This window comes from Phyllostomus hastatus, unplaced genomic scaffold, assembly GCF_019186645.2.
Source record: "Phyllostomus hastatus isolate PE091 unplaced genomic scaffold, TTU_PhHast_1.1 phas_scaffold_60, whole genome shotgun sequence".
NCBI classification, from domain to species: Eukaryota; Metazoa; Chordata; class Mammalia; order Chiroptera; family Phyllostomidae; genus Phyllostomus; species Phyllostomus hastatus.
Window position 1 is genome coordinate 16,931,076 of NW_025334038.1, and position 69,481 is coordinate 17,000,556.

Below are 69,481 nucleotides of genomic sequence, written 5' to 3' on the forward strand. Positions count from 1 at the left end.
ATCCCAAGTGCTGCACAGGTGCCCTGGGGTTTGACCCTCACAACTGCCCTACAGGGTGTTTTTCTCCCCCTTTTCATAGATGAGGAAGCTGAGTTTAAATTATTTGCCCAAACCAGCTGGAAACAAGCAAAAAAGTTTGAAAAGGACTCAGAACCAAGCCTGTGAGACTCCAAAGCCCATGTAGGTCCCATCCCCCTGCACGCGGACACTGTGCTGGAAATTAGTGGCAGTGGTCCCCAGATACGCTCTGGACATTCCTCAGACTCTGTGAGAATGTATGCAAAATTCCTTGCATGTCATCAAAGGCTCAAAGGTTAAGTGAAAAAGTCAACATCACGTGCTGTCCCCATTCAGGCTTTTCTTCTCTGTGTTCTGTCCAGGGGCTGGAAGGCCAGACAGAAGTTCTAGAATAAGCATTTCATAGAGTCCTTGGCAGACCCAAGGCTTAGGTCTAAGACAGAGTAAAAGGGAGTGACAAAAATAAGAAGAGAATAAGGCTGAAAGAGGAGCTTATTTTGTGGTGGGGAGAAATGGAGAGGCCACAGGAGCCACTGGGCCCTGGGACCTGTGGGTCCAACCCCTCCTCTCTCCCCTCCTCTCTGCTCTGCACCAGCAAAGGCAACTTCCCTCCTCTGCTTCCCATGACAGTCCCACTAGCTGGGGGGACTCAGCTCCCCTGTAATCACTGTTTCCTCCATCACAGGGAAGCTGACACTCCTGGTCCACTCCCAGATGTAGTGGGGATGGGTGGCCTGAGTCATCCACACTCTCCACCTGGTCCCTGTTGTGACCAAGAGCCAGGAGAGGATGCCTTTGTATGCAGGATTTCCTACTGGGTCTGTGCTGGGTGGACCCTCTTTAGCCCAGGTGTGCCCATGTGACTGACTAAACTCACCTGCTTTAGTCTCTCCCTCTCTGTCTGCTTTGTGATTCTTTCCTGTGTAGATGACCAAGGTCAGAATTGACATCCAGTCTGGCTCAACTTCTCTTCCCTCTCTTCTCAAGCAGACTCTGTAGCACATTATCTGTGCAGCCCCCACACAGCCTCAAAATGTGACAGAAACCATTGGCCCTGGACTGTGGGGTTCATGACAGTGGGCAAAGTGTGTGGCTGTTCACTGAACTCCAGGCACTTAGACACAGAAGGCACTTGGTGATTTTTTTGAAACAAAAGAATGAATGGACATGTCTAGGCCACCCTTCCCTTTCCATCTTATTCTGGAACACATCTTCCTGTGGTTTCACACCTTAGTCCCTCCAACTTCATCATGCAAAGCCCACTGTTGGTGCAAGGTGGGATATACCATGGCCAATGCCTCCAGAAGCACTCGTCTGGGCAGGTGGATGAGGCAGCAGACACATGAACTTGGCTCTGACATAAAACCATTCACCCATGCTCTCTTGTAGGCCCTCTGTCCCACCCTCATAGCATATCTTCTCTCCATGAAATGCTCTTATCTCTGAGAGGGAACACACATCCATGAACAAGTAGCAGAGTTCACATGGCCAAGATGAAGAAGTCCTAAATTTCCCTCAGTGCTGGGAGGAGGGAGAACAGTGCTGTGTACTTTCAGAATCCTGGGTAATGTTGTTAGGGAATCCCACCCAGGCTAATGTGTCACCCTAACTGAGGACCACTGCTCTGGTGTGGTCTCTACTTAGCTCTCCCCTCTTCCTCCTCCACTCTGCTCTCAGTCCCTCATTCTGTCCTCTAGGACTGACCTCCTGGAACTTGGCCTGCTTGACCTCCATCATCACTCTTTCTGTGCCCTGCCCTAACCCTCTTACAGCCCCACTGGCACCCTCCAAGGGACCCAGGGCACTGCAACTAGGACATAGGAGTAAGGACTTGGGTCAGAGGACTGGGGGCAGAGCTGGTGGCATCTTCAGGCAATGAATCCTGAAGAAGAAGAAGAATTGGGGAAGGGAGATGGGGGCTGTGCCCTCCAGGCTTCCCATCACCCCGCCCACCCCCAAACCTTTTTGCAAGCAACAGGGAATCAGCTGAGTGATCGTCATGCTCCTTGGGCCCAAGATCTCATTGCTCTGTTTAAGTCACATCTGATATGGCCACCAGCCCTCTTGTCTTGTGAGGAGGTGAATACAGAGGCTGTGATTAGCCCTCAGAGTAACAATAATATTTTTCCCATCCCCTGTTCCATGGACCTAGCACAGGAAACCAGTGCTCATCATCTGCTCATTACGCTCACCAATTAGTCCTTCTTTCCACTGGGCTATTAATGCTTTTAGTTGTTATTGGTCACCCAGAATTAAGGAGTTGGCTCCCTCCCCAGTGCAGAGAACTGAGCAGGGGAGGGTGAGAGGGATACCAGGATAAAGTCTGAATATGTTTTCAGAAGCTGGAAGGACCTGTGCCAGGAGGGCATCCTGGCAGGTGTGGCCCTCAAAGCTTCCAGGGAGGGGTGGCATGGGCCCAATCTCTCTCCTTCTTCTATCCTATATAAATCCTCTGGCTGAGAAACCCTCAAGGGCAGGGAGCTTCTCCTGCCCCGTGTGGCCTGGCACCTGCACAGATGGGACGAGGACACACAGAATGCTGCTGGCGAGGCTGAGTGCCCAGCCTGAGAGTGAGCAACACTGATTCATTGCCAGGGTGCCTCAGTCAGCTCATCACAAACACAAGCAGAGGTGGCACTCTATCTCAGTGACCAGCCCTTTGCTGGGCAGATGTGGGTTCAGGGGGCTAAGGTTCCACCTACTCCCAGTGTGGGGCTTTCCTGGAATCAGGCTGGTTTCCTCTTCTCCTGGATGGCTCACTCCCTCATTTGGTTCAGTGCTTTCTGCCTGTCATCTCCTCAGAGGCTCTCTCTGACTTTCCCATTTAAAATTGCAGCCCATTCCCACAGGGACCATCATTTCCTCCTTCCTCTGCCAGTTTTTCCTCACAGCACTGCTCAGGACATGGCATCCAGTTACCTACTGGCCCTGCTCTCTGTGACTTAGTGCTGTACCCATAGCTCTAGAGCATGGACTGGCTTCTGGAGGGAACGTGGTAGTCAGTAAAAGAAAGAATAAATAATGATGTGTGCACCACTAGGCCAAGGAGCCCATGCCAGACTTTTCCTGAGGGCCCTGGAAGCTGCCTCACCTCAACTCTTGTGCCTGATTCACCATAGAGGGGTGTCCTTGGCGACTGAAGGACTTTAGTAGGGCCTGGGGTGATGAGGCATGGTGAGGTTAAAGGCAAAGAACAAGAAGGGAGTCTCTGGACTGCCCTCTGGTGGTAGACTCTGGAAAACACAAGAGGAATTTATGTCCTCAGCATTACCTGGGGATTTAGAAACTATTAAAGAAATACCCTGAGTTCTCGCCAAGATGGAGGCATAGGTAGAAACCCTTCACTTCCTCACACAACCAAAAGGAGGATAAAAACCAATCTAAAATCAGTAAACAACCAGAAGTGCCAGAAAATCAAACTGCATGGAACTCCAACAACCAAGAAATTAAAGAAACAACCAACAAGCCCAAACAGATTGGTAAGACAGCAGAGAGAACCCACAGCAAGGTGGTGGACCCCATGGGCGGGGCTGGCTGAGTGGGAAACCAGGACTTAAAGCTGACTGTAGATTACAGGGGTTGTGGTGGGAGAAATTCCCAGCCTCACATGAGGGTTCGTTGGAAAGTGGGCTACAGTCAAGCAGGTGAGCTGCATTGTTCCTTCTGTGGCCCCTTCCCCACAGGCCATGCCTAAGCACAGCAAAGAGGGTTGCCCTGCCGTGGTGAAAACCTAAGGCCCCTCCCCCTTACAAATTAATAGGTGCTCCAAGGCAAAGAAATAGGGCAAAAATGAAAGAATAGAGCAAAACTTCAGAAAAAGAGCTAAATGATGAGGAAATAGCCAACCTATCCGATGGAGAGTTTAAAGCCGTGGTAATCAAAATGCTCACAGAACTGATTGAGCTTGGTTGAAAAATGAAAGGACAAATGAAAGATACCCAAAATGAAATAAAGAAAATATTCAGGGAACCAACAGTGATAGGAAGGAAACCAGGAGTCAGAGCAACAATTTGAACAAAAGGAAGAAATAAACATCCAACTGGAACAGAATGAAGAAACAAGAATTCAAAAACACAAAGGGAGGCTAAGGAACCTCTGGGACAACTTTAAACATTCCAATATCTGAATTATAGAGGTGCCAGAAGGAGAATAAAAACAGCAAGAAATTGAAAACTTATTTGAACAGATAATGAAGGAAAAGTTCCCCAATCTGGCAAAGGAAGTAGACTTCCAGGAAGTCCAGGAAGCTCAGAGTCCCAAAGAAGTTGGACCCAAAAAGGAACACACCAAGGCACATCATAATTAAGTTACCCAAGATTAAAGACAAAGAGAGAATCTTAAAGCAGCAAGAGAAAGGGAGAGAGTCACATACAAAGAATTCCCATAAGACTATCAGCTGATTTCTCAAAAGAAATCTTGCAGGCAAGAAGGGGCTAGAAAGAAGTATTCCAAGTCATGAAAGGAAAGGACCTACATCCAAGATTACTCTACCAGCAAAGCTATCATTTAGAATGGAAGGGCAGATAACATGCTTCTCAGATAAGGTGAAGTTGAAGGAGTTCATCATCACCAAGCCCTTATTATATGAAAAGTTAAAGGGACTTATCTAAGAAAAAGAAGATAAAAAATATGAACAGTAAAATGACAACAAACTCACAACTATCAACGAATGAACCTAAAAAAAGAAAAACAATAAAAACAAGAATTAAGCAAACAACTAGAACTGGAACAGAATCAGAGAAATAGACATCACATAGAGGGTTCTCAGTGGGAAAGGCGAAGGGAGGAATAAGAGGAAAAAAGTACAGGGAATAAGAAGCACAATTGGTAGGCATAAAATAGACTGGGAGAGGTCAAAAATGGTGTAGGAAACAGAGACATGAACTAAGGGGCAGGAGGAATGCTGAAGGGTTGGAGGGTGCAGGGTGAAGGGGGAATAATTGGTGGGGAAATTGGGAAAACTGTAGTAGCATAATCAATAAAATACACTTAAAAAATAAGAAAAGAAAATCCCAAGAAGCCACAGAGAACAAATGGCAAAGACTCTGGTCCCAGTCTGATGCTCTCACCTCTATGCTGTCCTGTCTGTCCCCATCACGGGAGTTAAGATTGTGCTACAAAAGAGCTAAGCGGTGATATGCCTTGAGGATACTGGGGGAAAAACAGATGACAAATTTGGTTTACTTTAGGAAGGTTTTTGAGCTAGTGCCAGGCTGGTAGGCACTTCATTAAAGATTAGAGGGAGAAAATGTACAGTTGGAGAGATTAAGTTTATAGCAAAAAAAGTCTTTGGTCAAATGAATATGAAACATAATTGGCACAATTAGGACTTCTCTTCTTAGCTCCTGCCTCTGGGTGCACCTCTAATTCAACTTTTACCACTTTTATTGCCATGATTTACATGTTTGCTTCCTCCCTACACACAGATCTCCTGGAGGGCAGGGAGGACTGAAACTGCTTTCCAGACAGTCGCCATCACCTACCACCCCACACAGTAGATGCCTAATGCATTATTGTCACATGGGGCAGCTAGATGAACACAGGAGTGGTTTGGGATTCCCCCGCCAGAGAGCTTCAAAGAGCAGACAACCAAGTCTTCTGTCTAGTTGTACTCATCTGCCCAAAGGCTGAGGGCTGTGCCCCAAGCTTTCCCAAGCTAACTCACTTCCATAATTAGAATACGCCATGTGACTCAGTCTACACTCTTTTCTTTCATTGGCCAAGATTTTGACTCCATGTTCAAGGTTCTGAGCTATTGTTCCCTAAATCTGTGGTCCTATTCTATCATTTAATCCCATGACTCCATGTTGACATAAGATGCAACAGTGTCGCCGCCACATTCCATCCTCTGTGAGGTCAGCCACAGCAGATGGAGGAATGAGCACTGTCTGACTGAATGGATAAATCACAGTGGGTCCCAGATGTTATTCCTCCATACCATCCAGTCCCACTCAGTCTCCTCCCAGTTAATAAACAGCACATTTGTGTGCCAATCTGAGGCCTATAGATAGATATTAAAATCTTGTGGCTTTGTATCTATTAAAATAGATATTACCTCATGCCTTCCCCTTCCCTCTCCCACTCACCCACCTGTTGTGTGAAACTAGGAAGAAATGGTTTATAACCAAGGAATCTGGTACACAGTCTTGATTTTGGCACTTGTGTTAAGTCTTGGACAGGTGGTCACCTTTCTCAGGAGTAGCTTCCTCATCTGTGAAATGGGCTAGTAATTTTACTTACTAAACAGCTTCTGGGACACGTTCTAGGAGAGAAGTCAGGCATACAAACACAAACAAGGCTGACCTACTCTCAAGAAGCTCATACTTTACAAGAGGAGAAAGTCATGGAAACAAATGTAATATTGTGGAAATTAAGTAAAACAGTAGGAGCCCTAAATCCTTTCCTGAGCACATCAGGAACTTAGTTCCTTTCACTTTCTATTTGCTTTAAGAACTTTTCTATTCTTTTCAATCCCAATGAACTCCATGTTACTGGCTTGGGAGTTTGCTGAAGGTCAGTTTGAGGGGTTCAGACTTCCTTCTTTCCTTCCTGGATGAAAAAGTGGTGCTGTAATAACTCATAGATTCCTAACTGGGCAGGTCATGGTGGGTAGTCATGCCAGCCTATTGTTCCTGAGCATCTAGGTTAATACACTTTGAAATGTCAGAAATAATACCCCTCAAAGGAGTAACCACCCTCAAGACAGCCTCTTAACTATGCTGTAACCCACCCAATCCCTGCCTTGCTCTCTCCCACCCTCATGTAATCTTCCTTGTGTTCCCTCCTTAATTCCAAATGCATAAAAGAAGCTACAAACTGCTATTCTTGGGAGAATTTGAGATCTTGTTTCTGCCATATGTTGCCAGTTTGTATAAATAAACTCCTATAAATTCTTCCTCCTCCTCCTCTTCCTCTTCCCTCCTCCTCCCTCCTCCTCCCTCCTCCTCCTCCTCCTCCCCCTCCTCCTCCTCCTTCTTCTTTTGCTTACAAAGTTGTCTTTTTTGTTTTCTTACTGCCTCACACAGCACCAGGGTCACCCCTCCCAGAAATAGGATATTTGAGGAGATAAACACTTATTTGGCCCCCTACTCATCAGAAAGGGGATTAATAAAAATAGTAATATAAAAATAACAATGACTTGATCAATAATAATATATCCCCTATGATCCTCCAGTACACAGTTAGTCAAAGCTTTGAGAAAAAGAACTCCCGCTTTCTGGGAAAGGCCAAAGTGTGCTTGGAGACCCTCCAGTGGACCTGTCAGGTGCCCATCTCAACCAAGTAGCCTTTATAAATACCCTCTCCCATCCCATCCCTGTCTAGGGATTATCTCCTCAGGATGGATTAGATGACAATGTCAGTTTGTAACAGTGGGAAATTGTAGCCCACCCACCATTCTTTTGACATTGTCATTGTTTGACAGTGCTGATGCTGACTAATACGTAGCTTGTAGATAAACAGCATGTTTATACAGAATCCTAGGAATTAAGTTCAGAAGATACAGAATCCAACCTTCAGTCAACCCAGGTCTGGGAGATTTAATGGCCTTCAACCATAAAACTGGGATGATGTAAAACCAGGATGACAAAAACCAGGATGAGGCACAACAGACCATTGCTTGACCAGCTTCCAGGTCTTTATTGGAATGGATTGTGCTGATCTGCACGTAGAGAACTTTTCAACTCTCTCCCCTTGATCTCTTTGTTCTGCTTTCCCTCTGCCTCCCTATCAAAACATTTGCCTTAACCAAGATGTTAAGATAGGCTTTAAGACAGGAGTCCCCCATCTTCTCAGGTGGCTGGTACTTGAATGAACTAATTTCCTCTTCACTGGCACCTGTCTCAAAGTTTGGCTTTTGTTGCAGCATGGGCCAGACCTGCATTCAGTTGCAAGTTGGCTCACAGAGCACCTCCCTGTCCCCAAGCCCATCAAACTCCTTCCCAGAAAGAAAGAACTCATGGGTGTGTTCCCCCACTTCTCTCTCCTCTACTCTCTCCTCTTCTTCATCACACCTTTTCTGAATGGCTTTCCCTTCCTCCCAGTCACTGTCACCTCCTCCTCCATTTCTTTTTTCCCCACTTACTTCTCTCATCTCCTACACCCACATCCTTCTCCTGCTTCTCTCACCCTTCCCTCTGAATCAGAGCCTGTCCTTCCCACCCGGACCCTAAGCAGAGACTGGGACTCACTGGGGTCTAGACAGTGCACAGGCCAGACCTAAGACTGTTCTCTGAGACCCAGCCCTTTTTCATCCCTCCTTTCAACTCTTGCTTATAAGATTACTGAGGTTTGGCACTGGACACAAGAGTTTTGGCACAATCATCCCTGGACACCAGAATGGAGGGACCCTCAGGGCAGAAGGGGGGCCATTCTACCCCCAGAAGCCAGGACAGGTTGGGCAGGGAATAGAGGAGAAGGATGGGATGACATTTGGGAGTCAGTTTCCCCATGTCCTTGGGAACCCAAACCAGTCTCCCAGTCATTGCCCAATCCAGATGTTGCAAGTGGAGATGGGTCCAGGCTCTTGGTGGTTGCAAACAAAGAACTGGACTGACCACACAGATCCTGTAAAGCAAACCAAGTGGGAAATTTATTAAGGAAAGTATCCTTCTCAAGACATGGCAGTGGGCCATCCCTGGCCAGGGAATGACTCCTTTCTATTGAAGAGTCACACAGGATTCATAGGGTTTTTACCTAAGCTTCTGTGCATGCAATTCCCACAATTCTCCTTGATTGCCCACTCAGGGAGGAAACCACCAATACTAATTATTACCAGGTGTCACAAAGCAAATTTTAGAAATCAAGGTGCTGACTGATGACAGCTGCTGTGCCTTAGGGTTTCCTATTCTATCTTCTGCCTCACAGGCTCTCCCTGAGTCTGAATTTCCATGTGTCCTGGGTCAACTGGAGTATAGCACTCCTCAAGTTCTTTGAGGGACCTGAGAACAAAGAACCTGAGGAGAGCCATACTCCAGTTGGACATTTCTCGGTCCTGGGATTCAGATGGGCCCTTCCAGATTGTCAAGGGGAACATTATGATTCTGAGGCTAGGGGGAGCCTCCAAGGCCATTCTGAAACCCATATCAGGGAGGCTTCAGGGCTCAGAGGTCCCTGGGGGCAGGACACAGACTTGCTGGAAAAAAAACATCCAAAGTTCCCTCTTCATGAGGTCTCCAATCCCATCACTGCCCATTTAGGCTGGGTACCATGAAGCCTCCAAGAAGCTGTGGGGCTGCTGCCGGCCAGAGCCAAGAGCACCTCAGCCCTTCTCTTCAAGAGCATATTGGGGGACAGTGTGCAGGGCCTGGGACCCCGAGGCACAACAGACCACAACAAATGAACTGCAGCCAGCCACCAGCATGGACATGCTGAGTGCTCAGATTCTAAGTGAGCAGAGGAAAATTCATGTTTCTTCCATTCCACACCTCTCTGCTGATACAGAGAAATCTGATCAGATCACTGGGGAGGAACAGGGATAGCCTGTAGGGAGGTTGCCCAAGGCAATAGTAAACAGTCTAGGACAGGATTGGCTGAGAAGTTGAACACCTGCGGAACACATGGAATTATGGGCCAGGAGATTTAAAATAAAAGGAGGGCAGAGATTGGCTCTCTGGCTCGCTACCTCAAAGATGCCTGAATGATCATGCTGTAGCTCTCTGTGTTTCCTAAGGGATGGTATTTTGGATGGATTTTGGGCAGGAGAAGGGACTCGGGGCACAGCCTAGGTTCAGGCTGGCCTGGCAGAGGGTGGCAGGGTTATTCTTCTCTGGGTGTTCTAGAGGGGACAGACTCTAAGGCAGAAGCCTGCCATTCTTCAAAAATTGTGTAGCTTTTGTATCTTATGTTGTTTTAGTTTGTAAACTAATCCTATAGAAATAAGATCATTGAAAACTAATAGGGGGAATGATAGGAGAACTCAGGAGTTAAAGATTTTAGCTTTAATTGGTAGGCTTAAGTGACTAATGCATATGAAAAGCTGTTATTTCAAAACTGTGTAGTTTTAGAATAAAGGCCCGTTTCTTTTATCACCAAAACTTTGCCTCCAAAACTTTGCTTAGAAGCTGGCAGCAGGCACCAAGACCCCACTTGCTGTTTAGTAAGACTGCCACAGTATATCTTGATGAAAGTGTGTGCCTCCCTCCTCTGGGCATAGCTCTATCAGAGGAGCTCCTGAGTCTGGCACCCAGACCTTCCCTAATTTCCCCCAATCTACCTGTCCAACAACATCTCCATCTTCTCCATATTATAAACCCTTCAATCTACTCTGTTTCCTAAACTCACCATTCATTCATGAATGAATTCAGCCATTCATCTCCTACATGATGGTTAATTTTCTGTCCACTTGGCTGAGCTGTGAGATACCCAGAGAGCTGGTGAAACACTCTTTCTGGGTGTGTCTGTGAAGGTGTTTCTGGAAGAGATTAACATTTAAATTGATGACTGAGTAAAGATGTGCCTTCACAACTGTGGGTGGGTGTCACCCAGTCTCAGGGTTGAATAGGACGTGATGATGGGGAAAGGATGAATTTACTCTCCTTGTGAGCTGGGATGTCTATCTTCGCCTGCTCCTGGACTTGGGCACTCCTGACCTTTCCTTGAAGACTGGGACCTACACTGTCTGCTCCCCTGGTTCAGACTCAAACCGCATTACTCTGCACTGAATTTGCTTGGTGTCCAGCCTGCAGATGGCAGGTTGTGACTCAAATCTTGAGCCAATTCCTATATTCTATTGGTTCTGTTTCTCTGGAGAACTGTGACAAATACAATGTATTGAGTATCCACGAAGGCCCCAGCACTGTATTTTGTGTAAGGGGTATACAGATGAATAAAGAGATGGGAAAATGTAGCGATTAAAACCAGAGACGTTGACATAGGACAGACCTGAGTTCAAAGTGATAGGGGAACTCAAAGAGTTAAAGATTTTAACCTTAGTTGATAGGCTCAAGTGACTAATGCATATGGAAAGCTGTTATTCCAGAAACTAGAATGCTTGATCCCGAGACTCCTGGAGGTCGCTGAGCAGTTCAACCTTTGTACCCCAGGGGGTCTGCTAGCATTGGAGATGTTATCTGAGCCATTGTGTTCCAGAGAAGGAATGCCCCTGAGGCAGATAAAGAATTGTTGATCAACAGATAAAGAAGTACTAGGAAAATCACCACCGGACTGCAACTCTTATCCAATTAACCTTTTTTTCTAAACCCCTTACCTACCTTTCTGAATAAAGTACCTATAAAGAGCCAATATGTGTCTCTACTTATTGGTTCTGGTAGTGATAGGCAGCACAAACAACAACACTTCCAGCTTCAAAACCCCACTTTTGCCATTTGTCCCCTGTGTGACCTTGCATGACTATACTTCTCCATGGTCTCTATTTCTCTCTTCTCCAAAATGGCGATAACAGTGGGGTCATTGTGCAAATTCAGTGAGTGCTGAATCTGCAGGGCATTTGACGACAGTGGTCAAGCAGCACACATGCAGTAAAAAGTAACTTACTACACCAAAATGAGATTGAGACCCCTGACTTTATTCATCCTTGGGTGTGGTTGGCACTAATTGGATTTCTCCTCCCCTGGGTGGGGAGGAGAAGTATAAACCATTTACTCCTAAGTGTGCTTGGTTCGGGAAGATAGGATTTTACTAGCAGATGACAGTAAACTGCTTCACCATTTAACCCTCTGTCTCAGTTTCTGTATTCTTCTTGTCCTGGCTTACTAGCCTGTCTCAGAAATATGGATCTGGAAGGAAAGGATGATTTTGCCCAGCAAAATCTTGCAGACAGCAACCTGGGCTCTGAGATCTAAGGTATCAACACCTTCATATTTGTCAGTCCATTTAGAGTGGGGTGGGGGCGGGCTTGAGTGTACGGAACACATATTTCCAGGTGCTTCCAGCACTCCTGCCTCTAGCAAAGTCTCAGCAGCTGGCAAAAGTGACAGCACACTGGGAGTAAGTAGGCACCCAAATCAAATGGTGAGGGGTCAGAGAAGAAATGTGCAGAACTGTCTGTGTCTCCCAAGGTAAAAAGGGGTGGACTGCCAGGAAATGAATCACAGTCCCAGGCACAGCTGCACCTAGAATGCAGTAGCCATTGCAGGAGTGAAGGCCAGTGGGTGCATATTCATCACTGAAGAGAAATCTAACTGGTAGGTGAGAGGAAGACCATGCTGGGCAGCTGGGAACAGCACACGTGAGAGCAGAGCTGGAGATGGCCCTCGTGCGTGCACGCACACACATTGGGGTGGGTCAGGAGAGGACTGCCCCCATCCCCCTCTGCCCTTCCAGGCAGTCCTTCTGCCTGGCAGCCTGTCCTCCTGCTGCTTCCTCCTCCTGGAAGCCTCCCCAGACTGTTCCAGCTTCCTCCCCTTGACTCTCATCTAAACTCACATGTCAACTGCCAAGACTATCATTTTGGTGTTTCCTCATGTAATTATTTAACTATATACATCCCTACTGTGTGTGATATTATTATTTAAATTTGCATGTAAATCCTGTCTAACTCAGTTTAATTTTAAGCTTCCTGAGAGAACTGTATAGTTTTATTCTTTATACTCTCCCGGGGCTCCTGGCATTGATGGACATATTAATGGTATAAGATAATAACTGAATGAATGAATGATGAACCCAGACCACTTCGGGGCCTATTAAATTCTTATGTGTTCCAAGATTTTTTCTAAACTCTAAACTTATGGGTTTTCTTTTGCTTTCAAAGTGGTCACTTATAGGTTTTGATGGGAATTACCATATAAACAAACTGGGTCTTAAAGAATAAATTTTAAGGTCTCAAACCCTCAATTACTTTTTTTTTTTAGTATAGGAAAATAGGTTTATTCTTCTTTCTGTATTTGTTGCTCCTCAAATTTTGATAAGCTATATTTTCTTTTTTAAAAAATATATTTTATTAATTATGCTATTACAGTTATCCTATTATTTCTCCCCTTTATTCCCTTCTGTACTGTACCCTCCCTCCCACCATCATTCCCCCACCTTAGTTCATGTCCATGGGTCATACATATAAGTTCTTTGGCTTCTACATTTCCTATACTATTCTTAACCTCCCCCTGTCTATTTTCTACCTACCATTGTTGCTTCTTATTCCTTGTACCTTTTCCCCCATCATCCTCCCACACACTCTCTGCTGATAACCCTCCATGTGATCTCCATTTCTGTGTAGCTCTATTCTTGTTCTAGTTGTTTGCTTAGTTTCCTTTTTGTTTTTGTTTTTTTTTTTAGGTTCATTTGTTGATAGTTGTGAGTTTGTTATCATTTTACTGTTCATATTTTTATCTTCTTTTTCTCAGATAAGTCCCTTTAACATTTTATGTAATAAGGGCTTGGTGATGATGAACTCCTTTAACTTCACCTTATCCTGAAAGCACTTTATCTGCCATTCCATTCTACATGATAGCTTTGATGGATAGAGTAATCTTGGATGTAGGTCTTTGCCTTTCATGACTTCAAATACTTCTTTCCTGCCCCTTCTTGCCTGCAAGGTTTCTTTTGAGAAATCAGCTGACAGTCTTATGGGAACTCCTTTGTGGGTAACTGTCTCCTTTTCTCTTGCTGCTTTTAAAATTCTCTCTTTATCTTTACTCTTGGGTAACTTAATTATGATGTGCCTTGGTGTGTGCTTCCTTGGGTCCAACCTCTTTGGGACTCTCTGAGCTTCCTGAAAGTCTATTTCCTTTGCCAGATTAGGCAAGTTCTCCTTCATTATGTTTTCAAATAAGTTTTCCATTTCTTGCTCTTTCTCTTCTCCTTCTGACACCCCTATGACTCAGATGTTGGAACATTTAAAGTTGTCCCAGAGGTTCCTAAGCCTCTCTTCATTTTTCTGAATTCTTGTGTCTTTGTTCTGCTCTGGCTGAATGTTTCAACCAGAACAGCTTTCTTCCTTCTGCTCCAAACCATTGATTTGAGTCCTGGTTTCCTTCCTTTCACTGTTGGTTCTCTATACATTTTCCTTTATTTCACTTTTCATAGCCTTCACTTTTTCCTCTAATTTGTGACCATACTCAACCATTTCTGTGAGCATCCTGCTTACCAGTGTTTTGAATTCTGCATCTGATAGGTTGGCCATCTCTTGATTGCTTAGTTCTATTTCAGGAGTTTTGATCTGTTCTTTCATTTGGGCCATGTTTCTTTGTCTCCGTGCACCTATTATGTTGTAAGGCATGGATCCTGAGGCATTCACCAGGGCAGGGCAATTCACATCACTGCAATGTGGTGCTGTATGTGGGAGAGTGGTCTGAGAATGAACAATGCCACTTGCTCAGCTCTCTGCTGGCCTTCAGTCACTTCCTCCGCTACCCACAAGCAAATTGGGCCCTTCTGGTGCTGATTCCTGGGTGAGTGGGTGGGTTTGTGTACATTCTAGGACCCTGTGGATCTCTCCAACGAACTCTCTTATGAGGCTGGGGAGTTTCTCCTGCCACCTCAATCCCCACAGGTTTTTTTCAGTCAGAGATTTTGAGGCTTTATTTTGCCATACTGGACCCCTGGGTTGTGCAGTCCGTGTGGCTCCCCAGTTTTTCCTCCCAGTTTATCTGCACCCAAATGTGGGACCACCCAGGAGCCCTCTCCCGGCTGTCCTACCGGTGTACAGGCGCATCCTACCAGTCTGAATGAATGTTTCTTTAACTCCTTGTTCGTCAGACTTCCATACAGTTCGATTTTCTGGCAGTTCTGTTTACTTTTTGTTCTTAAATTTGTTGTTGTCCTTCTTTTGGTTGTGCAAGGAGGCAAAGTGTATCCACCTATGCCTCCATCTTGGCCAGAAATCAAAACCTCAACTTCTCTTAGCCCCTCTTCAATCCCCTACCCTGGTCAGTCACTTGGTTGACAGGCCATTTGGATCTCTGGGCTCCTGCCCTTTGAAGTTTTCTGCTCAAATACTCCCTTTAAGAATTTCAAAAACCTATATGCCCCTCACATTCTTATGTCAATAGCTACATAATATTCATCATCATAAGTTTAAATATTGCAAAAGGTATATGCTACAGAGAATTGTAATTACTTGCATACTAAACACATCATTCTTTTCTTTTTCTTTTTTTAAGATTTTATTTTTAGAGAGAGGGGAAGGGGAGGGGGAAAGACAGGGAGAGAAACAACATCCATTGGTTGCAGCTTGCAAGTCCTGGGAATCGTTTCAAACCTGGGCACCACAGGAATCAAACCATCAAACCAGTGACCTTTCAGCTTGTGAGAGGACGCCCAACCCGGGGAACACCACCAGTCAGGGCAAATACATTGCTCTTCTCAATGTAGCAGATGGAACATAACACCACAGTACTTTTATGTTCTTAACACCTTTTTAACTAGTGAACAACCCTTGAACCAGCAAACTTAGCTCATTTCTTTTTTTTTTTTCAGTTGTTTTCCATTCCACTTCTCCTAGTTTTATCCTAATGAAATTTTTTCATTGTATCTTTTTTTGTATTTTACTGTATCTTTGGAAAGTCCTTATTGTATATCTCTGTAACAAAAATATGTGTGTAAATTGAAATTTATCTCCTGTGACTGTAAGACTCTAAGTGTTAAAAACAGTTATTCTGCAGTGGATTTATAATTATAACAAGACAATTGACCAAAACTACACATATTGACTGTGGTTAAATAGAACAAACTTTTATTTAAAATGCATCTCTCATTGAGTTGGCAAAAGCTGATTTCTATTCCCGTCAATTTCAGTTTGGTGGCTCCGGGAAGAGCTCTCTGGTCAGGTTCTGGGTGGGTGAGAGAGCTCAGACTTTCTCTGTCTTGTAGAAGGGCGATTTGTGACTGGAGGTAGGTATGAAGGAGAACAAGTTCTCCAACAGATTTATTTTAGAAAACAGGAACATATATTTATGATAATTGATCCCCTTAAAACTTGGTCCTGTGCACATGCCCCTGGGAATGTTTCCATGTCTCACCAGGGGTACGCAAAAAGGATGAGGTATTGAATAGAGACTTCACTTGACTTCTCATTCTTCAAAATTAGGGTCCAGAAATCTGTAAATGTGGGTCTGAACGCCCTTGAAACGCTGAGTTTCATTTCTAACCCCCCTGCGACTGAGCTCCACGTCCTGATGCATACTGGTAAACCAGGAACTCAGATTACATCCACATCTCTGTAGGTGTGTGACTATGAGGAGGGACCTAATCACCGGCAAGAAGCAGCCTAGAAAACGGGTTTTTTTTGTTCATTTCATGGAAGCACCGTCTCCCGAAGGTTCCCAGCAGTAGACCACCAGGTGGCAGCAGAGAACACAGAGGGGTGAGGTGGGGGTGGGGGAGTGGGGGGGAGTGCAGCAGGTCCCAGGAGCCCCAGGGTGGAAGAGGAGGTGGAGATGACATGACTGGACCAAGGTTAGAATGTATGTTTGTGCTGTCAGAGAAAAAACAAAGGGAAATGTGGGGACCAAGTATGGATCTCAGAAGGGGATAGAAAATATTGAGAGTGCACCTTTGGTGTTCAGAATACAATTGAGGGAATGAAGACAGGGAGAATTCAGGGGAATCAGAGGGTAGAGACAGGCTTGGGTGGCTTCTCGGGGCATCTGGTTATCTGTACTCTTCCCGGGGTGGATCAAGGTCTGGCTCCTCCTGAGGCCTATGGTCCATTTCAGGGGCAGGTGGCCAGGGGTTTTCTGGAGGCTGGGATCCTGCTGGCCAGGGATCATCAGGCAGAGGAGTGTGAGGCGGATCAGTTCTAGGAGGCTCAGGTGGCCAGACTCCAGATTCAGGCAGGTCTCTCCAGGGACGACTGGGGCCTGGAGGCGGAGGGTCCTCAAAGATAGGGGGTACCCCTGGCCAGGGGTCACCGGGGATTGGGGCACCCTGAGGCAATGTTGGGGAACCCTCCTCCTGTCCAACCTCTGTGGGTGTGGGAGAGAGGTGGTCTCCACTGCTTGATATGCCTATAGTGGAGGAAGAAGAAAGGCAAGAGTAGTGAGGGCCAGATCCAACCCCCAGCCAGCTGCAGACCCAGGGGGCACAGCCTGTCTGGGATGGACCACATCCTGAGCTGAGCTCACAAACAGACCTCAGAAGTAACTCTCAAGGAACTCTCCACACATTTACTTTTCTTAAAATAACATAAAAACTCTATCCTGAGCCTTTAACTTGACCTTTAAACTGAGAGGACCCCCAAATAAGCTCTACCCAACTATGGTCGGGTCATCCCACTGGCACGGCCCCTATGCTGGTCTGCAGCCCCCAGTCTATATCTTGGCCCTATGTGGCACCTTATGACCTCCCTCCTTCTTCACACAGACCTCAGCTCCACACATCTGAATTCTGACCTAAATGGCCACATGGAGCTTCCTCCCATCCAGTAAGACATGTACTATGAGCTGCATGCACTTCCCACATCCCTTTAGCTCTTCCCCTCATGAGAATTTCCAGGGTCTTCTCCATCTCTATGCATCCATTTCATCCTCCTCCTTAGTGATCACCCTCTTCTCACCTTGACCACCCCCCATCACCTTAAATTACACCCTGGCCTCGATTCCCAGCCCACCTCCAGTGTACAGGCAAAGGACCAGGATCCCCAGTAGCTTCCAGCTGAGCATCTTGGCTGTCTCCTGGCCCCCAAAGTCAGGGGTGGGTTGAGACTGGCTGCCTGGGAATCCCAACAGGCTTTATAGGGGAGGCAAGAGGGGAGGAAGCCAATTTCTGGGGAGGGGCCAGCCCAGTGACACAGAGAATCCTATCAGAACCTAACTGGTCAAACACGTTTGGAAGGCCATAGCTGATGTGTAACCTCTGAGGTTGGCGTCCCTTATTTTAGTCACCAGCTCAGGGCCCAGCCAACCCAGCTCTGAATGACCTAGACCTTGGTTGCCCCACCTGTTTTCATATCCTGCTCATACACATCCTGCAGCAATCAGTGCCTGCCTGTCATCTACGTAGTCACAGGGACTTCCACCTTTCATTCCTCGAAGCCAGTGGAAACCAAGAAATGGGAGCAACCAGGCATGGGGAAGCACTGTAATTACAGGGCTGGGGCAGGACACCAGGGAGTGGGGTAGGTCCCTTTCAACACCTGGGATGAAACCAAGAGAGTCTCAGCTAGTACAGAGTCTCCCCCACCCCTATACCCCACTTTGAGCCCTCCCCCGGGGCTAGTTCTTTCCTGGAAATTCTACCCTCCCCACCAGCCCCCAGGATGCACTCGTGCCTCTCTGCAGTGGCGGACCTCTGAAGTTCATCCAGGAACCACCTGGGCTCGCTGCAGGTGAGGAAAGAAACACGAGGACATCCTCATTCCTTCTCCCTACCTCAGAGCTGTCCCTTCAGTCATGGGCCCAGAGGCTCAGGAAAAGGCTGTTTCTACTGCCATCATCCCAGCATCTTCCTCCTCCATCTGAACCCCCCACCCCGTACCCTCCTCCTGCTTCTCCAGCCCCTTCCCCCACCCTTGGCTCCAACTCTGCGCATCTCCTCCCAGCCTTCATCCTTTTTAGGTCTCAGTCAAGGAATCTAAGTCTCTCAGAAATCCTGCTAGAATTTTCCCTCAGGAAGGACTCCGCTGCCTTCAGGTCTGATGAGCCTCTCAGAAGTAATGTGTCCAAAACAGAACTCACTTCCTCCCGCAAGTCGTTCCCCATCTGGTCTCTCCACAGCAGTAAGGGACACCACTGTCCCTCTGTGGCTCCCCTCCAAAATGCCAACCCACCCCACCCCCATGCTGGAGCATCTCTCCTGGCCTCCCCCATACCCATATTGCTTTCATGTCACCCACACCCACAATGTCCCCCCCACAGCCAGCCAATAGGGCTCTTAAAAAGGTAAACCAAATTGTGAGGCTGCTTCCCTGTCTAAAAAGTCCTGAGGGCCTTAGTCAGGTAGCTCAGCTGGTTAGAGCATCATCCCAATACACTAAGGTTGTGTGTTTGGTTCCCAGTGAGGGCACAAACAGATGAGAGTGTAAATAAGAGGAACAACAAATTGTCATTCTTCTCTCTCCATTCTCTCTCAAAATCAGTATTTTTTTTTTTTAACTACTGTGGGCTTTCTCCTGACTCAGACTAAGTGCTCCTGGCCTGCCTTGCAGTGGCCTCCTCCCATGGCCCCCTCCCGTGGCCCCGCCCATCCCCTGCAGGAACTGCTCCCAGAGGCGGCAAAACCTGCTGCTCCTCTCCACTCAGGTCTCAGCACAATGTCCCCTCCCTCCTCAGAGACCCTGCCAGTCCCCTCACCTAATGCCACCCCGGCCCACAGCCAGCTTCTGTCACATCACTGGTCTTTATTTTCTCCTCATAGCACTTGTGTGAAATGCTCTACTGTTCATTTAGGCACTTGTCCATCAACTGCCACTCCCACAGTGTCAGCACCTGGAGCAGTAAGCTGCCTGTCAAGACCCCACTGGGGACCTGAGCTAAGACACTGCCTGGCTCAAGATTGCTATTGGATATTTAATCTTCCTCACTCTGGCACTGATATCTTCCAGAGGTAAAGAGTTTTAAAACTAGAAAATAAAGAAAACCTGGAGCTTCTCAGAAAACCTCCCAAGCAACCTAGGAAAGGGGTTTTGAAAAAGGTACCACCAGAGAAAGAGCTGTGTATGGGAGCGCCTCTCACGTTCCCAGAGAGACAGCTGCATGGAAAGTCCCTTGTGTTCCCAGAGACAACATGGCCAGGCAATGGCTCCTACTGCAGTCATCTTTATTGAGGCACAGACTTCACAGACACCTTGGTGGCTAGCGTCCCCAAGGGCAGACCCCACAAACCTCACCCCACTTCTCCATGATCCTACTGGTCCCCCAGGCCCCCCTGAGCTCCCAGGTGTCCCAGCGCCCAACTGGTCAATGATGGACGGGAGCAGAAGAGTTTTGGTTGTCTCCTTGAGAAAGAGCCTCCTCTTTGGAAATGGCCTCACTCAGGCCCTGCAGGTCATCGAGCAGGACACAGAGGGATCCTGAGAAAGAAGACCCCAAGGATTAGGAGCTGGACAAGAGAAGGCCATCATGGTTACGTGCAGAAGAACAGGGCTGCCACAGGATGGGAAGTTACGAGGGCGGAGGTTCTCTGGTTCAAGGCAGGCATGGATAAAGGAGGCTGAGGGCCTCCAAGGGTCACAGAGAACAAGGCTCATGCACTCACGTCTGGGGCAGAGGTTCCGGAAGTGCCCCCCATCTCTCCCTTCCTACTTAGACCATTACCCTTTATGGTCTTCCTGGGGGAGAGTGCAGCTGCTGGAGATCCAGGTACTGAAGACACTGCCCGGCTTGGGCTGGACTGCGCAGACTTCCCCTTATCCAGGGAAGGATGAGCTGCCAACAGCCGCTGCTGCTTATAACGGGAGAGGAGACCCTCCTGCTGCAAGGTGGCCTGGGAAGGAGAGGGTTAAATGCCACCTAGCAAGGGCAGAACCTCCCCATACTCTTTTCACACCTCTACTCCCCAACCACCCCCCCTCCCCCCCTCCACCTCCCCTACCAGCAGGAGGTTCTTGTCCCTCTCCAGCTCCTGCAGGCGCTGGGTCAGCCGCAGCCCCTCCTCCTTCCGGGCCTCTTCCTGCAGGCGCCTAAACTCCTGGTCCCGCTCCTTTTCCCTGGTGGCTTTGCGCTGGATTTGGCGCAGGGAAACCACTATGGGGAACCAGGTCACAGAGGGGACAGGTGTTGGGCAGCCCAGAGGCAGCAAGGCACCAAGGAAACGACACTGGAATGATGGGCAGGACCACTGGGTCCCAGCTCTGTGACTCAGTGTCTTTTGCACAGTGGGAGAGGCAGCCGCCACTCTAAGACCCTATGAGTCTATGAACCCACAGCTCCCTCCCACCCCAACCTTCCCAGAGTCCCATAGGGGAAACTCGGATAGGGACTGGATATTAGATCTTGTGCAATTCATGTTCATTTTCTTAAAGGGTGACAATGGTACTGAGATTGTATAGGAAATTGTCCTCTTTGCAGGAGAAGGTCAACAGTCATGATGTTTGTAATTTACTTTAAGTAATTCCCCGGAAATGTATACATCAATATGTGTGTACAGAGAAAGAGCAAGTGTGGCAAAAGGCGAGTGACCAGCATGGGTGTTCATCACACGATTCTTTTCATTTGCTGCATATTGGAAATTTTTCCTAATAAAGAGTTGAGAGGTGCCCTGGCTGGTGTAGTTCAGTGGACTGAGCGCTGGCCTGTTGCTGGTTCAGTTCCCTGTCAGGGCACATGCCTGGGGTCCCTGACTGGGGGTGTGTGAGAGGCAACAAGTGTGTCTCTTCCTCTCTTTCTCCCTTCCTTCCCCTCTCTCGAAAAATAAATAAAATCCTTTTAAAAAAGGGAAAAGAGAGAAAGAGTTGGAGGTAACCAATGGTGGGAGATGTCAGATGGCAGTGCCTTTGTGGGGGGGAGTGACCAGCAGGTGCTCCGGGATGGTCACTCAGTCTGGGTGCTGGCTACCTGGGTGTTCGTCAGCTAAGAATCCAGCTGTGCCATTCCCTGATAACATCATCACCTGCATACTTCACAGAAAGCTTTACAGAAAGTTTCTGAAATAACCTATGTCTCCACACTTCCCGGTCCACCCTGGCAAACCTCACCGGCCTTGGCATGCTCCCTCCGAGCGTCATTCAGTCTTCTTTCTGTTTCTGAGAGCTGTTCCCGCAGCCGGGATTCCACTTCAGCCACCTTCTCTTGCAGAGCTGGAGTGAAAGAACACGTAGGGTGTGTCAGGGAACCATGGCTTATGGTTCCCCCGCAACGCACATCTCCTCCTCCTGCACACCTTGCCCATAGGTTTCCTGCTGCTGGGTCAGCTCCTGCCGCAGACTGGCAGCCTCCTCCATGCTCTCTTGCTGGCCCTGGCGAGCTGCTTCCAGCTGCAGCCCCACAGTGGCCAAGGACTCCTGGGTCTGCCGAAGCTCCTGCTCCAGCTGCTGGGCCACCGAACTCAGTTGCTGCCGCTCCGCCTCCCCTGGAAAGGGGTGGGCTTACTCAGGCCTCTCCATGCCCTAGACCCCAGCTCTTCCCTCCTCCTCTCCACCCCCAGTGCACCCGACTCAGGCCCCTGCTGAAGCTCAGGGACCCCTGGACCAGGTGTACCTTGCTCCCGGGCTCGGCCCACCTCCTGCTGGATGATGTGGGCACTGAGCTGCAGTTCTGCATCCAGACGATCCCGTTCTTCCCGCAGCTGCTCCAACTCAAGGCTCACATCCTCGGTTGGTGGGGGCAGCAGGCAGCTGAGACAGAATGGGGGAAATCATCCAGCTGCCTGATGCTTACACCGCCATTCCTCCTCAGTCCTATTGTTTTGGGTCCCAGCAACCAACCATCCTGAAAGTCCCACCACCACCCTCCAATCCATCTCAAGTGACCCAAACTTCACCTCTCCTGGCGCAGATGAGCAAGCGCCAGTTTTCGAGCCATCAGACCTGGGGGTGAAAAGGCAGACAGCATCAGAGATGAGTGTGTGGAAGAAAGGGGAGACGGGGAATAAAGGAAAAAGAGAGGCTCGGACTGATGAAAAGGCAGGAGGAAAAGATATAGGCAACAGAGGGCTGGTAGGGCAAGGCATGGCTGGTCTGGCAGTCGCCTACCCACCCCGAATGGTGTGGACCTTGCGGACAGCATAGCTGACTCGGCTGCTGAGGCTGGGCAGCCGGGCTGCGGCCTGCTCCACCTTGGCCATGGTGTTCTGGAGCCAGGTCTGAAAGCTGAACAAGGTACAAGGCCGCTGACCCTTCAACCCCACGTCATTCACCAAAGAACTTGACCTGCCTCTATCCTTTCCTGTGATGACGGTGGGGACAGCATGGAAGGGAAATTGAAGTCAGGAAAAAAAAAAAGAGCTGCAGCCAAGTTGTGTCCAGCTCCTCAGCCAATAAACAGGAGAACCTGAGGCTTAAGCCCTTTAGTGCTTGTCAGATAAAAATGATCCAATTGTACCCTGGCTGGTTTAGCTCAGTGGATACAGTGCAGGCTGCAAACCAAAGGACTGCTGGTTTGATTCCTTTCAATCAGGGCACATGCCTGGCTTGTGGGCCAGGTCCCCAGTAGGGGATGTGCAAGAGGCAACCACACATTGATATTTATCTCTCTCTCTCCTTCCCTTCTCCCATCTCTAAAAATAAATAAATAAAACCTTTTTAAAAAATTATCCAGTTGCTCATAACAAAGCACAGCTATTCTTGGTCCCCAAGCCTACAGTAAACTTTTTCTCTGGGTCCCAGCAGTAAAAACAGCCATAAGGTTCATGGGGCACACCTTATCTGGGCCCAGCTGCCACCACAGTCAAGGTGAAATAAACTCGGTTCTATGGAGCTAAGACGAGTGCCCATAGGCTGGCTAATCTCTGGCTGATTTAGACCTTTCCACCTGCAGGCTCCTGGATGCCTCTCCAGGTCTGGGGATACTCCTGGCGTATGTGCCACTCGGGTGTGTGAACTTATGTGCATTTTTCTAAGGAAAAAAGTCCATGGCTTCCATCAGTTTTCTAAGGGATCCCCTGCCCAAAGACAGCAAACATTCAGTGACTGCGTGTCTACACATAAGAGATCAGCGAAGGCCAGGCACATCACTCTCTCAGCTGGCTGTGCCCCAGGTGAGACCAACACCACCCCCTGGTGCAGGAGGCATAGCATCCAGGCACAGGACTGGAACTCCCCAGGGGAGCCAAGTCTTTGCCAACAGAAAAATGAGCAGAAAACAAAGGCTGAAGGTTGTATCCCAACAGCAGAGCAGAGACCTCTTTTACCTGAAAACTGTTCGGGTGATTCCAAAACCTTCCATGGCTCTCATTAAAACCATTTTCTGATAATGTCTCCAAGCCATCTAAAGACTACCTGTCTAACAAACCTGGCAACAGGCCAAGCTTGGGGTCTTTTTCACCTCGCGGATTTGTTGGCAATTAGTTATTAGCAAGATCCTTTTCAGTGGTGTCCTGGTTCCAAAACAAAACCCTGTCCACACGTGTTTTTCTGTTCTCCCACAGGTGGCAGCACATGTGATGGACTGAACCCAGGTGGTGCTTCCTTGTAACTAGCCTCTCTAATTCCATGCATGTTTGAAAACTTTTCTCATTTTTTCAAGTTCAATTAGTCCCCAAGGTACAATTCAACAGAACGGGGTAGTGGACAAGGCCCATGCTGCATCACAGTTTTGTTATGGGATCCACCAAGAAGAGCCGAGGTAACAGCAAACATTTACAGAGGACATGTGACAAGCCAGCAGACTGGCTCCACTGAGCTCCACGCAGACCAGGTACCTCAATGTCCAAGGCAAGGAGGGCTGGCACCCAGTACCAAGAAGCTTGTGCTTCTTACAGGTCTTTCTGAAGCTTATATAAGGAGTAGGGAAGAAAACACTGAGGAACTTGGTATGAGACATAGGTTTGCAATCAATTAAGAAGGGAACCATCATACATTTTAGATGGACTATCTGTAAGCCAATAGTGTACAGATTTAAAATAAATAGACAAGCTTTTCCAGCTAATCAGAGCATGCCTATAAAATTCTAAAGAAAAAGAAAAGACCAAGTACCCACACTCCCCATCCTGGAAAATTGTGATGGTGGATGCTCCCAGTGTTCTGTTTAGCTCAAGCTGTCACTGGACCAAATGCAGGGGATGCACTGCCTCACCTCCAGCCAAACATGCAGTGGCAGTCACCAGAGACCCTGGTGTCAACGTGGAAAGGGTTACCCCAGAAAAAACAAACACAGGAACTTTTACAGGGCTAAATACCTCCAGCTCTGCATCCTCTAGCTGGAAAGTGGACAGCTTTCCAGCCACTCTTGCCTGAAGCTCTTAAACTCCAACGTCCCTGGGAGGCAAGAGAAACAAAAATCCTACCTCACCCACCCCCATCCCAGACACCTGCTGACAGTGTTGGCCACAAGCTTCAGCTGCTCCTCAGCCACAGCCACCTGCTGCTGCCCCCGGCGCCAGGACTCCTGGGCACGGCTCAGCTCCATCTGCAGGGTCTAGGAGGGAGGGGATAAAGAAAAGGAGCCCTGGGGCCCTGACCCATGGACCTGGGGTCTCCCAGGCCTCTCTTAGCTCCTGCCTGCTGCATAAACAGACCAGACACTGACCTTGGCGCCCATCCGCTCCACCTCCACCTGTGCAGCTTTGTCCTCCAGGGACCGCTGCAGGATGGCCTGCTCCTGACTCTGGGCTGAAGTTCTTTCCTGGAGCTCTGCCACCTGGGGGAGGGGAGGAGACAGGCAGGGCACTGGGAATGAAGGGGCAGGGGCAGAGGTCTCTGAAAAAACACCACGTAGGGAAACAAGAAACATGGGCTCCTCAGCATGGAGAATGAGTCTAGGTTTCCTTCCAAAAGCACGTCCCACACGCTCATACCTCGAGGACTTGCCCACACCACCTCCTCAGAGAAGTAGTTCCTCACCATCCTAAGGCTGCCCTCCAGTCTCTGCCATGTGGTCAGTCACCCTTTTCTTCACAGCACACATAATTACTTGACATTACCTAATTGTCTGCTTGCCTACAGCGCCTTCTCCAGAACCTAAGCTCTATCTTTGTTCAGGGCTGTTTCCAGCACGTGGCAGCCACTCCATATACTGGTTGAATAAATGTTACCCTGTATGAGAGGAGCAAGTCGGGAGGAAGAACATGGAAAGGAAGATGCCAAGTGACCTGTCCCTTCAGATGCTGCACGCACGCTCCGTGCTCCAGCTCCTGGGCCTTCAGCTGCACCATGAGGGCAAACACCTTCTCCCGCCAGCCCTTCAGCAGGGACTGGACCTTCCTGGGCAACTCGGGCTCCAAGGAATCTGAAGGCTGAACCTGAGGGACAGAGGAAATGGAGACACTGTGGGCTCCTGGTGGAGCAGAGGAAGGTGATTGCATTTTGGTTTCTCTGTGCTGCCCAAGTAACAGAAGCTACCAGAAGAGGTGTGTGTGCAGGAAAGGAAGCTCTCAGCAGGGTCACGCCCACCCCTCCCACCCACAGAGAAGCACCTAGTGAGGGGCCTACCTTCCTGGCCAGCTCCTCCTCCTGCATGGACAAGATGTGGGTGAGGCTTTGCACACGCACCTGCAGCAGCTCCACAGTCGAGTGTAGGCTGTCCCGGTCCTCCTGCAAGTGCTGCCAGTGGGACAGGACGGAGATTGGCCTCTCTGTACCCCTTCTCTCCTGGGGTACCCCCTCCAGGCCCTGAGGCTTCCCATTCCACCCCTGCACCATCCTGGCCCCTCCACAGATTCACCCTGCACTCTCACCTGCACAGTCTCTAAGAGGTCTTGTCGCTCTGACTCCCACATCTGGCTGTGGACCTCAGGGGGGACTTGTTCCCCTACGTATCTCCTTAGGTTCTCAACCAAGGTCACCTGAACCTCCAAGTCTTCTTGGGTCTTGCTAGGATTAGGGTAGGAATAAGGAAGTCATCAGTGGGGTACCTTGGAGACCTGACCCACCCACCAACTGCTGCACCCACCTTGGGCCAACCCACTTACCTCAGCTGCTTCCGTAGCATCTCAGCCTCCTTCTGGGCCATAGCTAATTCCTTGGCTTCCTCTGCCCTCCTGGTTTCCAAACTGTTCAGAGACTTCTCCAAGCCCTCGGTTTTGTTGGTCAGACTGGAAAGAGCCTCCTGGCGAGCCCGTGTTAAGGAGGACAGCTGCAGAGAGAGGGGGCTCAGCAGGGCCAGCTTACCTCCACATCTGGGCTTTCCAAATCTCCCCAGACTTTGGCCTTGTCACCTCCCACTTGTGACTTTAGACAACAGCCCAACACATCGCGTAACGCTTCACAGCAAATGGACTGTCCCTGGAGCCTTACTCCCCCATCACACTCCAGCTCATCAGCAGTTCCTGTTAGGTCTTCCCCCAAGTTCTATATTCACTTCTCTATGCCTCCTGCCACCAACCTGAGGTAGACCACCCTCATCTCTGGCCTGGACCACAGCAACAATCTCCTGACCAGTCTTTTGAAACCCTCAGTGGCTCATCATGGCATTCCAAGCAAATACTAGCTTCTTCCCTCAGACTGTGAAGCCCCCCCTTCCTTGGCCTCTGCCCACTTCTCTGAGCCCATCTGCTGTTGATGTCCTAATTCTACACATCACCTCCTTGGGAAGGCCTCCCATGACCCTCCAATCCCAGCCCACCACTGCTCTGTTCTGCTGCCTATCCTTGTCCTTCCAGCACTTGTCATCTGAGATGACCTTGCTATCTGCCACAGCCCAATCGAAAGGAAGCTCTAGGAAGGCAGAAGTCACACCCTTTTCTTGTTGCACCTCTCAGTGGCATCAGGGTCACTGAGAGAGTCATGGGACAAACAGAAGAGGGAATATGCCTGCCCTTATCTCCAGTCTGTCCTTTTCCCCCTATTTCAACAGCACAGTCAGAGTGATCTTTTTGGACATAAATGACAAATCAATCATGCTATTTCCCTGTTTTAAACCTTTTACTGGTTTCTCATTGTTCTTACAATAAATGGACCCCCTTCTGAATGGACCCCCGAGGCCTTGCAGGCTGCACCACCATCCAGAGCCCCTCAGCTCCTGCACTCAAGCCCCTCTGGTCACCTCCTGTCCCATATGTGCTGCCTGGCATCACATCAGCCTCCATTGCCAACCCACATGTCTCACCAGCCAACTTCCATTCAGCACCAACGTAGACTTTTTAAAGTATATTTTATTCATTATGCCACTACAGTGTCCCATTTTTTTCCTCTCCTTTATCCCCCTCCGTCCCGCACTTTTCCTCCCTCCAGCATCCCGCCACCCCCCCACCCCCGTTAATTAGTTCATGTCCATGGGCCATATACAATAAGTTCTTTGGTTTCTTACTGTACTATTCTTAACCTCCTCCTATTTTGTACCTACCATTTATGTTTCTTATTCCCTGTACCTTTTCCCCCATTCTCCCCTCTCCTCCTCCCCACCGATAACCCTCCATGTGATCTCCATTTCTGTGATTCTATTCCTATTCTAGTTGTTTGCTTAGTGTTTTTTTGTTTGTTTGTTTTCCAGATTCACTTGTTGATAGTTGTGTTTGTTGTCATTTTGCTGTTCATACTTTTTATCTTGTTTTGCTTAGATAAGTCCCTTTAACATTTCATACAATAAGGGCTTGGTGATGATGAACTCCTTCAACTTCACCTTATCCTGAAAGCACTTTATCTCCCATTCCATTCTACATGATAGCTTTGATGGATAGAGTAATCTTGGATGTAGGTCCTTGCCTTTCTTGCCACTTTGAATACTTTCCAGCTCCTTCTTGCCTGCAAGGTTTCTTTTGAGAAATCAGCTGACAGTCTTATGGGAACTCCTTTGTGGGTAACTGTCTCCTTTTCTCTTGCTGCTTTTAAAATTCTCTCTTTATCTTTACTCTTGGGTAACTTAATTATGATGTGCCTTGGTGTGTGCTTCCTTGGGTCCAACCTCTTTGGGACTCTCTGAGCTTCCTGAAAGTCTATTTCCTTTGCCAGATTAGGCAAGTTCTCCTTCATTATGTTTTCAAATAAGTTTTCCATTTCTTGCTCTTTCTCTTCTCCTTCTGACACCCCTATGACTCAGCATTCTGATGCTGATTCCTGTGTGGATGGGTTCCTGTGTTGGAACATTTAAAGTTGTCCCAGAGGTTCCTAAGCCTCTCTTCATTTTTCTGAATTCTTGTGTCTTCATTCTGCTCTGGTTGAATGTTTCAACCAGAACAGCTTTCTTCCTTCTGCTCCAAACCATTGATTTGAGTCCTGGTTTCCTTCCCTTCACTGTTGGTTCTCTATACATTTTCCTTTATTTCACTTTTCATAGCCTTCACTTTTTCCTCTAATTTGTGACCATACTCAACCATTTCTGTGAGCATCCTGCTTACCAGTGTTTTGAACTCTGCATCTGATAGGTTGGCTATCTCTTGATTGCTTAGTTCTATTTTGGGAGCTTTGACCTGTTCATTTGGGCCATATTTCTTTGTTTTGGTGCTCCTGTTATGTAGTAAGGGGCAGAGTCTTAGGTATTCACCAGGGCAGGGCAACCCGCTTCACTGCTTGGTGTTGCTGTCTGTGGAGGAGGAGTCAGAGAAGGAACAATGCCCCTTGCTTGACTCTCACCTCACTTTCTGTCATTTCCCCTGATACCCACAAGCAAATTGGGCCATTCTGATGCTGATTCTTGTGTGGATGGGTTTGTGTGTATTCTAGAGCCCCATGGGTCCCTCCAAGACTCTCCTGTGAGACAGGGAGTTTCTCCTGATGCTACAACCCCCACAGATTTTTATAGCCAGTGACTTTGAGGATTTATTTTCCCACGTTGGAACCCTGGGTTGCATGGTCCATCTTACTCCCCAGTTGTTCCTCCCAATATCCGCATGTGAATGTGGGACCCCCCAGTCTGCCAGCTGCCACCTTGCTGCATGTCCTCTCCATACCAGCTGCCCGTCTCCACCCCTTCAACCAGTCTGGATGAATGTTTCTTTTCTTTAACTTCTTGGTTGCCGGACTTCCACACAGTTCAATTTTCTGGCAGTTCTGGTTGTTTTTCTTTTTTAAATTGGTTGTCCTTCTTTTGGCTGTGCAAGAAGCAAAGCCTTTCTACCTATGCTTCGATCTGGGCTATATTCAGCTTCTTTCATGAATCTAAAGGCCATTTATATTTTTCTTTGAACTATCTCCTTTGTTCATTTCCTGACTAGATTGCTGACTTCCCCTTACCAATTTCTCAGCACACATTATATAGTTGGGATATTAGCCTTTTCCTGTGATATGAGCTATATTCTTCCCTAGTTTGTCATTTATCCTTTTATTTTTATTTTATCATTCCTAAGTTTAGTATCGTGAAGTCAATGTACCAATCTTTTCTTTAGTGGCTCTGGACTTTGATTCATATGCAAAGACCTTCCCCATTCAAAGTTACAAGGAATTCACCCAGGTTTTCTTCTATTATCTTTACAGTTTCATTTCTCAACATGTTGATAGTGACCTTCCTAACTCCCCTACCAACTCAAGACTCCTCTGTCCTTCTTCTGAGCACTTCTCCTAATTGCAGGTAATTACTTAGGATTAAATCCATGTTCAATGTGTGTTCCCCACTAGGCTGTTAGCTACACTCAGAAGGGCAGGGACTCACTGATGCACTCAGCAGAAGTCTGGCTCCTATCTTAGGGATGGAAGAATAAGCTCTCCAGACCACCTTAGGACCACTTTTTTTTCCCAAGAGCTCCAAGATGAATTGGGTACCCAGAGTGAAGTAGGAAAACAGAGTACTTTCTACTAGTAGCAAGGGGAAGGAGGGCTTCAGGTAGTGAGTCCTGAGAGCAAGAGCAATCTGAGGCCCTGGCTGGTGTGGCTCAGTAGACTGAGTGCTGGCCTGCAAACCAAAGGGTCACCAGTTTGATTCCCAGTCAGGGCACACACTTGGGTTGCAAGCCAAGTTCCCAGCAGGGGGCATGCAAGAGTCAATCACATATTGATGTTTCTCTCCCTTTCTTTCTCCTTCCCTTCCCTTTTCTCTAAAAATAAATAACTAAATCTTTAAAACAACAAACAAAAAAAAGAGCAATCTGAGTAGGACCAAAATACTAAGGTCTCCCTCCATTCAGGTCATGGTTTTTTCGCCTTCACCTAACACTTTCTCTTCACTCCACTGCTCACGGGGGACTTTTCTTCAATATGTGCCCTCTGCAGGAAAGCCACCGCCCAGTTCCCCACTGTGAAGCCGAGCCCTTTCCACTGCCATATTCACCTGCTCCTTGTGCAGCCTCTGAACTTCCTCCAGCTGCCGCTGGCTCTCCTCTTCCAAGTTCTTCCGGACAACCTCAGCCCCAGTCAAGGCAGCACGCAGGCCCTCGGCCTCAGCTCGGCCAGCCTTCTCTGCCCGTGCCAGAGCCTCCAGCTCCACAGCCTGGGCCTCCAGCCTCATCTTCTGCTGCAATGAGGTCTCCCGCAGGACCCGGACCTCCTCCTCAAACCGCCGCAGCTCCTGCAGCTGCCGAGAGATCAGCTCAGCCTGCTGGCTCAAGGCCTGTGACCCCTGTAGCTCCACGGACCTTGAAAGACAGGTTAGCACAGATAAGACCTGTCTCTGGTACTGGTAAGGTGGCCATGGGCATGACAGAGACAGAGATAAAGTTGAGCCATGGGGATCTCTGCATTTCTATCACCACTGTCATTCCTCAAGGCCTCACTAAGCATATTAGGCCTGGTGTCTGGGCTCACATGACCTAAAGGCTAGCTGAAATCATGAAACATGGCTCTCTAGAGAGAGCTACACATAGACTGATGTCTTAACAGCAAATGTGCACATCATTAGGCCACACATTCTGAAATGAAGAGATTAAAGTATATACAGAGACTTCTGAATCTGATTTAAGGGCAAGGAAAAGTTGAGGAGAAGTGAAGAAAGAAAGCTCATGGCTTCCACTATATAGCAAGACAAGGTACTAGTGGAAAGCATTTACTGAGTGTTAGGGATACTATATGAGAGGTCTGGGAGGACACTACTTTAGTAAATTATATAGTCCCAACCTTTAGAGAACAGTTTACTTACTAGTGTCACATAAAGTTTAAAGCAGCTTATAACATGGCTCTTGGTACAGCTCCCTCACTGAGGCCCAGAACCACTGGATTTTTAAAGGAGGGAACTTAGCCTACACAAAGTAACTGACTGGCCAAAGGACCTGTAGTTGGCAGCCAAACTAGAAACAGAGTGTCTGTCTCCTGACACCTGCTCCAGTGCTCCCCTTTTGTCATCACGCTCCTTCCTCTTTGATGGGGTCCAGGGTAGATCCATTCACAGTCCCATTCTAGAGCACAATGGCATAATGACATGCCACTATATCAGGGAAAAGACACACAGGAAACACCAAGAATAAGAAGTTTTACAGATAGCATATCAACTAATAGCACAGCCAGCACCAACAGCATGTACACAGAATGAGTCCACACTAGTACAGCACATGATTCTAGTTTGAATGTCTTCATCTTGCCTTGTTATGATCAGCCTGTCTCTTCCCTTAGGATTTTAAATTCCTTGATATCAGGATTTCTCCTATTTGTTTTTTTTTTTTAATCCCCATCCCTAGAGTCTAGCATGCTGTTATTATCATTTATGCATTGTAGGCACCAATAGTTATCATGGAAAAATGAATAAACTATGGGACTACAGTCTGAAATAGGGTAGGGAATCTATTCTAGTAAAGACGGGTCACTGGCAAGCAAGCCTGAGAAAACAGTGACAGTGGACCCTACCTGCCCCTCTGCCCTGGTTGCTGCCCATCACCAGAAACATCCTGTTCCCACATGATCACTTGAGGTCTCTGGTTGTCTGGCCGCCTCTCTGAGACTTCATGATGGGCCAGGGGTTGGACCAGAGGAATGTCTAAGACCCAGTTGGGAGCCATTCTTGGCAAGGTTGGAAGGGGCCGAGCTTGGAAGTGGGATGGGGGAATGAGCCCAGTGGAACCTGAGGAATCATAAGGAAAACACTGGTCACTTTCCCAGTGAGAGAAAATCACCAGTCCCCTTGCCATGTGCCCCACTGACCTGAAGGTCGAAACATCTCCACATTATTTGAAGTCTCTAGATTCTGTGTCCAGCCATCTATGTTCCCCTGGACAACAGGAGAAACAAGGGCACTGCAATTTAATTTTCAGGTCACCTTCCAAAGAGAAAGCCCCTAAAGTTAACAAAGTCATAATCCTCAAATAACAAGTCCACCGGATTCTAAATTCCTCTTTTCCTACGTCTGGAAAGAAATAGTAAATACCCAAAGATCACTTGCTTGACCCAACCTGGTTCCTGATAGAACCGTGGCAATAACCATGAGGTGGGAGGGAATTTACTGAGACAGGCTGAGAGGGCGCTGCTGGGCTTTACTCCAACTTTTAGTGTCTGGGCAATGCATTTACCCTCCTCCTCAAGTTTCTACAGTCTCTGCCATTCCTGGTCACAGGTAAGAAAGGAGATACGCAGTGCAGCAGCTGTGAGCTCAGTCTCCAGAGTCCCCTTCATGTCTTGGGGAAGCCCATCTACATACCACCAAGCCAGGATCCCTGGTTCATTCCCTACTAAAGCACTGGCCCAAGACCCTGCCCTAGATGGACAAGGTCCCATGTCCGGCAGGATGGCTGCCCTAGGACCCTTGGGAATCAAGGAAGCCTAGATCCCTGGGCAGAAAAGCCAGCTTCCTGCCATCTCTTTCAAACCCCTCCAGCAACTTCCTCTCAGTTTCTGTCTACTATATGTTCAGCTTCCATTCCTGTCGCCCATATCCCTCTCTCCAGAGGGCTCTTCAAGGTCTCCCACTCTTCCACCTAAATTCACCTATCTCCCCCAATCTGGGATCCCTCTCCCGCTACAACCTAATCTGCTTTTTTTCTCCGAAGGCATTACTCTGCTCTCTCGCTCGCACCCTCATCTCGGCTCAACAACATACTCTAGCCTCCCCGCACTCAAGCGATTCTCAACCCTCCACTCCCAGGACACCCGAGTCTTCACCCTGTGGGACCCTGAGCTCTAAAGCTGTTCAGACCACCTCCTCAGTTCCTTCGCCTGGCCCCATCCCCTCTTCCACTATGAACCCCGGAACCCACTCCCCAACCCTTTCTAAGCCCCTTCCCGCCCCAACCGGCGCCTCCCAAAAGTCCCCTCACCGAGCACGAGAGCCCCCTTGGCCCTTAGGTCACACCCCCTTACACTTCGCCCCAGGCGGGTCTCCGCCTCTAACTGCGCCTCCGCAGAGCGGCCCCGGTGGCGGGTGGCTCTAGAGCCAGGTTTCACCCCGGAAAAGGGAGGGGAAGAGGTGCACGCAGGCGCAGTACTGTCTAAAGCCGGACCCAATTACCGCATTGAGTACCTCCGCGCCCTGGCGGTTCCTCCCAACTCCGGGAACCCGGGAAAACTTGTTAACTAATCAGAAAAGGTGGAAACCGGGACAAGGAGGGCCCTGGCCAATAAAACGGAGGAGGCTCAGGAGCTGACCAATCTGAGACGGCATAGGGGGCGGGCTCGTCGGGGCGAGGGTAGGACCCGGGAATTACGAAGGCGGGGTCGGGATTGCCCGCGCGCGCTGGCCGTGCCCCTTCCTGGTCTGAATTACTGGCTGTCAAACAACCGCGGAGCGCCGGCCCGGGCCGGAGCCCGAGGGTCCCGGACGCCGCACAGGCCAGCGCTGTTTGAAGAGACCACTCCGAGACTGCACCGCGCGGTAGATCCGACACTGGGCTGGGCGGGCAGGGAGAAGGCTAGGTTTTCCTTCCACGGTCTCAGGGAGCTCTGTTTTATCCCATTCGAAGAAGCTGGGCAGCTGGGGTCTAGGTCCAGTTTTTTTGGAGAACATAGGGACCCGTTTGCACTTCCTTTGGGGGTGGGGGAGGGTGACAGTGGAGTCACTTTCCACTGGGGTTCAAGCTAACTAGTTATGAGTGAGGGATTGGCCACAACAGCGAGGCGTGAACGTGCATGAGAGCTGGCTACTCTATTTGGATAAGAATGTCTGCCAGGAAGAAGCTTTTCTCCAAATTACATTGAGGTGACAAGTTAGTCTTTCACGGAAATAGGAGAACCCCCCTATGTACAACTAGCTTGCAGTTCCCCCAGAAGCTGCCTAATGGTATGTTGTCTTGCACAGATTGAAGTCTCCTGGAATACTTTGCGGCCTGAGGTTCCGATTCATCCAAGGTGCCATAGGACGTGATCGGTTTTGGCACTGCCTCGGGACTTTCCCCAAACTTTTCAGCTTTGAAGCGTCTTGACAGCCAATTTTGCATCGCGTGCCTAGGATCCTTGAACTCTGAATTTGCACTGCTCTGGGACTGTGCTTCAAAATTGAAATTGCACAAAGCATAGCTCAAGTTTGCATCAGACAGAAAGTGAACCTAGGCCACCGTGCATGGCTCAGGAGTTTGGAAAGGTGATGAATCCCTGAAGTGGAAGAGGTGGTGTGGAGTGGGCACTGCCCATGCTGCCCTGCTTCCAGCTGCTGCGAATAGGGGGCGACGGGGGCGGTGACCTCTACACTTTCCACCCTCCAAGCGGGACTGGCTGCACCTATCGCTTGGGCCACCGGGCGGACCTGTGTGATGTGGCCTTGCGGCCCCAACAGGAGCCTGGCCTCATCTCTGGAGTCCATGCGGAGCTGCACGCTGAGCGCCAGGGTGAGGACTGGAGAGTCAGCCTGGAGGATCACAGCAGCCAAGGTAAGCAGCGAGCAGCAGTTCAGGGCCTGCCTCCCAAGCTCCCTATCAGGTTTGATGCACAGGGTAGTCTGGACCTCTGTCTTTCCACCACATGGTGTCAGAAGCTCTCTGCAGTTTTGACTTGCTGGTCCCCGTTTAGTCCATACAGGGGCTGGGAGGCGGTTCCATAGCCTGGGGCAGCATCAGGGAAATATCAGTGGGGATGTGCTGTGGCCACTGGGGAACCCAAGCTTAGACCTGACTGTTTTCAGACTTGCTGAGGCACCTTGTTCCTGTTAGGATATGTTGAATTATGTTTCAGTGATATGGATATGTGATCTCCCTGATGCAGAGGTCATTGCCAGCCTTAGTCCTGTCACTTCACTTCTCTGGGTCTTAGTCTCCTTTTAGGTAATATGGAAGACTTTATAAGGTCTGTTTGGGAAGTGTGTGAAGATAACTAGTTACCAGTATTCACGTAGTGTGTACTGTTGAACCAGGCAGTTTTAACTGCATTGAATATCCCCACTTTACAGACAAAAAAAAATGAGACACAAAGAGGTTAATTTGTTTAGGGTCACAGAGCTGGTAAGTGGTAGAGTCAACAGTGGAACCCAGAGTCTGAACTGTGCTGAGTTGGAGCTGGATTAGTGAGCATTACTGAAAACTGGACCTCAGAATATTGGAGAATGGATCTATTCCCTCCATATGTCCTGTGGGAAGGCATAAATGTCACATCACATCTGATATTACCTGCTGAGGGACTTAGAATATGAATATTTGATGACAGGTGTCATGTTCTTATGTTCCCCAGAAAATCAGTCAGGGTCAGATTTCTCCACTAACTGGTCATTTGCTTTTGTCATTTCTATATCTGTCTGGTGTCCCACTATCACCAGGGACTTTAGTCAACAATGTCCGACTCCCAAGGGGTCACAGGCTAGAATTGAGTGATGGTGACCTTCTGACCTTTGGCCCCGAAGGGCCCCCAGGAACCAGCCCCTCGGAGTTCTACTTCATGTTTCAACAAGTCCGAGTGAAACCTCAAGATTTTGCTGCCATTACCATCCCACGGTCTATGGGAGAAGGACGAACTGGAGCTGGTTTCCGGCCCATTCTGCCCCCCCAGGGGGCTCCACAGCGTCCCCTCCTCACTCTGTCTCCTGCACCAAAAGCCACACTGATCCTCAACTCTATAGGCAGCCTCAGCAAGCTCCAGCCCCAGCCTCTCACCTTCTCCAGGAGTGAACCACAGAGCCTGCCTGCTCACACTCCCCCTGGGGAAAAGGGGATCACCCCTTCTGCCCCAAACCCAAGAAATAGGAGGAAATCTGCTCACCGAGTGCTGACAGAATTGGATGATGAGAGAGAGTCTCCTGAGAGCCCCCCACCAGTCCTTAGAGAGCCCAGGAAGAAACTGTGTCGAGAAGACCCCACTGACACCCAGTGGGTAAGTGGAAATGGGTGTCTCAATATTTCACTGCTTTTTGATTCTTTTAGAGCCTCAGGCTGGGAGGTGGCCCCGTGCTGGTAATGGAGATGGACAGTGGACAGCAAGAATGACAAGACTTGCGTTAGCTCTACCAACCAGGTTAATCTATATTAGTCAGGTCAATCTATCTGGGTTTATTCTATTTGTCCAGGTAAAGCTCTAGGCGTCTTCAACAGGTTTTCAGTGACCCTGGCTTTTGTCACTCTTCAGAAATCAACCTTGGCATCCTCTGAAGCACCTACATGACTCCCCCTGCTGTTGTGGGAGGGGAGCCCCGTGCAGCCCCTTGTTGCCGCCTATCCCGAGAGACAGTGGCCTGGGTTCCGTATGACAGATGTGATATCTGGTTCCATATGGCCTGTATTGGCTGCAGCATCCAGGCTGTCAGGGAGGCTGACTTCAGGTGCCCAGGGTGTCACATGGGTGTCCACACCCAAGGCTCACCACCAAGGGGCCAGAGGACAGAGCTGGTACCTCCAGGCCATGAGGGAGACACAGTGGAATGCCAGCAGGTCCTAAGAAGTGCCTCCTTCTTCCCTTTCCTCCCCAGGAGGGAATGACTACAGGACAGGGGTCCACTGCTATGGATTCAAGGTCTGGAACAGGCCCTCATGGCAAAGGTGACAGAAGAGATGGTTTCCTGCCAAAGATAATGCTGCCTTCAGGAAGTTGCCAGTGAGTTGGAAATTCCCACTATTCCAAGTCATAGGTCCTGTCATGGACCCTAGAAAATCTGTGATCAGAGCACTCATCAGCTGCAGAAACCATCCATTCCTGGGAATATGTAAACCCCAGAGCTGAACAAGTGAGTTCTCAACTTGGATGGCACCACCTAAGGCATTCTGGGCAAAGCTAGGGCACAGCCCCCAAACTGTAATCCTACCACTTGACCATGTTTGTGGCCTGGCTTTTCAGAGGTTTGCTTTCATTTCCAAATAAAGAATGGGTCTTATGCTCCATGCTTTCCATTTCTTGAGAAAATGGACTTGGAAAGGTTTGTAAAATGTGAATTCTTAGGGAAAGGGGAGATGAACAGAAAAGGCAGAGAAATACAAACCTGCTCACTGGAAAAAAAAAAGCAAATATATGTGGTGACTTGGAGGTGGGATATGAAAGAAAAGGAATTAATGGGTAATTAATGATTCTAGTTTAAAAGAAACCATCCACTGCCCTTAAAATTAGGTGGTTGGGGTGTGGTCAGTTTCATATAGATGGAAGAACTTTTACAAGTTTCACCAGTCCAGGCCTACCTCAGAGATACTGCAGGTCCATTCAGTTCTAGACCACTGCAAAATGAGGTGTAAATTTTTACTGGTGGAGGGTTTTGACTTCAATTTGAAAAGACCCATCTGTAACCCTGGATGGTTTAGCTCAGTGGATTGAGTGTGGGCTGTGAACCAAAGGGTTGCCAGTTTGATTCCCAGTGAGGGCACATGCCTGGGTTGCAGGCCGGGTCCCCAGTAGGCGGTGTGTGAGAGGCAACCACACATTGATGTTTCTCTTCTCCTCTCTCTAAAAATAAATAAAAATAAAATCTAAGAAAAAACAAACTCCTCTGTCAAGTGCAATGAAACAAAGTAGTACACAGAAAAGAAATTGTGGTATACCAGCTAGATCAGATGCTGGCCTGGTCCAGTGTGATCAACCCATGTATGTTACATTTTCTTCTGTGAGCCTCACACCAGTCAAGACACTTGTCAAAGCAGCGTTCCCAGTTCTTACTGGAAACCCTTGTCTCAATATACTCTATTGCAACCTGTATGTCTATCCCATTTCCATTCCCACCTAGGCTTGCCCACACCGAGGAAAGAGTTCCAGAGCAAGGACCTCCCATCCCACCCCCCAGCCAGTAGCAATGGAACAGGGACTGAAGCATGAGGGGTATGCTGAGTCACTCATGGACAGGGTAGGCAAAAAACCTTGAAGGGAAACCAAACAGATCCTGGCATTGGGAAGCATAAGATGGTGCCCTGGTTGGTGTGGCTCAGTGGATTAAGCGCTGGCCTGCAAACCAAAGGGTCACCAGTTCAATTCCCAGTCTAGGGTACATGCCTGGGTTGCAGGCCAGGTGCCCAGTAGGGGGTGCGCAACAGGCAATCACACATTGATGTTTCTCTCCCTTTCTTCCTCCCCTCTAAAAATAAATAAATAAAATCTTTTTTTTTTAAAAAGGAAGTACAAGATGGAGAGTTTCTAGTTGGGGCTCTATGCAGAAGAAAAATATCTAAAGACTTGATTTCTTAGTATAACGCCACTGAAGCCTTCCAAAGTAGTGTGGGGAACGCAATAAGCCAGCTCCTACTAGGGAATGGGCTACACAGTAACCACATCTGTGGGCGAAAATAAGATGTTTCACTCAAGTTCCCTGGGATCCGGTGTCACAAGTTTTGAAGAACTAGCTCATGCCTCTAAGGGCCTCTACAAATAAACTTGGTTCCAGTCCCAGCTCTCCCTGACACTGTGTGATGTGAGCAGGTTTGGCACTTGACTTCGGGGTCATTTGAGTCTCATAGCAGTTACTATCCACTATTTGGGTGTCTGCACACCCTTTCAGTAACTAGAGGATAAACCAAAATATCCATCTACTGTGTCCCAGGCTTCTTTATTTAAGATCAAAGTGATAAATGATGTGGGGATTAAAATCAAGAGCATCTATGAACTTCACCTTCCCTCCAACCAGTTCCCTAAACTCCCTGCCCCCACACCCTTTGTGTTCCCAATTACGTAGTGAAGAAAGAACTTAATCCCAAAACCGTGGAACAATTCTCAGGGTTCTTTCCCTCGCTCTCCCTCCTGTCGTAGGAAGGCAGGCACCTCAGTTTGAATGCATGGGAGAGCCCAGAGCGGTGACAGACACGGAGGGAAAGGCTTCACCCTCAGGGAAAGGGACTGAGGAGTACAGCGTAGTGAAGTGAGGGCCCACATAGCCTGGGGTACCAAAGTGGGGCCCTGGTGCCAGAGGAAAGGATACGGGTCCCCCTGAGAAAGGAGGCCCAGAAGCCTCAAAATCCTCTCGTTGGGAATAGTCACTGCTTGATCGTTTGCCCTTCTGGCGACGGTTGCAGAACCACACTCGGACCACCTAGAAGTGGAAGACACGAGGGAGAGTGACTAAAAACTCCAGGAGGTGGGTCATTTGGCCCAAACCCAACAGATCCAGAGTGACTAGAGGGCAGAAGCCAGAGCTAGCGCAAGGGGGTGCGGCCTGGAAGGAACATGGAGCACTCTGGGACTAGAAGGGGACAGGCACTCACATCCTTCTCCAGCCCAAGTTGCTGGGCGATGTGGCTGATCTGCTGCAGGGTAGGCTTCGGGCACTGCAGGAACATGTTCTCCAGGTTGCCCCTCACTCGGTTCTCGATACTTGTTCGCTTTCTCTTCCGGGCCTGCACAAGAGTCTCTGCTTTGCATATCTGGGCAGGTGGAGAGGGGGCGACAAGAGAACAGATGGGAGAACAGGCTTCAAATCTGCTGAGCAATAGCAGCACTAAGAGCAAATTGCTAAGGAGCATTGACTGTGTCACCAGAGTCGGGTGGTATGAGAAGGAAGGGTTCTGCAAGGAAGAGCAGTTCAGACCAGCAGCTCTGCTCCTTGTCCCAGCAGCACTGAGGAATCACCCTCCACCCATGGAGGGATACTCTCACCAAGAAGCAGAGCTGCCAGCAAGGGATGGAAGCAATGGACATGGGGCCAAGTCACAGCGGTTCCCTGTGAATCCCACCCGCCCTCACCTCCTGCAGATTCTCATTGTTATCAGCTTCCTCCACCCACTTCTGCAGCAGGGGCCGCAGCTTACACATGTTCTTCAAACTGAGCTGCAAAGCCTCAAAGCGGCAGATGGTTGTTTGGCTGAACACCTTCCCTGAGGAAGTCAGTTGAAAGAGAACAAGGTGAGGTAGCAGGCAGGGCCCTCATGACCCCAAGACCTAGGTGTCACCACCTCTTCTCACCCTCATAAGGTCCCACTTCTTCCCAGAGAAAGTAAAAGGCCCAAGTATCTTTCCCCCTTCCTCTACTACCCTCTTCATGGCCGAGGGTAGAGCCTGCCCCTGGAACAATATCCCCTCACTCCCTTGGTAGAAAAAGCTCAGGTTCAAGAATATTCTTTCCAGGGCAGAAGTTGTCCCTGTGTTCTATGGGTCAAAACATGCTGAGTGGGACCCACCAAAGAGGACGCCCAGAGTGAGCCCCACATCGGCCTGGGTGTATCCCAGGGTGATCCTCTTCTGCTTCAGGAGCTTGGCAAATTGCTCAAGGTCTTTCTGCAGAGCTCTCATGTCCTAAGACCACATTGAAAAAGGCAGAGAAAGTATAAGAACACAAACACACCAACTATTGCCCCCCCCTTCCCATCTGTGTCCCAAAGAGTGGTCTTTGGGAGTATCTCTGCATCCAAGCTGCCCACCAAACTCCAGAAACAACCTATCTATGAACACCCTTCACCCTAGAAAGCAACAAATCTATAGCTGCAGAGCACCAGGCACAGCAGGGAAAACACCTGTCAGGTCACAAAGGGAGCTCCTGCCGGTCAGCCCATTTAATACAAAAGCTTTTTGACTGGAGTAACAGCCCTAGAGAAATAAAGAGTGCCATGTGTGATTCTCACTTCAATACACTCACTCTCCCAGACTACTTGCAGGGTCCTAGACCATGGCCTGGCATGTATACACACAAACACACTACAAAAGGTTACAGGTGTCATAAGATATGGACAAAGTGCTTTGTATATAGTCAGTGCTCAGTTATTTAAAAAGTCGATTGTCCCTTTTTTTCTCAACTTTTTTGAAATACAGAAGCAACCTCATTGATTAATTCAACAGATTTATTCCATACCTCTATAAGCCAGAGGCTACACAAAGTAGACAATAAGCCCTGGCCTTGGTGGGTAGAGAAAGAAAAAGGCATGGGGGGAATAAATGGTAATAAAAAATACACACTAAATTTTTTTAATCCTAAGAAAAATAAAAATAAATATACTGGCCTCGTGGAGCTTCCATTCCAATGTGGAGGAAAGTAATTACTATCTGCTGTGTCAGAAGCATCATGAAAAGTAAAATAGTAGAGGATTACAGAGTACAACAGGGTAGGACATCACAGGGAAGGTGACAATTTAAATAAGCTGGGGCAGTGAATTTGAGCAAGGAAAAAGTCAAGTGTAAGTGTCGCAGGGTGGCAGATAAGGTGGGCAGGTGCAAGGCCAGCGTGGCTGGAGCTGGGTGAGTGGGCTGAGGAAAGGAAAGCGGGAGAGCTATGAAATCAGAAGAGCAAGCAGGGCAGTCCCTGCAAATGTTGCAGTGAGTGAAATGATGTGACTCTCATATTTTAAGATATTCACTCTAGTGGACACAGTGACAAGAGACTAAGGAGGAAATGGTGGTATAATCAGGGAGAGAACTGCAGTTATCCAGATAGTAGTTCCAGCCACTCTGGAACTACAGTGGTAAGTATTGATTGCGGGGGGGGCTTCAAGGTAAAAATAGTGGTGTTTCCAAAGGTGTGGAGGTAGGGAGATCAAGGAATGAGGGTGACTGGTTTGGCCTTGAGCTAGTAGGTGGTGGATGGGTGAGGTACAGTGACTCAGAGAGCCATCCGAGCAGGAGATGGAAAATTTGGCAGTCAAGTCTATGAACGAAGTCCCTGAGCCTACAGGGTGGGTGAGAGGAAGGAGGGTAAATAGAAAACAGGCGAAGGACTGAGCCCTGGGGCACTCCAGTGGAGGCCAGGAGCCCAGGGGACCAGAGGAGTTAGGCCTTTGTGTGATCATGGAAGCCTTCAGGGAAGTATTTCAAGGTTAATCAATCACATCAAGTTCACATAGGCTAACTTTTATTCCCAGCTTCTGCTCAGCCAATGTTTCAAACCCATACACAGCCTCAGCTGTCCCCATCAGGGCTTTCCCAATCCTATTTTGGGGATTTGAAATAAGGTAAAGCCCAGTTCAAATCCTAGCTTTGTCATTTAGCAGTGAAGACCCGTGAAATAGGCTAATAATGCCTCCCTAGGAGATTTTGTGGCAGTTAATGAAACGATGTAGAAACTGAGCACACAGCCAGGCACTTAGGAAATGGACCACGATTGGCAGCCATTATTATTCAAGGCTCAGAACTGGCTTCCTGCGAAGAGTCAGGGCTACCAGGTCAGCTGAAATCCCTCACACCTCCTCTGCAGGCCTAAAGGCTTAGTACTTGATCTCTAATTTCTTACACTTGTCTCTTCAGTGGCCTGGAACATACACATCCTTAATAGTCCCCAGCAGGGCTGGACATGTGTAAGTCCTCAGTCCCTCAGCAAACCCTACATTTAGGGAAGAGCCTGCAGATGAACTCTTCCACTTCTCTCCCAGTTCATCACTTAAGGAATTCTGCTGCACTCGGTACTTCCAACTCTCTAGGAGAGGGTGCTGGGTGTACACTCTGCACAGTGGAGACCCACACCCGAGGCAGAGGCCAAGGGGAGACAAGCCTTGAACTTGAGGGGAGGTAAAGCCACTCCACTGTCCACACACAGCCCCAACAGGAGCTTCTATCAGAAACAAGTCACACCCTCGAATTTCAGGAACAATAACCCCAGGATAAGCACTGTTTTTACCCTCAGGCCACGCTTACCCAGAGGCCAAGATCTTGGGTCTGTTAAGGATCAAATTATCAAGAGGGGCTCAGGGTGGGAGAAGGGGATCAAACCCCAAGCTGGGTCTGAGTGACCCAACCCTGGTCAGGCCTAGGAAGTGGAAGCGACAAACTTGACAACGAAGGCCGGGCAGGAAGAAAGGCCAGCCTGGGCCAGCTCCTGACTCCCCGAAGCTACCCCTCCCCCCGCTACCTCCCCACCCTCCCTTCATTCTCTCAGAACTCTGGCCTCAGTTCCCACCTTGCCCCTGCTCTCAGGACGGCGGTTTCCGCACACCTCCCCGTGCCCGGGGCTGCGCCTGCAGCCCCCTCTCTTGGGTTCCAGGCCTAGGCAGCTGCAACCACCGCCTTCCCTCCTGGCCGCCCCTTCCCGCTCAGCCACCTCCCAGTCCCACTGCACCTCACTCGCCTCCTCCTCGGGGGTTGGCTCCAGCTTCTCTTTGTCCAGCTTCACGACCCCAGGCGGGGCAGCGCAGGGCTCCGGGGAAGCCCCCTCGGAGTTGCTCTCCACCCCGGCTCCCGCCTCGACCTCGGGCTGGGGGTTCTCCAGGCCTCCTTGGGGCGCCAGCCCCACTCCAGCCTGAGGTCCACAGTAGGCCATCCCCCCACAGAACTCATACGGCGTGGGGCACGGGGGAACCCCCCACATCTCCGCCCCAGGGCCAAGCCCCGGCCCGATTCCCGACCCGCCAGGAGGTCCCTGGAAGCTCAGCCAGGTCCGAGGGTCAACCCAGCCTGGCTCCGACCCTCCTGGCCCATCGCCTCCACCACCCGGTGGGGGTGAGAAGGCAAAGTCGGAAGCCAGGTGTCCCGCCATGGTAAGGACGGCACCCCAAGCCGGGGGCCTGGTGAAAGGAAGACTCTCCAAGGCACTGCTCAAGACCTCTCCCCCTCCCCAATCCCACCCACTAGCCTTGACCTCTGGCCCCGCCCCCTGGATGGGGGGAGGAAAGGGCGGTGGGGGTGGGAGAAACTGAGGCGTAGGGTGTTTGCCTGCTGGTGGTGGTGCTGTCGGTGGAAGGGGTGTGCCTGGGAGCCCCAGTTAGGCGACTCTCCTGGCCCAGCCCCAAAGACCCTTGCTGCAGGTCCCCCATGCCCACGTTCTCTTCCAACTCCTTGCCGGGCTTCCCCGCCCTCCCTCCAACTCTGCATACCTCAAAGCTCTCTGGGATCCCTCCACATATTCTCCATGTTCTTCAGGAGCCCAGGTGCTTGGCCCCTCTCAAAAGACCTTGGCACAGTCTCCTCACTGGGGCCCAGCTCCTCAGACTTTCACTGTGCGTGCACCAAGTACTGCTGGGGCTACCCCTCAATTCCTCGTCAGCCACCTGATGCTCTTCCCCACCCCCAATCCAGGGACCCAGGCATTCATCTTGATTACTGACCAGATTCCGTGACCCCAAAGCTGTGGAGGCCCAGTGCCCATTCACCCAGCCTGCTAAATTCAGACTACCACACTGCGCCTCTCTTCCATACCCCCAGGCTTCCGCTCCGCAGCCCCTCACCTCCCGGACGCAGGGACTGGCCCCAACTTACCCTTCTAGGGGCCAGGCTCTGGATTGACTGGGCCTGAGTTCCTCAACCTTTGTCCAGACAGAGGGATTAGACAGCCCCTCACGGAACCCACATTGTGGAACCCAGAGACCAGGTTCCCTGCCCCTCCTTCAAGGACCTAAATATCCAGTACCTAGCTGGCTGTTCTCCCTCCCCCACAGCCCCAGCCCAAGCCTTCAGCTCTAGCCTGGGTGGGGAAAGCCAAGGAGGGAGGAGGGAGAAAAATATCTGACTTCAGGTTCAAAGAAGTTTGGGAGGGACTGGGGGAAGGGGGCAAGACAATGGCCTTGGCTGGACTATCCAGGTCCCCAGAGGGGGCAGCTCCAACCCTAAACAAGTGCTCAAACCTTGAATGGACCTGGATGGCTCCCCTGGGGACAGCTTCCTGCTCCCCAACCCCCTAGCCCCAGTCCCCTCACACAGAATCCCCCTCAGAGTTGCTAAAAGAGCTCCAGAAACCCACTCTAAATCCTCCTCAAAGACTGAGCTTCTGATCGGCCCCCGCTGGGACCTAGGTATCCTGCCCACTTACTTCCTCTGGTGGTCTCTGGGGTGAAGCCTGACATCTACCCCACCCCCCAGCTTTGTTTAGGGGGCTTGGAGGTTAGATGCAGAGGAGGTGAGAGTAGTTTGGGGAGGTGGTTCAGGAAGCCTGCCCCAAAGCCTCCCTTAGGGTCTATTTTCCTGGGCTTGTCCTGAGGGTTCACACTGCCCACCTAATGTATGGTTCTGTTTACAAGAGAATAGCCCTCAGAGTGCCTATCTGAGAGGGAGGGATGAAGTTTGTCAGCTCCCAAAACTTGCCTTAAATGGAGGCCTGGGAGTGAATAGCGGGATGCCCCTTTCAGCGTGGAAGGCCAGAATCCTGAGCCTGGGACACTAATTTCTGCTGACTTCAGGCACGTCTTCATTTCAGCCCTGTCTAGACTTGTTGGCTGGGGTCATTGGCCAGGGTCTGCCTTCTGAGGGGCTGGGGATCCTGGGAGACCCACCCTGACTGGGCAGCTGTCTTCACCTTGGAGGTATCTGTGAGGTTTCTCAGCACATTATCTTCCTCTGAGTCTATGTGCATCTGTATGTTCCCGTCTCCCCAAACCCCAAGAGAAAACCCTCACAGCACCTTTGTCTTGCCTGTATCTGTCTGCCAAGGAGATGGCCTCTCTGAGGAGGGGGAGGAGAAGGCCTAGGACACGCTAAAACCCTCTACCCAGGCTCCTCAGCTTACCGATTTCTAGGATCCCAGAAAACCCTCTCCCCAGGCCAGTCCAGTTCCCCACTCAACACCACCCTCTTGTTTTTAGATAACAATCTGTAGCTGCTCTACATGTTATGTTTCTGGCCTGGAAAACAGGCTCTTTCCAGAGGGTGAGCCAGAGGAGGGGTGGGTCCCCGGTACTTGACTGGCTTGTGGCCCAACATCTGAGCTGGATCAGCCCTGTGCTTGCCTGGAGTCTGACCCAGAACCATAATGATAAGTTAGGGTTGTCTGGAGTCCTAGCTGGCCCTCCAGCGATGCGCTGTGCTGGCAAGGTGGAGACGCGCTCCACTCCCCTTCCCACCCTCCAGTAAGGCCTGCAGGGTAGGCGGTTTCACTTCTTCCAGGGGCTCCTGCAGGTCCCACCCAATGCTGCGGGCCTGGAGGAGACTGGAAGCAGGCTTGAGTTGTCAAACCTGGTTCTCCTGACTTTCCTGCTCTTAGAGTCACTAAAAAAACCTCAAATCCCTGAAGCCAGTGTGGGGTTGGGCTCACAGACTCTCCACATACGCTTGACTGCAGTGCAGAGTCCAGGCCCTTCACAGAGACAAAATGAGTCTATTTGTGGTTGCCGGGCAGCCAGGAGGGGCAGCTGAGGTCACACTCCCAGGTGTGACAGCTGCATGCTGCAGAGGAGTGGGGGTGGCCTTGATACTGTCAGCCAGCCACCCCTCGCTGGGGCATAGGGATGCTGTTTGGTTGGAAAAAACAGCTGAAAGGGCTTAGATGGGAACCAACAGAGATTTGTTCTATACCAGGTAGCAAACCACTTATTCTGCCTTCTGGGTTCTGCCAAGCTGAAGGCAGAAGAAAGGGTAAAAATGGATGACTAAGGAAAGAAGGGTGCAGGCTGTGGACCCCACAGAGGTTTCATTTGATGTGAGCCTCAAGAAGGAATTTATCCTCTGAGATAGATTCCCCGTAGTTAATGTAAGGCCCAAATTTTGTAAATAACAAGAGCCTAGTGGCTGTCTGTTGACAGGGGCTCCTCACATTCCGGGAAGAACCTCAGACTGAACTCTCCACACTGTGCCCTGCTGTTCACAGAGTCTGAGCCAAATACTGCTGGGAAACCCTGGTCATCTTTCTACCAACAGACTGGAATGGCCCCATTCAATCAGAACTATATCCTCATTTGCATCTATACCAACCAATCAGAACAGTCCAATTTAGAAACCTCGTTTACATGAAATGGACCAAAATGGGAACCGTGAGCAAGAAGATTCTGTGTAAAAGGTGGCCTCCCCTTTGTCTTGGAGTGCAGTATAGGTTGCTATATGAATGTTTTTCAGAGCTGCAGCTCTTTTTCTCAAATAAATGACTTTATCCCCTATCACAGTCTAAAATTAATTCTGGCCAATAAGGGCTTGCACACTTTGGGTGCGTATTTCTTTTCATTTCAATTTACATATATTCCACTGCTTCCTAGAAACCAGAGCCCCTCTTCTCAACAGTTGACCCATGAGGTCTGCAAAGTAAGTCTTCTTTTCTTAATTCCAGGCACACTACCTCAAAGAGAGGTGACTTGCAGCTCCCTTGTTGCCCCCAGTGGGAAGATACAGGCAAGAGGTGTGGTGGGGAAGCCAGAAGGAGAGAAGAGGTCAGGAATAAATCCAGGGGCTGTAGAGCTGGTTTCTGAGCCTGTCTCTGACTCCTTAACTGACATACCTCCCCCTTCTGCACCTCAGTTTCATCACCCAATCAAGAGGAACTAGACTAAACAAACCCTAAATTTCCTTCCAGCCCACATATAAAATCATTGCCCACTCCCATGCACTGCCTTGCCTGCCCTCAGCACTTACTTGACATGAGAATATAGATTCTCTGTAAAGAGAAATTAGGTTTTGATGGGTAGAAAAGAAAGGACTCAGTGACAGTCTGCATAGGCCTCCCTGCACCCCCTCCAGCCTCCAAGCAGCTTTCCTGGGAAATCTGGCAGGTTTTCCCTTCAAGTTTGGTTAAGATATGTATGAGGGGCTTGGCAGGCCAGTTTTGATTTGGTTTACAGTGCTTGGGAGCTTACAAGAAACACACTTCAAAAGGTAAAACTTCTCATGGAAAACAGAGGGGTATATGTTGAGGAAGAGACCACCCAGGCCAAAGGCAAGAGCGAAACAGGAATGCTAACTTACTCCCTCCTCTTTCACATGCCATCTGTTGCTCTCCACATCGCCCCTCTGAGGCCTCAGCCTCCCAGAAAGACACCAGATGGTCCTTCAGGTCACTTCCAGTTCTACAGTTCTGAACATCCCGGCTGTCCTGCCCTTCTCCCACTTCTTCCAGAGTAAGGTGCCTGCCTGCAGCTCCCCCTCCCCCACCTTTCCCTGTGTCACAGGTGGGCATAAGTAACCAGGTTTTTGGTGATCATGGACAAAGAATTGAACCAAACACACAGAGAGTTTATAGCAGAAAGAAAGCAGATTTGGTAAGGGGTAGTACACTTCACAGAACATTGGAGTGGCCAACTCCGAGCAGAGATTGACCTCACAGACTGGAGGGACTCTATTCTTATAGGGCAAATCTTTCCTGGCTACTTTTGGCGGGCTTCTATTGCGCATGTACAAGTAGTTGTATTACTTTAAAGTTACTGCGCATGTGGTCTCCCATGATTTTCCTTGATCGGCCACTGGGGAAGGGGGTCGCACAATGTTAATTTATTGTAATGCTATTATAATGAAGCAGGGGTCTTGTAGCATCTTCTGGGCAGGGGCATTCATGATTCACCATGACTCAGTGCTTTTCCAGAAAGTGGGAACAAATGGTCTTAGAACAGGGTCTCTGACCTGAATCCTTTATCTTAGCCCTGGGGCACCTCTAGAGTTTTCTCCTTCCTGACTGTCTCCTGCTGCACCTGGGCCACTCTGGCTGCACACCTAAGGTCCTGCAGAGACCCAGCATTGGCCCGCTGCACCAGACAAGAGAGCCTCTGTGCATTGTAAAGGGCATCTCAGTGGACCACTGGCTCTGAGAAGTCCCACCCTCCTGGAGTCAAGTGGCTAAGATCTCAGGGACTAGGGTTCAGGAATGGCCCATCACTGAACTAGGTGAACTGGACTATGGAGGACAGAAGTCAAGGGCCTCACGTGTTGGGATGGTTTCCCTCCAGGGGCTTTGTAGAAAGTCACATGCTCTGAGGTGCTACCTGGACAGGCAGGAGACCTAAAGACTTCCTAGACCAGGGAAAACTTGCAAACTGCCTTACCCCTCACATGCAGCGGCTACCACCCAGGCATCATTCACACTGCCTTCCACAGTGACTGTTGGTCAGAACTGAGTGTGCTGCAATCCTAAGCCCTGATTTAGAACTTGAACACCAAGTGGAGAAAGGACTGACCAAATATGCGTGAGAGAAGGCAACACAATGACTGGGCGGTCAGCTACAGAGGTATGCTCACAGGGAACACAGGAAATGTGCTGGAGTCTGTGGGGCTGGCTGAGAGGCCTGCTGTCCCATCTGCCCCACAGTGTCCTCAGCCCTTCCTCCTTCCACACTCCTGCCCTCGAGAGGGTAGACGCAGCTCTTGGTCGTGAAGGATTGCTCCTCTCCCTTATCATCTGCAATTCCCCTGGCTACTCTGCTTCCCCTGCAGTGCACAGAACACTGTGTTGACTCTGAAGAACTCCAAAGTTACAGGAGAGCAAAACGGTGGCCTTCTCCAGCTCTATTTCCACCACTTCCCAAAATGCCTAGAATTCCCTTTCCAGCTGATAAACCCTTACTCATTCTCCAGGACACAGGTACCTTCTCTGTCATGCATACCCCCAGCAGTCCTGCTGTGCCCCAACCTCTATCCCTAGCCCCAAGTGGCACCCTGCTGCATTCCCAGCTTGTGTTGCTCATGCCACAGTTACGATACTGAGCTAACCTACCACAGTGAGTCCTTCTGAAGGCAGGGGCCCATGTCCTGTGCTCAGCACAGCATTGTGTTTAAATCCTAGGTGTAAAGGCCACTGCTGGCCATACTGCCCATAGCAAATGTAACTGACCCTCTCTAAGCCTCCCTTTCCTCACCTGGGGATGAAAGATAATAGTACTTCTTATTTCAGAATTAAAGATCAAAATGAGATAATGCATGCCAGTGTTAATGCAATGCATGCCAATAAGAATTCAAAACTAGTAGCTGCTCTGTAATGTTGATTATTGGTAATAGCATAATGAACAGCATGTACTATACTCTCAAATGTTTGCTAGATGAAAAGAAAATGTAGGTTAGACATACTCTTTCCTTGGGACCCTGACCAGATTTCCAGGATTCCTATAACTACTGGTGCTGGTGAGGAGGTGGCTGGGTCAGAAAAAGGCCAGTGATTTCCCAGACCCTGGATTTGAAAAAGTTAGATATAATTTTTTTTTCACCTGAAGAGAAGGCTTCAGAGCCAAGAGAGGACGGGGACTCTCTAGTCCTGTTCTCTGCCTAGGGAAAGGGTGGAGTCTTAGACTTATATGTTCTAGCCTTTCCAATTCCCAATACCCAATATCCAGTCCATTTGGCACTACTGGGTACATAACAGGGTCTGGTGTCACGGATGAAATGTGCCAGATGGAAGGAGGAGATAATATCAAAATCTCAGTGGACGGTACCATATCTAGAGTACCTAGCTCAACGGCCAGCACCAAGCTTAATAAACATTTGTTGAACAATAATAAGTGAACAACTCTGTATCTTGAGGCCTGTGCTGAGTCCCGGCCCTGGCCCCCATCACTTCTTTTCCATGGTGCTCCTTAGGGTGATGACAAGACTCTGGCTTTCAGTCTGAGGATAGCTTCTCCCAAGCTCCTGGGTGCCTGGGTGGGGACCAGGGACCAGATGCCCAATGCTGGTCATTCAAGTAGCCTAAGAACTCACAAGAGACTGTCCTGAGATGGGCTGGGAAAGAGCAATGCAGTCACAGCACAGAGAAAGGGCTGCTGAGGGGAAAAGAAATGGTGGGAAAGGATTATCACTAACAGGTGTCAACACTCAGAGATGGTCCCACAAGGCTCCTGTGAGGTAAGGCTTTAGGGCACCAAAAGAGTGGATGAGGGAAATGCAGAGTGGACAGTGAAAAAGAAAACTCTTGCTTCCCTGCAGGATCTCATCCAGGCTCATTGTTTTAAATAGTGATGACCCCGAGTCTATAAATCCCTGCATTCATACCAGTGCATCCGAACAGCTGTGGACCACCTTGACCTAATGCCCTACATCACCTCACACCCAACACATCAAACCAAGCATATCCCCTTAGCTCCCACTATAGAACAACCCGATCCTCACCCTATAATCTTGGTGTGTTGTATCACCATCCAATCCACCCACTTACTCAAGTTGGTACTGGGTTATAGAGTGGCAATTGCCTTGATGCCACAGTGGGCAGCCTTCTGGTATAGTACCCAGTATCCCACAGGCCACAGAACAAAAAGGCTCCTAGACAAAATTAAGACGCTTGAATCACATGGTTTATTCAATGTAAAATGCACAGTGAGGAGCAAGGTAAAAGCAATAGGGGAGGCTAACACATCTAGGACTGGGCGCAAATTGGGTGGGTGGGGAGTTACACAGCCTGAGTTCTGGGTTATGCAATGGTCATCTGTCCTGTCAAAAACTGAGGCCTTGTGAGTACTGAGTGCCTCAGATGTCTCCTGGTATTTAGTAGCTACTTGGTTCTTCCCTCCCTTTCTACTTCTGTTCACAAAAATAGGACCTACTTACCAATGTCTAACGTGTTGCACGCACTTATCCGCATGGAATGTGTATTAGTTCTATCCATCCCACCTTTCTTTTTCTACATCAGAATTGGCTATTCCCAAACAGTCAGCAAGTGTGGTTCACGTGGGTGCTCATCCTCAATGCTACCTCTCTGAGCACCTCCTGGTATCAAACAACTGCCAAGCCCTGCCATTTTTACGTCCTGTTTCTCAAGTCTGGACATTCCTCTCCATTAGCATAGCATGGCTTCCAGCTGGTCTCCCTCCCTCCAGTCTTACCCACTGACAATCTGTCCTCCTCAGTGTCACACTGACCTATCTGGAAACACATATCTGTTTGTATATACTCTGCTGTTCCATCAAGGTTTCCCTTTTGTTGTCAGGATGACTTCCGAGCTCCTTGGCAGGCTAAACAAACCTCCTCAAAGGCCAACTTCTCCACCCTCATATTCCCTCCCTGCCTTCACCCTTCCGTCTCACAAAAGGACTGTACCCCTGCTGCTGCATGTCCCAGTGTCTTCCTGACATTGCCCACCCTCAAGGGAAGAATCGTTCCCCCTTCTGCTCCATCCACCAGCTGCTTTAAACCTTTCCCCAGCCTCACACTACCCACCATGCTGCTGCACCCTTTATTTCAGAGATGACCTCTGACTCCCTCAGAGTGGTGGGCTGACCAACAGCACACTGTACTCCCTAGTGGGCCATTCTTTTCTTGTTCAAATTTTACTCCTCAGCCTCCCTTGGATCTCTAGATTATTCCCCTCTACCCAGCAGGGAAATCCTCCCCTGAACACCAGCTCCTGAGAGAGAGAAAAAGGCACAGTGAGTCTATGAATGACCTTGTCCCTTCCTCTCCAGAGCCTGGGGCTTGGGTGGAGCCCAAGAATCTATTACTAATAAGCCCCTCATTGATCATTCTTATGAGATGTACCATAAAATAAGGAAATATGCCTATCTTAGAGGATTAAAGTAATATCCCCAAGCACCAGGTAGGTATTGCAAAACATATTTTTAATCAAACATTGCTGCCATTATTAGTTCCATTTCTCAGATGTGTCTTCCTTTAGACCCACTCACTACTCCTCTTTCCAAACAAGCTCCTGGAATAAACTGTTCTTTACTACCTTAGCCCCTACTCACTTTTAATTAACAAAATATTTTACTTGATTTTTTTTCTGATAAAAAAAAGTAACATCACTAGCTGGTGTGGCTCAGTGGATTGAGCGCTGGCCTGCGAACCAAAGGGTTGCCAGTACAATTCCCAAAAAAAGTAACATCCACTATCTCAGAACAATATTAGGAAGGAAGTGATAGGCTCTCCAACACCTTTCTCCCTGGAAAAACCACTGTTGTCAGCTTTGTGAATGAGCCTCCTGATTACTTTTCATGAATATAGTACTGACTTTTTTAAACAAAAACTGAGATTGTACTTTTATGTAACTTTTTCTTTCACTTAGTAAATAGGTGTCTCATCAAATCTTGCTTTTTCCTCTACCTCAGCACAGCGCTGATATGGCTGAGGTCACCAGCCACTTCCTAACTACTAAATCCAACAATACTTCAGCCTGTGTCTGATGTGATCTCAGCAGCAGATGACCCCTGATTTCTTTCTCTCATCACTCTCCTGCTTGGGATGGACTCCTCTCCTCAGCCTCCCTCTGCTCATTTGACAACATTGCTTGGAGAAACCACTCATCTCTGGACTTCTCCCCTTTCCCCTCAGCTCCCCGTGTCTCTCCACTCAGCTGCTCAAGTGATCTTTCCAAACACAAGTCAGATAATTTTACTGCCCTGCTGGAGATCCTTCACTGAGTCCCTCCCTACTGTCTTCAAAAACACAACTTCTTGTCCTGGCTCCTGTGGGAAATGAGGACCTGCCTAGGTTTTGGAATCAGAAAGACTAAAAAAAGTAACATTCCTCACTTACCAACATACCAGTATGAATTTAGGGAAATCACATAACTTCTAAGCCTCCCTCTCACATCTGTAACCTGAGAAAATAAGATCTACCATGGAGGGATATGGCTAAAGTTCAACAGTTTGTTAGTAAATACCCAGAAAGCAATGGCAGAGATGAGTGCTCTAACAATCCATGTGCTCTGATTCAGCTTGTGCCTTCCCATCCCATTCAGGTTTTCACAATGACCTGCTCCCACAAGCCCAGTCTCGCTGTCCAGTGGTTGGGAGTCCCCTTTCCCTGCTCTGTTTTTCTACCTAAGACTCTGCTTGTCTTCCCACATTGAATGTCAGGAACCTCCCTTCAACTCTTTCTGAACCTCCAGAGGTAGAATTCACCTCTCCTCTGGGAAGCCCCAAGACCCTGCCCATTGCGCTGATAGCAATTGTGACATTTTATTGCACTAATCCACTCAGATAGTTTCTTACCAGACTGACACCTTTTAAGGTCGGATCTTATTCATCTTTGTGTCCCTCATACCAAGCAGGAAGTGTTAATCAGCGAGTGGGGGGGGTTGCAAAAATCAATTTGATATAAAATATTTTCTCTGTTCTTCCCCTGCAATGCTGCAGGACAAAGTGTCGAAGAGAGGATTGGGGATAATGTACTTGTGAGAGGCAGCCAGTCTCAAAGGAAACCAGAGCCTCAGGCCGGGTCTTGTTTTCTCTCAGCCTAGGAAACCCTCATCTCACCGGCCCTCCATGGCGGAGCTTCAGCATGTGGTTACAAAGGGCTCAAAAAGGCCGCGGTTTGGGGGAGGGGGAGGTTGCAGTGAAGGGGAGGGGTCTACACAATTGGGTCCTCCCCAAAGGTGGCGCCCGGGAGAGGTACCGTCACACCTCCTGCGGTAGGGCTGGAGCCTCCGGCCTCAATTTCCCTGGAGGGCTAGCCTCTCTCTGCGGCGCTGGGAGGCGGTCAGCAACACTGAAGGCAGAGTGGGCCCTGCACACTTGGCCTCCTGCACTCACTGGCCGGGCTTCCGGAAAGAGTGGCCCCAGCACACACAGCAGCGGGAGAAGGGGCGGCGGACTCGCGCGCGGGAGTGCGGGTGGGGGAGGCATCTGGTCTGGGACCTCGTCAGGACCCCGTCCAGGCCTGCGGCCCGCACGGCTTAGGCTACGCGTCGGGAGAGGGTGCCTTGGAGAGCGGCTGCTGGAGAGGCGGGACTTTCCCCTTTCCTTGAATCTCATTGGGCTAAATCTCTTTCAGCCCGCCGTCTGCCCTCCGCCTTCGGAGACCGGTGCTGTGTTCCCGCCGACCGGTTGTGGTTCAGTCTTTGAGTTGTTCTTCCTCTGAAACCGTGGGATTGATGATGTGTTTTCATAATCACATAATGAAAGTGAAAGACCCGTACTCGCAATTAAATACCGTTTTTTAAAAACTTACTTTCATGTCTGATTTCCTAGCCTCTGATGGGCCCAATTTCCATTTTCAGTCGCAGGATGATTTGAGGATGCATCGGATTTTTATGATTCTATTTTGGTTTTTAAACTTATGGTAAAATACATATAATATATAATTTACCATTTTAACTATTTTTAAGTGTACCACCCGGTGGCATTAAGTACATTCACATTGTTGCGCAATTATCACCAAGAAGCTTTTGATGTGTATAAAATTTAAATTACAGAAGTAGTATATACTTGTTGTTGCCGACAGGTGAACAATCCAAAAATTTATAAGAATTAACAAGTGCACTCTATATCCACCACCAGGAGGTAGCCATCAGAATGCTTTGCTATGTACCCCAGCACACATTTGTCTGAGGACCATACAAACAGGTATTTACAGATCTGAGACATTTATGTTTTGCTCTCACAAAGGTAGTATGCTATTTATAATTCTCTGCCACTCATAAACAGCCCTCTGTACATATAAGTTAAACTCCCTTTTAGTAACTGCATAATAGTCCATAGTATGTATGAATCAGTCTCTTCAGTCTTTTCACTGTTGATAGACATGTGGGTTCTTTTCAATTCAACAATACAAATGAAACTACAGTAAACATCCTTACATATTCCTACCCTCCAATTCTTATTTCTATAGGTGATATTTCCCACTGTGGACTGCTGGGTCAGGGGGTGCTGGGTATTTTCCTTGATACTGTCAGATTACATTCACTAACAGTGGAAGCAGTTTCCAGTCTCCACAGTTTTTATTCTCATGGATGCCCATTTCCCTGTGTCTTTACCAGCTGTAGATGTTATGGCTAATCAGTTGAGACATCATTCATGGATTTACAGGCCTTTGGAATTTGTAATTAAACCTTTAAAGAGGCTGAAGTGCCAAATTTACCTCTGTCTCAAGAAGGTTTCAGCTCCCTTGTTAACTTAGCCAGGGTCAGTGTTGCTTCATTTCTGCAGTCTGGCTGTGGCCATGATGTCCATAGGGAACACCATGGAACACAGCCAAGGGCTGTGAGAGGCTTGGAAGAAGGCTGGACTGAGATGTCTAGGTAGGCAGTGGTGACCAGCACAACCTAAGTATCCTGGGCCAGAGTCCTTGGGATTGGTCTCTCCACCCTACCTGTTTTCCTTGTTTTGGAATGAGTTTTCCCATTCCTCCAGAAGATTAAAAGGAATTCAGTCAGCAGGACTTTGGTTTTCAGTGTCTAGACTTGACTTCCAATAAAGAGAGTTCTGGAAGCTGCCATGCCCTGTGTGTCAGCTCTGTCTAGGTCCCCTTCACTGAATTACTCCTGTCCTCCCTCCAGGGCCCATGATACCTAGTTTTAACACAGAAGATTATTTCCATCTGCTCCAGTGTCTTTTTTCCCAGCTAGACAGTAAAGTCCTTGAGAGCTGGGGCCATCTTACTCATTTTGTTATCCCCAAAGGCAAGCACAGATCTTGGTACACAGCAGGCACTCAATTGTGAAATGAATGGACTGGTGTAGGGAAAGGTTAATGGTGGAAAGGCAGAGACCCCAGGAAAGGGAGGGCCCAAGAAAGGAAAGTCGACTTCTTGTTCTTCCTCTCCTATTCTTCTAGTCACTATGGGGAGAGGGAGAGGAGGGGTGCTTGGTGGATCAGAGAGGGAGATTCCAATTGTTTGATGGGGGCATGGGGGTAGGAGAGAAGGGAGCCTCTCTACTGTCTGAGTACTGATCCACTCTCCCTGGAAAGCACTGTCTCCAGTCTCAAGGCCCATTCAGAATTTCCCCCTTCTCAGGAGCTGTCACGAACAAGGGAGCATCCATAGAGGAGTCACTCACACACAATTGTGTCCACAGTGCCAGGTTTGTTAGGAAAGATCCCCCCAATAAGCCAACAGGGTTACATGCAGGTTACAAACAGAAAGGGGGAGCTCACACAACAGAGCCAGGCAGAGCAAGCACCCAGCACCAAATCCTGAGGTGGCTTGCGTGGATGGAAAGGTGAGCACCAGTCTCAAACCAGGTGACTACAGTGGCAGCACGCATCCAGGGGAGTGAGTGTCCTGTTGGCTCTGAACAGGACCCATAGTGTTATTGAACGCAACCATTAGGGGGGTGTCCTACCGCTCACCGCCTACCAGGCAAATCTCCAAAGACAGAGTTTGGTGGAAAAGAAGGGAATCTTTTATTTAAAGCCAAGTTGCTGCCTAAAATATCTGGGTAACAAAAGTAAGGGAAAGAAAAATTCAGAGTATGAAATCAAAAATAGTTGTTTAAATATTTGTCATTATAACCACTACATAGGTTCAAGAACTGAAAGTAACAAAAGAGCAAAAATCTGTTCACAGTGCTATTACCACCAAGGTCTTTGGGAATAATGGCTGGTTTCTGTCTCAAAGCCCATCTCCTCTAAGACATCAAAGAAAAATCACCACATCACCCTCTGCCAGCTCAGTTTAAAGTGGTGCCAGGAGCTTCTTTTCCTACCCAAAAGTATGACAAATGTAAGTGGCTTAGCTGGTCTCCAGCTGCTATCTAGCTCCAGGCATCAGAGTCTGTGCCCTGAGGCCTCTGCTCACAGGCCTGCACTGGCCACCATTGGCAGGCCCACTGGTGACCATCTCATCTTTTCAGCCTTCTGTGTCAGGGCTCCAGGGAGATGCGGGGGAGGGGGAATAACCAACTGACTTTTCACTTCCCCACATGCTCCATTTCAAAAGTCCTCTCCCAGGATCCCATCCATGTATGCCAAAAGCCAGTGGGAAAGTCCAGCTTTCCAAGTAATAAGGGCCACTATCAGCCATATTTGCCTTTTTCCCTCTTCCAGGCCCCATGTTTAGCAAGGGGGCAAAGTCTCCAGTCATGCCTGCACAGCTCAAACCCCTCCCCCATGTCTGGGGGCATGTGTTCCCCCCTGCCCCTGTTACAGTGGTACAGCCAAGCTCAATGTCAAATGGTGGGAGCTCTGAGTTCTTACAGCCCACAATGGGTGGTGGTCCCACTCATATCCGCATCCAGGTGGAGTCCTTATCGGAGTATCCAACTTGCGGTTTTAGGTGTTGCTCCTCCCAAGGGCATTCCTGTTACACCCTATTACCTCAGTCTTGGGTATACTGCCACTTGACCTAGCTGTCATGGCTGATAGTGACTCCATATTGGATTGTCAAAAGGTGTCCAGAAAGTCCTATACAGGAGTTCTGAGGTGGGATATGGAAACAGGGCAGACTCGGGGGCAGGAGTCCTGGGCATCAATCCAGCTTTGCTCCTGGATGACTTTGTAGACTGTTACTTAAATTCTGACTCTTAGTTACAGATCTCTGAAATGAAAGTTTTCTCCTCATAGGAACATTGTAAAGATTAAGGAAGATACTAATATAAAGTTCCTGGCAAATAGTATATACTACAAGTAAGTAAGCTATTTCCCTCACCAGTTCCACCTCTGTCCCCAAATCCTTAATACCTTCTCTGGCCACACTGATCTCTCTCTTTTCTGAAATCATGCAGGTCACAAATGTTGACTTGCTGATGGATATGATCTTAATATTTATCCTATGGTTGTTTGACACTGACACTTCACTCTTTTCTCTAAACAAAATGTGTAGGTGCCAGATACCAGGGTCTTTGAGCTCCCCTTTTCTCTTCCCTCTGGCCTAGCATGGGTCTTGGCAGGTGTTTCAGTCACTGGTCATGAAACACCTACAAAAGCTGCTTATGTAGCATCCCCATTCTATCCTTTGAGGCTCCAGCACCATATAGGTGGTATGGGATAGATGGAAAGGGAGTGGGGTGGGGTCCAAAGAGAGGCTCATCTCAAAGCTTAAAAATAAATGAATGATGTGCTTATAGCAATGATTTTCAATCCTTTTTTAAGCCTCATGGCACATATAAACTAATTACTAAAATTCTTAGGCATACCAAAAAATATATTTTTTGCCAGTCTGACAAAAAGATAGGTATAATTTTGATTCATTCATACTGGATGGCTGATGTTGTGTTGGCTGTTATCATTTTGTTTTATTGGAAAATCTAAGGGAATAGAGGTCAGTGCCCCTGACTAAATAGTCAAGTATTGCATGTTTTAAACATTCTTGTGGCACACCAGTTGAAAATTGCTGGCTTATAGGAATAATGAAATAGAATATTTGACTTTCAGACTATTAAAACTTGAAGTGGTCCCTAACTTCAAAGACTCTATAGTGGAAGGGAAATCAATAAATGTGTTTTTAAAATTCATTTATTTATTTAAACATTTTAAAAGATTTTATTTATTTATTTTTAGATAGAGGGAAAGGGAGGGAGCAAGAGACAGAAAGAAACATCAATGTGTGGTTGCCTGTTGCATGCCCCTAACTGGGGACATGGCCTGCAACCCAGGCATGTGCCCTGACTGGGAATCGAACCAGCAAACACTTTGGTTCACAGGCCATTTCTCAATCCACTGAGTCACATCAGCCAGGGCTATATTTAAAAAAAAAAATTATCGATTGATTTTAAAGAAAGAGAAAAAGGAAGAAACAGAGAGAGAGGGAGAGAGAAACATCAATTCATTGTTCCACTTATCTATGCATTCACTGGTTGTTTCTTGTATGTGCCCTGACAAGGAATTGAAATTCAACCTTAGCATATTGGGATGACTCTCTAACCAACTGAGCTACCTGGCCAAGGTGAGATAGTTAAATGTTTTTAAAAATACACAATAATTCAAGGTTACATTCTAAAAAAGATAAATAAGCCACACACAAAAATGAAAATTCCTTGGTATTCTTATTTATATAACCAGCTCCTTATTATGGAGTTTTGGTTGTTCTGGTTTTTTCTTCACAATGCTGTGATGGATGTCTTCATACATCTTGCCTCCAAAGATCTTATTTTTATTATAAACATTTAAAAGATTTTTATAATAAACATTATAAAATGATTTATTATAAACATTTTAAATTTTTTATTTTTATAAAATACTGTTTATTTACAAACATTCTTCAGAGTTCTTTATTTTTTATTATATTATACTTTATTGATTATGTTATTAGAGTTGTTCCAATTTTCCCCTTTTGCCCCCCTCTGCCAGTACCCCTTCAGCAAGACACCCCCTTAGTTCACATCCATGGGTTGTGCAGGTAAGTTCTTTGGCTTCTTCATTTCCTATGCTCTTCTTAACTTTCCCTTAATTCCCTACTAATTATGCTTCTTTTTTAAAAAAAAAATTTATTTATTTTTAGAGAGGGGGAGGGAGGGAGAAAGACAGGGAGAGAAACATCAATGTGTGGTTGCCTCTTGCACTCCCCCTACTTCGGAACTTGCCTGCAACCCAGACATGTGTCCTAAACTGGGAATAGAACCAGCAACCCTTTGGTTCACAGGGTTGGCACTCAATCCACTGAGCCACACCAGCCAGGGTCAATTACGCTTCTTAATCCCTACACCATTTTCCCATTCTCCCCCTTACCTCTTCCAGCTGATAACCCTGCAAATGATCTCCATAGCTATGATTCTGTTCCTGTTCTGATTATTTGCTTAGTTGGTTTTCTTTATTATTTAAAAAAAAATTTTTAGATTCAGTTGTTGATAGTTGTGAATTTGTTGCACTTTTAATGTTCATGATTTTGATATTTTTTTTCTTAAATAAGTCCCTTTAAATTTTCATATAATAATGGCTTGGTGATGATGAACTCCTTTAGCTTTACCTTGTCTGGGAAGCACTTTATCTGCCCTTCCATTCTAAATGATAGCTTTGCTGGACAGAGTAATCTAGGTTGTAGGTCCTTGCTCGTCATCACTTTGAATACTTCTTGCCAGTCCCTTCTAGCCTGCAAAGTTTCTTTTGAGAAATCAGCTGATAGTCTTATGGGAACTACTTTGTATGTAAACTACCTGCTTTTCTCTTGTTGCTTTTAAGATTTTCTCTTTACCTTTGTCATTTTAATTATGATGTGTCTTGGTGTGTTCCTCTTTGTATCTAACTTGTTTGGGATTCTGTGCTTTCTGGATTTGTATGTCTATTTCTTTCACCAAATTAAGAAAGATTTCTTTCATTATTGTTTCAAATAAGTTTCAATGTATTGCTCTTCCTCTTCTTCTGGCATCCCTATGATTCGGATGTTGCATGTTTGAAGATGTCCCCAGAGGTTCCTAAGCCTCTCCTTGTTTTTCTAAATTCTTGTTTCTTCTTTTTGTTCTGGTTGAATGTTTATCTCTTCCTTATGTTCCAAATCATTGGTTTGAATCCCAGCCTCCTTTCCTTCTCTGTTGGTTTCCTATGGATTATTCTCTCTTTCACTTAATGTAAGCTCCATTTCTTCCTTTATTTTTTTGCCATACCCAAGAAATTCTCTGAGCATCCTGATAACCAGTGCTTTGAACTCTGCATCTGATAGGTTGACTTTCTCCATTTCACTTAGTTCTTTTTCTGGAGGTTTGTCCTGTTCTTTCATTTGGGCCCTATTTCTTTGTCTCCCCAGTTTAGCAGCTTTCCTGTGTTTTTTTCTGTATATTAGGTAGAGTTGCTTTTACTCCCTGTCTTAGCATGGCCTATGTCAAAGAGGCACCTGTAAACTGTGTGGGGCAGAGCCTTAGGTACTTGCCAGGGTCAGGCACCCGCTTCAGTGCTTTGTGGCTGTGTGAGGAGGATTCAGAGAGGGGACAGTGCCTAGCCTGGCTTCTGGCAGTTCGCCCAGTGTTTGCTCTGTTTCCAGTCACTTCGCCCCCTTTCCATGTGTGACTGGCACTCTTCCAGATTCCGCTTCGGTGGTGAATCCCAGAGTGAGTGGGCTTGTGTACATTCTAAGACCATGCTGGCCCTTTAAGTGGTGAAAACCTGGCAATTTCTTCTGCCACCCCAACCCCCACTGTTTTTTACAGCCAGAGATAACAAGGATCTATTACTCTGGGCTGTGCAGACTGGCCTGGGTTTGGCATCACTCACTCCAAAGGTATCCCTCCCATCATTCTGGCCACTGCTGCTGTTGCCTTTCCACACCACACAGCCACCTCTCCACCCATCTCTGCAACTCTGTGCTCCTACCTGTCTGGATGAGTGTGTCTTCTTTAAATCCTTGATTGTTGGATTTCCATACAGCTTGATTTTCTGATGGTTCTGGGTGTTATTAGTTTTGAGAACTGGTTGTAATTCTTTCTATGGTTGTACAAGGAGAGAAGCGTGTCTACCTACACCTCCAACTTGACCAGAAGTCTATTATAAACACTTTAAAATTGAGGTTATAATTTTCATATAGTGAAATGAATAGATCGTTAGTGATTCCATAGATACATTTAAATAAATACATACAGCTATGTCACCCATACCCCCATCAAGATATAGAATCTTTCCTTCACCCTAGAAAGTTTCTTTTGCTCCATTTCATTCACATCCTGCCCCTCACACAAAACAACCACTGATCCAATGACTCTCACTATAGAGTAGTTTTGCCTCTTTTAAAATTTCATAAATGCACTCGTTGGGCCTTCTTTGTGCCTGGATTTTCATATGATATTAATATCTATGTGTTCTGTCTCTGCCGTTGGATGTATCAGCAGTTTTCCATTTAAATTGCTGAGTAGTTTCCATTGCAGATTGCTCCACAATTTTTGGATGTTTGGGGTATATCCAGTTTTTGGTTATTACAAATAAAGAAACTATGAACATTCATATATACCTTAATTTCTCTAGGAATGTTAATGCTATTTACAGAGAACTTTTTTAGATTTAGAGTCACACCTGCCAGGACCAGAAGAATTTTTAGACTGACCTTGGCCTGCACCACCTGGGAAACACCAGAGCCTGTGCACCCAGGAGACAGTTATAGACCACATTACAGTACCATCCAACCACTTCCACAAGCCACAGAGGGAGCCCACTAGGGATCACAGCCAGCCCGGCCAGCTGTCAGGACTGGGTAACTCCTTCTCATTGACCTGCTGACAGCAATCAAGACTCATCTACAAGAAGAGGGAGCACTCAGCCCACATGAACTGCACACCTCAAATACAGAGCTTAAGAAATAGGGGAGGCTGTGCCACTGGCCCCTACAGGACACCTACTACATTAGGCCATGCTACCAAGACACAGAGCCAAAACAGCTCTACCTGATACATAGAAATGAACTCAGGGAGCCTGCAAAAATGAGGAGATAAAGTAATATGGCCCAAATGAAAGAACAGATCTAAACTCTAGAAAAAGAACTAAACAAAATGGGGATAAGTAATCTATCAGAGGCAGAGTTAAAACACTGGTTATAAGGATGCTCAAGGAACTCAGTGGGTACTTCAACAGCATAAAAAAGACCCAGGCAGAAACAAATGATATACTAACTGAAATAAAGAACAATTTACAGGTAAATCAATAGCAGATTGGATGAAGCCAAGAATCATATCAATGATTTGGAACCTGAGGAAGAAAAAGACATCTAATCAGTACAGCAAGAAGGAAAAAGGATCCAAAACAATCAAGGATAGGCCCTGGCTGGTGTGGCTCAGTGGACTGAGCACTGGCCTGTGAACCAAAGGGTCATCAGTTCTATTTTCCATCAGGGCATATGCCTGAGTTGCAAGCCAGGTCCCCAGTAAGGGGTGCATGAGTGGCAACCACATGCTGATGTTTCTCTCCCTCTCTTTCTCCTTCTCTTCTCCTCTGTCTAACAATAAATAAATAAAATCTTTTAAAAAAGATATCAATGAAAAAAATTGAGCATAGTGTAAGAGCCTCTAGGACAACTCCAAACATTCCAATATTTTCATAAAGGGGTGGCAGAAGGGGAAAAGAAAGTAAGAAATTGTAAACCTAGTTTAAAAATAATAGAAGAAAACTTCCCCAGTTTGGCAAAGAAAATAGACATATAAGTCCAGAAAGCACAGAGAGTCCTAAACAAGTTAGACACAAAAAAGAACACACCAAGACACATCATAATTAAAACACCAAAGTTTAAAGATAAAGAGAGAACCTTAAAATCAGCAAGAGAAAAGCAGGTAGTTTACATACAAAGTAGTTCCCATAAGACTATCAGCTGATTTCTCAAAAGAAACTTTGCAGGCTAGTAGGGACTGACAAGAAGTATTCAAAGTGATGACAAGCAAGGACCTACAACCTAGATTACTCTGTCCAGCAAAGCTATCATTTAGAATGGAAGGGCAGATAAAGTGCTTCCCAGACAAGGTAAAGCTAAAGGAATTCAACATCACCAAGCCATTATTATATGAAAATTTAAAGAGACTTATTTAAGAAAAAGATAAAAACTATGAGCATGAAAATGGCAATAAATACATCAACAATGAATCTAAAAAACTAACAAAGCAAACAAGCAGAACAGAAACAGAATCAGAGATATGGAGAACATTGGAACAGTGGCCAACGGGGAGGGGCATCTGGAGGAATGGGGGAAAAGGTGAAGGGATTAAGAAGTACAAATTGGTAGTTGCAGAATAGGTAAGGGAATTTTAAGAGCAAGTATAGGAAATGGAGTTGCCAAAGAACTTACATGCATGACCCATGGACATGAACAAAGGAGAGGGGATCACTGGAGGGAGTGAGGAAGAGTCAAAGGGAGTGGAGTCAAAGGGGGAAAAATTGGGACAACTGTAACAGCACAATAAATTAAAAAAAATAAATAATTTTAAAAAGAAAAAATCATATGATCATGTCAATTAATACAGCAAGATCATCTGATAAGACACAACACTCATTTATTAATAAAACTCTCAATAATATGTGTATAGAAGGAAAGTACCCTAAATAATAATGGCTATTATTGACAAACCATCAACTAGCATCATACCCAGTGGTGAAAACCTAGAAGCTTTTCTTCTGAAATCAGGAAGAAGACAAGGATGTGCATTCTCACCACTATTATTCAACCTGGTACTGGAAGTGCTAGCCACAGCAATCAGGCAAGAGAAATAAATAAAAGGCATCCAAGCTGGAAATGAAGAAATAAAACTGTCACTATTTTCAGAATGTAGAAATAAAACTGTCAATATATACAGAACATCCTAAAGGCTCCAGAAAAGTCTATTGGAAGAAAAAAACAAACACAGTAAAGTTACAAGATACAAGTGCAGCTAAAAGAATAAAGTACCTAAGAATAAAATTAATACAGGATCTGAAAGACCTGTATACTGAAAACTACAAGACACTGTTAACAGAAATTGAAGAAAACACAAAGCAATGGAAAGATATTCCATGTTCATGAATTGCAAGACTTAATAGTATTAAAATGGCCATATTACCTAAAACAATATAATGACTTAATGCAATCTCCATTCAAATCCCAATGGCATTTTTCACAGAAATAGAACCAAAAAAAAAAAAAAGATCTTGAAATCTGTATGGAACCTCAAAAGATCCCAAATAGCCAAAGCAATCCTGAATAAAAAGAACAAAGCCTGAGGCATCATAACACTTGACTTCAAACTATACTACAAAGATACAGTAATCAAAATGGTATAGTATTAGCAAAACACACACAGACCAGTGGAATAGAACTGACAGCCCAGAAATAATCACATGCGTACACAGGCAATTAATTTTCCACCAAGGAGGTATAATCATACAATGGGAAAGAAAGTCATTTTAATAAATGGTGTTGGGAAAACTAGAAAGCCACATGCAAAACAATGAAACTAGAATGCTATTTGTCATCATACTCAAAAGTTAACTTAAAATAGATTAAAGACCTAAATAGAAAACCTGAAACAATAAGATTCAGAGAAGAACCCTGGCTGGCGTGGCTCAGCGTGTTGAGTGGCAGCTTGCAAACCAAAAGGTCGCTGGTTTGATTCTCAGTCAAGGCACATGCCTGGGCTGCAGGCCAGGTCCCCAATTGGGGGCATGCGAGAGGCAACTGATTGATGTATCTCTTGCACACTGATGTTTCTCTCCCTCTCTTTCTCTCTCCTTTCTCCCCCCCCCTCTAAAAAATAAATAAATAAAATATTTTTTAAAAAAGTATAGGAAAGAACACATAGACACTAAATCTATGGACCTTGGTCTCAGAGGGTTCTTTGTGAACTTGACCCTAAATCCAAGGGAACTAAAAGCAAAAAATAAATGAGTGGGGCCAAATCAAACTGAAAAACTTCTGCACAGCAAAAGAAACCAACAAAACAAAAAAGGCAACTGGAGAAGATGTTTAAATGATACCCCTGATTAGGCATTACTATTCAATATATATAAAGAACTCATATAACTCAAAAACAACAACAAAAAAAAAATAATCCAGTTAAAAAATGGGCAGAGGACCCATTTGAATAGACACTTTCCAAGGAAGACATATAGATGGCCAGCACATATACGAAGAGATGCTCAATATCACTAGGGAATCCTTGTGCACTGCTGGAGGGAAGGTAAACTGGTACAGCCACTGTGGAGAACAAAAAAATTATAAAAACAGAGCTACAAGATGACTCAGCAATCCCTCTTCTGGGTATTTACACCTCCCCCAAAAAAAACAGAAAACACTTATTTGTAAATACATGTGTGTCCCTGTATTCATTGCAGCATTATTCATGGTAGCCAAGACTTGAAACCAACCTAAGTGTCCTTTGACAAATGACTAGTAAAGAAGATGTGATACATATATGTGCCTGGAGCACTACTCAGCCATAAAAAAAATGAGATATTGCCATTTACAGCAACATGGGTGGATTTTGAGCATACTATGCTGACTAAAATAAGTTAGATGGTAAAGGTGAACCATACAATTTCACTCATACATGGGATATAAAACAGAAAGTATAAATGAATAAACAAAACCAACCAACAAACAAACAAAAAACCAAACTCATAGTTAACAGACAACAATATGGTGGTTACCAGAGGGAAAGTGTTGGGGGAAGACCCAGAGGATAAAGAGTGTTGAATATCTGGTGATGGAAGGAGACTAGATTTTGAGTGGTAAGCACACAATAGAGTATACTGATGTCTTATTATTTAGATGTACACCTGAAATTTATATAATGTTATTATCAACCAATATCACCCCAATACATTTAATATTATAAATTAAATTAATAAAAAGACTAGGAGGTTAGTATTATACCCTCATGAGATGGTCTCCATGGTACATTGTTAAGGATAAAGAAGCCAGGTGAAGGAAAGCAGATGTCGTCTGATAAAACTTGTGTGAAGAGGGAAGAGAATATTATGTTTGCTGGCATATGCATAAAGTGTCTTTTGAAGAATAAATAAGAAAGTAATATCAGTGGTTCCCTGTCAGGGATGGGACAGGTGGAGAGAATGACTTCTTACCTTCCTAAAGCTTTTGAATTTTGAACCAAATCAAAAATATAAATCAGATTCCAAAGAAGACAAAACAAATGAAACCAAAGACTTTTAAACAAAAAAGTTTTTAAAAAGCATGACAGAGGCCTGGCAGGTGTGGCTCAGTGGACTGAGCACAGGCCTGCAAACCAAAGGGTCACTGGTTCCATTCCCAGTCAGGGCACATGCCTGGGTTTCGGACCAGGTCCCCAGTAGGGGGCACATGACAGACAACCACACATTAATGTTTTTTCCCCTCTCTTTCTCTCTCCCTTTCCCTCTCTTTAAAAATAAATAAACAAAATATTTTTTAAGATACATAACATTGAAAAAAGCATGATAGAAATAATTCTTTTACTTTCATTAAGATTTTAAAAATTCTAAAAATTGTCATTCCTTGAACAAGGATTTTACTACCATGTTAATTTGTTATATTGTCTTACTTTTAATTAAATAATATTTCTTTAAATATCTGCTCTTATTCATTAAAAGATAAAGCAGGGCAGGATTAATTGACAAATGCAATCATTTGGTTAAGGAAATTGGTCTAATTTTGGTTTTAAGTGGGGAAGCCCAACCAACAAGGCGGTTTTGGAGGTCAAACATGCCTGTTGCTTCAGCAAGCTCGAGATGCCCTCTAGTGTCCTGGGTGCTCAAGATCCTAATAATTAGAAAATAAATCACCCAGGTAGTTCTAGTCTACCTGACTGCAAACATTTGCCAAATTCTCAGGTCCTTTATTGGTCACATCACTGGCCAAAGCAATCAAATGCAGTAGAGTGAGGCCTCGAGGTCAAGCTACTGAGGGCTGAGGAGGAACTGAGGGTGTAGGAGCCAGTGTGTATGTTGCAGGCAGCTCCAGGTACTATGTGGAAGGCACTGTTCTCTAGATCACCCTTTCTGAGCTCCACTTCTGGTCCCTACCTGGCTATCTGCCATTCCTGGCACTCTCTTCCACCCCTTTTCTAATATTAGAAACCAAATCAGACTGGCTTAGGGCAGTGGTTCTCAAAGTGTGCTCCCAGGACGGCTGTGTTGGCATTACTTGGGAACTTGTTACTGAATCAGTAACTCCAGGGTTGGTCCCACATCCTAAAAGCTCTTAACTTAAACTTTCTCTTAACAGTTTCTTGAGACTGCATGTGAATTTAAAGTTAAAAGAAAAGGTTTTTTTTGTTTTGACTATGTAGCAATTTGACTCTGCAATATTCTTCACTGTGGCATTCTCACCCCCATCCCCCAACCCCCGCCCTGACCTAGACAATAAGTTAATGCTAAAGAACGCAAAAAAGGGCAGATATGGCAGGGCGGGTTTAATATGCATATGTATAGGATATGGTATTTATGCACACAGCACAGTCAGGGCAGAGGGCCATCTTGTGACAAGCAGAAGGCTGGGGTCACTGTACCCTAGGGATTTAGCTAGGAGGCATTCACAAGCCCATGAGGCCAGAGCAGTTAGCAAGTCCCTTCCTGGAGGAATTGGGAATCAGTGCAAAGGAAAACACTGTAGTTAACTTCCCTTCTTTCTGGGCTTGGGGTGTTCTAGGCCAGGGAGAGAGGGAAGGTTGCCTAAAGTAATTATGCTGGGACCCTGTAGGTGGGGACAGAATTGGACTCAAAACCTAATGATATCACCCCCGACCTTCCTAGGTTTGGGGTCAGTATGTGCAACAGTCTGAGTAGAAGTAAAGGACTGGAAAAGGGGCCCCTCTCTCTGCCCCTCAGCCCATCTCAGGCTCAGTGGGGCATTCTCCCAGCACAGTCTCTCCAGAGTGCAGGTGTGTGCGTGGGATCCAATGCTGGGTGCTCCGTTGGGTTTGAACTTTGGGGCCAGGAAAGGATGCACTGGTCCTCTGTCCTTAGATTCCTGCCTGGCTCACACCTATCCTAGGACCATAAGAGGGGGACAAAAAAGGACCTTCTGGTGCCCAGGCCCTGCAACCTGAAGAATAGGTGGAAACTGGACTCAGCAGCCAGTCCAGCATAGGGAATGACACTGAACTCTGGCTTTTCTCTGCCCTTCCAGGTGGGGGTTAGGAGCGTCTTCACCTTCCCTCCACTGCTTCTTCTCATTAGATCCAACTTCCTCTCCTGTGCTTCACCCCCACCTCAGCTCCTCAATGTAAGAAAATGCAAGTCCTTTCTGCTCTCACTCATGAGAGATGTGGGGTATTACCCAACAGCCACATGTGGTTCTGCTGCCTGC

The 69,481-nt window shown here is 47.5% G+C and overlaps 4 protein-coding genes across 11 annotated transcripts; 1 reads left to right on the plus strand and 3 right to left on the minus strand.

Moving 5' to 3' along the window:
* Positions 1-15,634: 15,634 nt before the first annotated feature.
* On the minus strand, positions 15,635-17,602 carry PSORS1C2 (psoriasis susceptibility 1 candidate 2). Its single transcript, XM_045826186.1, has 2 exons — positions 17,522-17,602; positions 15,635-16,919 (listed from the first exon to the last, which is right to left on the minus strand). Exons 1-2 carry the CDS (start codon positions 17,571-17,573, stop codon positions 16,564-16,566), a joined length of 408 nt encoding a protein of 135 aa, XP_045682142.1. The 5' UTR covers positions 17,574-17,602; the 3' UTR covers positions 15,635-16,563.
* Positions 17,603-19,653: 2,051 nt separating this feature from the next.
* Positions 19,654-33,693, minus strand: CCHCR1 (coiled-coil alpha-helical rod protein 1). Of its 7 annotated transcripts, none has more exons than XM_045826251.1 (18): positions 33,596-33,693; positions 32,444-32,510; positions 32,150-32,363; positions 30,645-30,948; positions 26,416-26,579; positions 26,182-26,317; positions 25,937-26,047; positions 25,597-25,746; positions 25,035-25,145; positions 24,817-24,923; positions 22,545-22,657; positions 22,330-22,375; positions 22,047-22,183; positions 21,730-21,918; positions 21,545-21,646; positions 20,443-20,594; positions 20,166-20,334; positions 19,654-19,921 (listed from the first exon to the last, which is right to left on the minus strand). In XM_045826251.1, exons 2-18 carry the CDS (start codon positions 32,457-32,459, stop codon positions 19,809-19,811), a joined length of 2,334 nt encoding a protein of 777 aa, XP_045682207.1. In that variant the 5' UTR covers positions 32,460-32,510; positions 33,596-33,693; the 3' UTR covers positions 19,654-19,808. The 7 variants fall into 7 exon arrangements, with proteins under 7 accessions (XP_045682207.1, XP_045682206.1, XP_045682210.1 ...); XM_045826250.1 differs by having other exon boundaries at positions 33,553-33,684; XM_045826254.1 differs by having other exon boundaries at positions 25,997-26,047; positions 33,553-33,667.
* A 240-nt stretch (positions 33,694-33,933) lies between these two features.
* TCF19 (transcription factor 19) lies at positions 33,934-37,525 on the plus strand. Of its 2 annotated transcripts, none has more exons than XM_045826092.1 (4): positions 33,934-34,106; positions 34,530-35,097; positions 35,976-36,526; positions 37,119-37,525. In XM_045826092.1, the coding sequence occupies exons 2-4, from the start codon at positions 34,860-34,862 to the stop codon at positions 37,245-37,247; spliced, it is 918 nt and encodes a 305-aa protein (XP_045682048.1). In that variant the 5' UTR covers positions 33,934-34,106; positions 34,530-34,859; the 3' UTR covers positions 37,248-37,525. The 2 variants fall into 2 exon arrangements, with proteins under 2 accessions (XP_045682048.1, XP_045682049.1); XM_045826093.1 differs by having other exon boundaries at positions 36,060-36,526.
* A 1,803-nt stretch (positions 37,526-39,328) lies between these two features.
* On the minus strand, positions 39,329-44,012 carry POU5F1 (POU class 5 homeobox 1). The gene is made up of 5 exons (XM_045826164.1): positions 43,596-44,012; positions 40,735-40,849; positions 40,301-40,431; positions 39,823-39,981; positions 39,329-39,650 (listed from the first exon to the last, which is right to left on the minus strand). The coding sequence occupies exons 1-5, from the start codon at positions 44,010-44,012 to the stop codon at positions 39,384-39,386; spliced, it is 1,089 nt and encodes a 362-aa protein (XP_045682120.1). The 3' UTR covers positions 39,329-39,383.
* Positions 44,013-69,481: the final 25,469 nt, after the last annotated feature.

Coding starts and splice junctions, on each gene's coding strand:
- PSORS1C2 (XM_045826186.1), bottom strand. CDS start 17,573: ATGCTCAGCTGGAAGCTACTGGGGATCCTGGTCCTTTGCCTGTACACT. Junction 16,920..17,521: donor CCTTTGCCTGTACACTGGAG/GTGGGCTGGGAA, acceptor CCTCCACTATAG/GCATATCAAGCAGTGGAGAC.
- CCHCR1 (XM_045826251.1), bottom strand. Junction 26,318..26,415: donor ATGCTACGGAAGCAGCTGAG/GTAAGTGGGTTG, acceptor CCCTAATCCTAG/CAAGACCCAAGAAGACTTGG. Junction 19,922..20,165: donor CCCCAGGAAGACCATAAAGG/GTAATGGTCTAA, acceptor CTTCTTTCTCAG/GATCCCTCTGTGTCCTGCTC.
- TCF19 (XM_045826092.1), top strand. CDS start 34,860: ATGCTGCCCTGCTTCCAGCTGCTGCGAATAGGGGGCGACGGGGGCGGT. Junction 35,098..35,975: donor GGAGGATCACAGCAGCCAAG/GTAAGCAGCGAG, acceptor CACTATCACCAG/GGACTTTAGTCAACAATGTC. Junction 36,527..37,118: donor ACCCCACTGACACCCAGTGG/GTAAGTGGAAAT, acceptor TTTCCTCCCCAG/GAGGGAATGACTACAGGACA.
- POU5F1 (XM_045826164.1), bottom strand. CDS start 44,012: ATGGCGGGACACCTGGCTTCCGACTTTGCCTTCTCACCCCCACCGGGT. Junction 40,850..43,595: donor CCGAGGAGGAGGCGAGTGAG/GTGCAGTGGGAC, acceptor ATGTGGTCTTAG/GACATGAGAGCTCTGCAGAA. Junction 40,432..40,734: donor CACTCTGGGCGTCCTCTTTG/GTGGGTCCCACT, acceptor TGACTTCCTCAG/GGAAGGTGTTCAGCCAAACA.